The sequence below is a fragment of the Primulina tabacum genome, chromosome 15, assembly GCF_025594145.1.
Source record: "Primulina tabacum isolate GXHZ01 chromosome 15, ASM2559414v2, whole genome shotgun sequence".
Taxonomy (NCBI): Eukaryota; Viridiplantae; Streptophyta; class Magnoliopsida; order Lamiales; family Gesneriaceae; genus Primulina; species Primulina tabacum.
The window spans coordinates 20,435,455-20,507,543 of record NC_134564.1 but is presented as its reverse complement, the minus strand read 5'-3'; the positions used below and the strand labels follow the sequence as shown (position 1 = coordinate 20,507,543).

Below are 72,089 nucleotides of genomic sequence, written 5' to 3'. Positions count from 1 at the left end.
TTTAAGCTTGTTGGACTCAAAATTCTTTTAATCTCTTTTAAATTAAAGTTAGGGCCCATTAGCTAAAATGCTATCTATTTAAATAACCCTAAACCTAAACCTAAACTCTTACCAACCAGCCGAAACCCTCCCCCTATCAGTTCTCTCGGTTTTCAGAAAACCCTAAAAAAGAAAGCTTTGGCCATAGCTTGTTCTTGCAATTAAAATTCTTCGGCGCTTCCCCAACGATCGCTTCTTCGACGTTCTTGCGTAGAAATCATCATGGCACGCTTGTATTTTCAATTTCTATTCATACACATCATAAGTATGCTGATTTTAATATTTTTGTATGGAAATTCTATGATCTACATCATGCGTGCATTTTGAGAAAAGTTTGACATGAAATTTCGATTTTTATGCATGTTGCTCACGTATTTTTGTACCATATGCAAGGGGGCTGCCGAACCAGCGTCCTTAGAGGATGAACACGTTGATGTTGAGGGTGTTTTTCTACTGGAATCACGGTTTTGTTCATGACAGTAGGAAGAGCTGATTGTGGTGGCTTGTGGTTAGGGTTTTGTGTTGGCTAGGGGTAAAGAATGGAGAGGCTCGGACAAGGGGGGAACCCAACCAGGGCAGGGTACGGTCCAGAAAGGTCCAAACCGAGGTCTAGGAGGGGTCTTTCATTGTGGTCTCGGGCTAGGTGGAAATCGGGAGTAGTTATGGTCGACCTTGGGGACATCTTCATGTGCTCAGGTAGCTGAACTTCACGGCTTGCATGGGGCTATAACCGTAGGTTCAGTAGGTACAGTAGGGGTACTAGGGTGGTCCAGGGGAGGATGGTTGGCGGCTGATCTGAGTGGTTCTGGTCTAGGGTCGAAGAATGGTGCTAGGGTCACGACTAGAGTTGTCTAGGGCGAGTAGAGAAAAAAATCCAGCAGCCTTTGGTCATGAACTCGTGGGTCTTGAGAGGTACGAAAAGTGTGGTTTAGGGTGTGGAGTTGTAGGTTTAAGTTGCATTTAAAGTTAGGAAAATTTCGATTAAGTTTCGAGTCGATTCGGATTAAAACCGGGACCCCGGTCCAAGTTTTAAAACGAATCGATTAAGTTTTATAATGGGCTCGAGTTTACTTCTAGGAATGTTTTTAAATATGTTTTGGGACATTTCAAGGAGTTTGGTAAGCTTCGGGTCAAAATTTTAGAGCTCCAGGGGAAAAAAGGTAATTTTGGGTTTCCAAGGCCAAAATGATCATTTTGCACCCGGGGCGAGATTTTAGTCCTGGCAGTGAGTGCCCTGAGCACAAATTTGTCATATTTTAAATTTTTATGCTTTATGTTTATGATTTTTATGAAATTATGCTAAATACGATACATGCTTGATTTTAAGGAAAAAGTTACGTATATGTTTTTTTCTTAAGTGGTGAATATGATGATGTTTTTTTCTTTGAAGGATGAGAATTGGTTGTGATTGACGATATATATGTATACGATGACATGAGATATGATGAGCTGAGTCCAAGGCTCAGTGGACGGATAATGCTGTCTCTAATGTCCCCGCCTCCCGGTACCGTGGTTATACGTAAATTGATTCATCGAATAGAGCTGATACAATAGAGCTAATATGAAAGTCAGAACCAATTAACTGAATTCAATTGAAAGAAAATGTATACGTATATGATGACATGAGATGACATGTTTTGACACGATAATATTTTACGCGACACGTTTATGTTCATGCTTTTAAGTTCACGAAATATATGTTGAGTATAGTATTTTTCACTGCTGTGTGCTATGTATATGTACTTGGTATTTCTGGTACAAGTGTATTGAGTCTTTAAACTCACTAGGCATGTGTGTGCTAGTGATCTTGATGGTGAGGGGACTAGAGGTGTCGAACTCTGAGTAGGCAGACCTGGCGTGGTGACACGACCCGAGGACCGCATGCTTTCCGCATTATGATTTATGAGATTTTAGAGGAGATTAACTGTGGGGGCCCGAGCTCCTGATTAATATTTAATGACCAAACAACCAGGATTTATTAATGTAAACAACGAAAGCGATTAAAAATTTTCCTTTTGGGCCAATAGAAATTTCGGCATGACCTCCCCATAAGTAGGACATCCCAAAAATTTTCAAACAACACAAACAATATTTATATACTCGAAATAAATTCATAACATCAATTCATAAACCTATAGCCGCACTGGCCAGGACTAAACACATATAGAGCCGGCAAGGCTCGATCACACAACTATCAATTCAAAACATCGTAAAAATAACAGTACAGCTACACGGGGCATCTCCCCGGTAAATGTATAACTCCATAATATAGTATATATATATCTGGGAACTCTCAACCATGACTCGACGACTGGGCACCACTACCTGACGCTCCACCAGACGCGTCAAATCCTCCTGGATAACCTGCTATGGCATCAAAAACAACCACAGCATAAAAATAAATGAGGGGTCGGGCCCAGTACGACGAACTAGTAATATTACGACAAATATAACTGACATGAAATAACATCAAGTAAAATGCAATGAAATGCAATGCAATGCGTGTCGGTAACAACAAAATAATGGATACCAAAGCGGAGTCCAAATGAAAAGCATCAGCAACAGTAACAGTGGCCACCCGTGCCAGGACTGCCGCAACGTAATATCATGCCGCCGCTCATCCATGCACGTAGCATCGAGGGTACGACAGCGACCCGCTCAGTCCTCATGCAAGTCATCAGGAGTGCTAATCCTACCCACCCACTCCATCGATGACGCAACATCTCGATAGATCAATATCAATAGCAATCAAAGGAGTCAAGGCTCGAAATGCTATGCCACAATAGTATCAACTCAAATAAATGCGTGAATGCAATCACGTATTCACAGAAACACATAAGGCACGCCACAACTCATTACAAAGTACTTAACGTCATTTCACATCATATAGATGTCATAATAAAACAGTTCATGCGTACCTCAACTAAATACTTAATTTACCACCGAAATATCTTAATGATTTCTCGCAGAATCCAATCCTGTGGCAAATAATACATTTCATATAAAGTTCCATTTTTTTTTTTGACAATTTAGCCTAAAATTCCAAAAATCCTTAATTTAGGATTTAAAATTTCTAAAATTAATATATGTCAATTCTATAGCGTCTAAACATCTAATTATTGAACACTAAAATCCAAAAACTCAATTACATAAATCTGAATTTTCGAATTTAATCCAAATAAATTCCAAAAATCTGATAGATACCTCTAATCGGTTCAATTATTGTACCTACAATCAATAATATAACAAATATTAATATTGGTACCAAATTTAACCCAACAAAAATACAGCAACCTTGCTGGAATCATGATTTGTACCTCAATATATATACCAAAATGAAGCTTATGACCCAGAGAACAAAAGCCCTCAATGAATTTTCGAACTCCGGCGACGTACGGCGAAGATTTAACGAAGAAACGTGCGACGGGTTTCCGACGGGTTTTTGAGAATCTCGATTTTTCCTATCAAAAGTGGTATCAACGGAAAGCTTACGTCGAGAGCTTCCCAACCGTATATTTAGTTTAATTTTTCGATGATCGATGATGGAAATTTGGTCGATCAAAGCGAACGAGATATGTACAGAAATGAAGAAAAGAAGCTACGGGAAGAACGCACGCGGTTTCCGAGGAAAAGTTTGAGGATTATTATGATTATTATTATTATTTACTTATTTTAATTTACTTAATCCCATTGGGCTGGGCCTTGAGGAACTGGGCTCTCACATTCTCCCCTACTAATAAAAGATTTCGTCCTCGAAATCTAGCATACACAACATTTATACAAAAGTGATTTATGAGCATTTACCACTGATGGTACATTGTGAAATCAGAATACATGGAATAATTTATTTTATTTTCAAACAAGTGAGGCCATTCCTGACGCATCTTAGCCTCTAATTCCCATGTAGTTTCTTCTCTCATATGTCTACTCCATTGCACCATAACCAGTGGAATTGTCTTATTCCTGAGTTGCTTTTCTTTACGATCAAGAATTGGCACTGGATGCTCAACATAGCTAAGAGAACTATCCAACTCCACCTCATCAGTCCTCAAGACATGAGAAGGATCCGGCTCGTACTTTCGTAACATAGATACATGAAACACATCATGTATCGCAGACAAACTCTGTGGCAAGTCCAAACGATAAGCCAAAGTGCCAATCCTCTCAACAATCGCATATGGACCAATATAACGCGAAGCTAGTTTCCCTTTGCGCCCAAATCTCATAGTACCACGAAACGGTGATACTTTCAAGAAAACTTGATCGCGAACCTGAAATTCTAAAGGCCTACGCCTTTTATTAGCATAACTGGCTTGACGATCCTGAGCTGCTTTCATTCTTTTCCTGATCATTTCAACCTTTTCTTTCATTTCTTGAATAAATTTTGGCATAGATAGATGTCGTTCCCCTTCATCTTCCCAGCATATCGGAGATCTACACTTTCTACCGTACAAGGCTTCAAATGGTGCCATTCCGATGGTTGCTTGGAAGCTGTTATTGTAAGAGAACTCAACAATTGACAATGATTCTTTCCAACCACCCCTGAAATCCATCACGACTGCTCGCAACATGTCCTCGAGTGTCTGAATGGTCCTCTCAGACTGACCATCTGTCTATGGGTGATATGCAGTACTCATCGCCAACTTTGAACCCAATGCTGATTGCAAACTACCCCAAAACTTCGAAGAAAATCTGGGATCACGATCTGATACTATGGTTAGAGGCACACCATGCAATCTCACTACATCATCGATGTACATTTTTGCCATTTTCTTATAAGTACAAGTACGATCATAAGGAATAAAATGGGCTGATTTAGACAATCTATCAATAATCACCCAAATCGCATCACAACCACGATTCGAACGAGGTAGGTGTGTCACAAAATCCATAGCAATGTGCTCCCAATTCCACTGTGGCACTTCAAGACTATGTAACATACCACCAGGTCTCATTCTTTCAGCTTTAACATATTGGCACGTCAAACATCTAGCCACAAAATCAGAAATCTCTTTGTTCATACCTTCCCACCAGTAATGAGATTTCAAAATATGATACATCTTTCTGATTCCAGGATGAACACTGTGTCGACTACAATGAGCTTCACGAAGTATAGACTCTTTCAAATTTATCAAATTCGGAACCACACGTCTACCATTATAACGCAGACATCCATCTGAAGCAACACTGAACTTGTCTGATTGACCTGTCTGGGTCAATTCATTCAATCTATGAACATGCAGATCAGTTTTCTGTGCTGCTTTGATTTTAGAAACAATATGTGGTTCAACTTGAATAGCTGAAACTAATAAGTAGTCGCCCTTAGACTGATAAGTCCATCCTGAAGTTCCCAAATGCTCATGAACCTTTGAAATGGTCAAAGATGTCAACATTTTAGGCTGAACTTTTCTGCTCAGAGCATCTGCAACTTGTTTCATTTGCCCTGGTTGGTACTGAATCTCACAATCAAAATCTTTAAGCAATTCCAACCATCGACGCTGTCTCATATTCAAGTCGGACTGTGTGAAAAGATACTTCAGACTCTTATGATCAGAATAGATCACAAATTGTTCTCCGTACAGATAATGACGCCATATCTTCAATGCAAACACAATGGCAGCTAACTCCAAATCATGAACTGGATATCGAGCCTCATGTGGCTTCAACTGACGAGATGCATACGCAATCACTCGCCCATTTTGCATCAAAACACAACCCAGTCCATTTAAAGAAGCATCTGTACAGACAACAAATCCACCTGAGCCTGAAGGCAAAGCTAACACTGGAGATGTGGTCAACTTTTCTTTCAAAGTCCGAAAACTAGACTCACATTCTGTAGTCCATACAAAACGTCAATCTTTCTGTATCAACTGGGTCATAGGCCTAGCTATTCTAGAAAATCCTTCAATGAAACGCCTATAGTACCCAGCTAATCCCAAAAAGCTTCGAATCTCAGACACGTTGGTTGGTTTAGGCCAATTGATAACAGCTTCAACTTTACTAGGATCAACAGATACTCCTTGTGCAGATATAACATGGCCTAAAAATAAAACTCTGTCCAACCAGAACTCGCACTTAGAAAATTTGGCATACAATTGCGCTTCTCTGAGTGTTTGGAGAACTAATTTCAAATGTTCCTTGTGCTCTTTCTCTGACTTGGAATAAATCAAGATGTCATCAATAAAGACAATAATGAATCTATCGATGAATTCTCGGAATACACGGTTCATTAAATCCATAAACACTGCGGGTGCATTAGTCAAACCGAAAGGCACAACTAAGAATTCATAATGCCCATATCGTGTCCGAAATGCTGTCTGAGGAACATCTTCCTCTCGGACTCTAAGCTGATGGTATCCGGAATGAAGATCAATCTTGGAATACACAGATGTACCCTACAACTGATCAAATAAGTCGTCAATACGCGGCAGAGGATACTTATTCTTCACAGTAGCCCGGTTCAACTGCCGATAATCGACGCACATTCTCATCGTTCCGTCTTTTTTCTTTACAAACAATACTGGAGCTCCCCAAGGTGACATACTAGGTCTTATATAGCCTTTTTCCAGTAAATCTTGAAGCTGTTCTTTGAGTTATTTCAACTCTGTTGGAGCTAAACGATATGGTGCTCTAGAAATAGGATTTGTCCCTGGCATCAATTCAATGCTAAGATCTATTTCCCTTTGAGGCGGAAAGCCTGGAATCTCATCAGGAAATAAATCTGGAAAATCCTTGACAACGGGAATGTCTGAAACTTCCAATCGTTCTTCCCGTGTTGCATCAAGAGCATAGATCAAAAATCCTTCATTGTCGATTGACAACAACCTGAACATCTCCATTGCAGATACTAATGGAATTCGAGACTTGTGAATCATAACCATAAAAATTCCATTTGCTGCCATAATACGGTCTAAATCTGACAACTCCATGAAAACAATCCACAGTGGCTCGATAATTCATCAACACATCCATACCCAGAATACAATCAAAATCAGTCATGGCTAATTTGATTAGATTTGTTATCATAATATTACCCTCAAATCTAATCACACAGTTCAAAACTATCTCATGGGACATTAAATATACACCGGAAGGAGTAGCAACTGACACAGTATCCAACAAAAGAATAGTAGCAATCTCATGCTCATCAACAAATGCAGCAGATAAAAATGAATGTGATGCTCCTGTGTCTATCAATATGCATGCAGGATAGTCAAAAACATAACAAATACCTGCAATCACTCCTCCTGGTGCATCCTGAGCCTGGTCCTGAGTCAAAGCATGGACTTGGGCTTGCTGTGGCCCTGGAAATGGCTGCTGAATAGGACCTCTGGGAGGTGGGTAACTCGGCTGCTGAAATGATTGGGTATGAGCATATGGTCTAAAGATTGGTCCACGGGGAACTTGACCAAAGTGTTGTGGCTGGAATTGTTGTCTCCCTGCATTAGGACATACTCTGGCGTAATGTCCAAGCTGACCACAAATATGACAAGTTCCTTGAACTCCTACACATTGGGAACTGAAATGTCGACCACCACATTGGTCACAATGCATAGTGCTAGACGACCCAACCGAACCTCCTCCTCGTGCACTTCCTGAACTGGAAGAGCTGGATTGAGACTTCTTCTTGAATTGCTTTCTTTTTGCTTTGTACCTCTGCTGTTTGGGTTGTTGGTATGACTGTACAGGCTGATATGGAGGTAAATCCACTGGCATTGACATACTACTTCCAGATCCCTGAGAAACAGATGATGGCCTGGCTGTGGGTCTCCTCTGAGCAAACTTGCTTCAATTTTCTTCGCCTTTTCCACTGCTTGAATATACGTATTAGGCGATCCAGTCATTACCAAAGTATGAACAGTCCGCTGCAACCCGTGCAGAAAACATGATAGTTTAGCCTGATCATTCCTAGCAACATGTGGAACATAGGGCAAAAGAGCAGAAAACTGTGAAGCATATTCCACCACCGATTTGTTGCCCTGCACCAACTGATTGAACTCATCTTCTTTAGCAGCATAATATGATGGTGGTGCATATTCTTGGGTAAAGTGCGCACGAAAAGCATCCCAAGTAATAATTTCACCAGAGTCCTTCATTGTTTCCTCTGTGGCTTCCCACCAGAGTTGTGCTCGGTCTTTAAGTTGGTAGATGGCAAGCTTCAATTTAATATCTTGGGAATACTCCAACAAATTAAATAGATTATTTATACTTTTCAGCCAGCCTGCTGCTTTTTCTCCGCTCTCGTTGCCAAAGAATTTTGGAGGACGTAATTCTTGAAACTGAGAAATTATTAACTGCATTCCTCCAACTTTCTGTTTCAGCTGTTCCACTTCTTGCTCAATCACTACCTGTCTAGCTCCAGGTCTTTCAGGTCAAGGAGGTTCTTGGTTCACTTCTTCTTCAACATTTTGAGCGACTTGTCCTCGAGGTCGACCACGTCTACCTCTAATGATATCTGCAAGTCCTCGAACATTTTGCGCCTCAAATTCTTGCGCTATTTCTTTTCCTTTTCTACCTCTTTCTCCAGGTGCCATTCTACAAGACACGAGGATTAAATCAACAGGCAGATAACAGGTAAAAAAAAATTATAGGCTATTTCTAAATTAAATACCATGCCTAGTCAGCTAGTAATTCTAACGTAGGTAAATTCAAGCAAATCACACCAAATAATTCAAATAAGAGCAAATAGTCAAATACATGCACAATCATGTTATTTGTGTCTAGACTCAAGTGCTCTAGACTCTAATTCGAGCATATCCCAGTTACGCTCTGATACCAACTATGTGAGAGCCCAAATCCTCAAGGCCCAGCCCAATGGGATTAAGTAAGTTAAAATAAGTAAATAATAATAATAATCATAATAATCCTCAAACTTTTCCTCGGAAACCGCATGCGTTCTTCCCGTAGCTTCTGTTCTTCATTTCTGTACAATTCTCGTTCGCTTTGATCGACCATATTTCCATCATCAATCATCGAAAAATTAAACTAAATATACGGTTGGGAAGCTCTCGACGTAAGCTTTCCGTTGATACCACTTTTGATAGGAAAAATCGAGATTCTCAAAAACCCGTCGGAAACCCGTCGCACGTTTCTTCGTTAAATCTTCGCCGTACGTCGCCGGAGTTCGAAAATTCATTGAGGGCTTTTGTTCTCTGGGTCATAAGCTTCATTTTGGTATATATATTGAGGTACAAATCATGATTCCAACAAGGTTGCTGTATTTTTGTTGGGTTAAATTTGGTACCAATATTGATATTTGTTATATTATTGATTGTAGGTACAAGAATTGAACCGATTAGAGGTATCTATCAGATTTTCGGAATTTATTTGGATTAAATTCAAAAATTCAGATTTATGTAATTGAGTTTTCGGATTTTAGTGTTCAATAATTAGATGTTTAGACGCTATAGAATTGAAATATATTAATTTTAGAAATTTTAAAGCCTAAATTAAGGATTTTTGGAATTTTAGGCTAAATTGTCAAAAAAAAATGGAACTTTATATGAAATGTATTATTTGCCACAAGGATTGGATTCTGCGAGAAATCCTTAAGATTTTTCGGTGGTAAATTAAGTATTCAGTTGAGGTACGCATGAACTGTTTTATTATGACGTCTATATGATGCAAAATGACGTTAAGTACTTTGTAATGAGTTGTGGCGTGCCTTATGTGTTTCTGTGAATACGTGATTGCATTCACGCATTTATTTGAGTTGATACTATTGTGGCATAGCATTTCGAGCCTTGACTCCTTTGATTGCTATTGATATTGATCTATCGAGATGTTACGTCATCGATGGAGTGGGTGGGTAGGATTAGCACTCCTGATGACTTGCATGAGGACTGAGCGGGTCGCTCCCGTACCCTCGATGCTACGTGCATGGATGAGCGGCGGCATGATATTACGTTGCTGCAGTCCTGGCACGGGTGGTCACTGTTACTGTTGCTGATGCATTTCATTTGGACTCCGCTTGGGTATCCATTATTTTGTTGTTACCGACATGCATTGCATTGCATTTCATTGCATTTTACATGATGTTATTTCATGTCAGTTATATTTGTCGTAATATTACTAGTTCGTCGTACTGGGGCCCGACCCCTCGTTTATTTTTATGTTGTGGTTGTTTTTGATGCCATAGCAGGTTATCCAGGAGGATTTGACGCGTCTGGTGGAGCGTCAGGTAGTGGTGCCCAGTCGTCGAGTCATGGTTGAGAGTTCCCAGATATATATATACTATATTATGGAGTTATACATTTACCGGGGAGATGCCCCGTGTAGCTGTACTGTTATTTTTACAATGTTTTGAATTGATAGTTGTGTGATCGAGCCTTGCCGGCTCTATATGTGTTTAGTCCTGGCCAGTACGGCTATAGGTTTATGAATTGATGTTATGACTTTATTTCGAGTATATAAATATTGTTTGTGTTGTTTGGAAATTTTTGGGATGTCCTACTTACGGGGAGGTCATGCCGAAATTTCTATTGGCCCAAAAGGAAAATTTGTAATCGCTTCCACTGTTTACATTAATAAATCCTGGTTGTTTGGTTATTAAATATTAATCAGGAGCACGGGCCCCCACAGTTGGTATCAAAGCCACTGTGAGAGGTAGCCACACGTTGTGACGCGTTTTAAAGCCGTGAGCCCTCGGGCCAAAGCAGACAATATCACAAGTGGGCTGGGCCGTGACATTAACATTTTCATACATTGATGATTTTAAGATTTTTATTCGTTCATGTTTACGTATGATTTTGGATGAGTTTGGTTAATTTAAACTGCACTATTTTATTGTCAAATAATTACGATTATTTTAAATGTTATTTCGAAAATGTGAGCTTCAAAAAAAAATTATTTCCGCACTTTTAAAACGAGTAGATGTTAAATGAATTACCCCTTGAATCAGAAAAAGAACTTAGCCAAACATGTCTCGGTTTACAATATTTGTAATGCCCGAATTTTGAAAAAAATAAAATTGTGGCAGTAGTTGTGATGGTTTATGGCTTTACGTTATGGTATGAATGGCAATGAATGTTATATAATTGAATAGATAATGGATGGGTAGAATCAAAGGTTGAATTTGAGCTAAATAGGTAATGGAAGTTCAGAAACGGTATGAAAAATGTGGCAGTAGTTGTGGTTTTTAGCATAATATTTTGTATATTGATCCAATTGATGTGAGGCCACTTTCATTAGAAAGATAAGACATAAGGCTATAACTTTCTTATTTTGCGTTTTGGTCAAATCATTAGGGAAGATGAGCCAAAAGCGCCCCGAAGTGTGTCGTGCGTATCGTCGTTTCTACAATGACACATGTTGGGAGATTGAGCATAAATTTTTACTCAGACCTCCAAATGACATGAAGCCAATTGTAGATGCAAGCCAAGACACAGGGCTACAACTTTCTAGTTTACCACATTCGCAAATTCTGAAGCTAAAAATGCGTTTTGGACAGAATACGGCGCGCCCCTGCGCCAGATCCCGCGCGATGGCGCGCCTATTGCTGAAATTTTGGTGTTTGGGCAGTATGTTGCGCGCCCCTGCGCCAAAACACGCGCCATGGCGCCCAGCACTTGTACAAAAAACGTGTTCTGAGGTTTGGATGGTATATATTAGATTGGGGAATGATTTTTGTATCATTTCTTCTCATCCTCATTTCTCTCCATCGGTTAGAAGCTAGGGTTCTTCCATTTTTCTTCTTTCCCTCCTATCATCTCTTGATTTATTCCTTCAATCCAAATTGGTATCTTCATCTACGCTAATAGAAAGATTAAGGTAAGTTATTACTTTGTCTTGTTCTTGGATTCCTTGAGTTGTAAGTTTGTATTGGTAAGTTTTCAACTTACGGGGGATTGAAAGCTTAAGAAAATAATATTAATGGATTCTATTAAGGTTTGATCTTGTAGAATCATCACCAAGTGCCAAGACTAGTGTATCTCTATTTGGTTGTAAGTAGATTCTTCCTTGGAATGCATCTCATGAGCTATGTTTATGATAAATGAAGATTCAATTGATTTTAGCTCCTTTAAATTATTGATTATGTATATTGTATGTATTGATATTTTGAAAAGAAATGAAATTGAAGACAAGAGCAAAGTAGAGGAGCTAACTCTTTAGCACGCACGTCACGTGTTTGACAAAATGATTCAATGAATGTTTTTATGTCATATTACGGTTAAGAAATGATATGGATTCCTTCTTTACACAATTTTTGGGATTTGAGTTTTCTTGAATATCCAAATTGCGGATCTTGATTCGAAACATTATTGAATTAATTATGAATTTTGTACAGAAATTGCTCTGTTTTGATAAATGATCCGAGTTCTTGAGTTATAGTAGAATTCAGAGGTTCAAGACTTCTCACCTACACATTTCGATCTTCTATTGGTAATATTTGAAATGTATTATACGGTCGGTAACATACGAGGTAAAAGTATCATTTTTATTTTAAATTGAAAATTCAATGGCTTGATGAAATACTTGTGATTTTTGATGATTGATCTTTTGAGATGAGCTTATTATGATATTGACTTGATGAGATTGAAATGCATCATTGCATTGCATATTGAGCCACTTTTCGATTCAGATTTGATATGGCGGAGGTCGCCTTGATATATTGATTTGTTGGACGTATGGGGCCATAGTTGAGTTGGCATAGTGTATGCGGAGGTCGCTGCTATGGCCTGAACACTCTCTATAGGCGCACCATAGTCCTGGGATTGTAGAACACAACACCCCACCTCGAGCGGATGAGTCGGTGGATGTTGCTGGGGATTCTCTTTCCTTGGGTACCCTATGACCAGATGATTCACTTGATCTTGAAATTTATTGATAGCCCACAGCTTCTGATCACGCATTGCATTATATTGCATCTTTATGGATTTATATGAACTATTTTGAAAATTAAATTCTCATATGTTATTGATTGTATCATACTGGGTTTATACTCACCGGCACGACGGCTACCTCTTGTTTTCATGTGCTTGACGGTAGGTGAGGCGAGGCTTGGGATGCCAGAGTCCAGTTCCAGGCGAGGAGATACGAGTTAGAGTGGGATTCTCGGGTCTTAGGAGCTATTTGATGATTTTTGGATTACTTTTGTTCACTAGTTATTTTGACATGTTGAAAATTATATTTCAAACATTTGAGACATTTAAATTATTCTGACGATGTTTATGTCAGTTTGTGAACAAGAAATTATATATTTTATTAAATCGTTTGGTTTGATACATTTAAAATTATTAGTATTAGATATCGGACCCGGGGCCCCACATTAGGTGGTATCAGAGTGTATGATATTTGGGAACAAGGTAGATCGAGTCAGTTCGAATTGATTGATCATGTGATATATTTTCTAGCATTTTCACTGTGCCGTAATGTGAAATACATGATCATAATTGAGATACTCTATTGTTGAGCTATATTCGAGATTTTTGAGATTATTGAGTCTCGAGAGCCAGAGATGATTGATACAAGATTGAGATGATTATGATATTGTGATTTATCTATGTTTGATCTATTGTATATCAGACATGACTACTCGTGGTAGAGGTCAGTGGTAGACCTAGACAGAACATACCAGTGGCACAAGATCAGGGTAGTGCTACTCATACTCAGATGGATATAACTCCGACTCCGATGGAGATACTGTTAGCCAGATTTCAGTCTTTGCACCCACCAATGTTGAAGGGTACCGAGAATGCATTAGAGTGTGAGAACTGGTTGGAGAATATGGATCAATTATTTGAATCTCTTGAGTATCCAGATGATCGTAGAATCAAATTAGTTGTTCATCAGTTATTGGATGTTGCTAAGAGTTGGTGGATCATGACAAAGAAAGCTTTAGAGGGTCGAGGTACGATTGTTACCTGAGATATTTTTAAATATGAATTTTATCAGCGTTTCTTCCTACCTCTTACAGGAAAAATAGGGGAGCCGAGTTTGCAAATTTAAATCAGGGAAATCTGAATAGAGCAGTTTAGGGCAAGAGGGAAGCAATTTAAGAGGCATGGCAGTAATTTTTCGAATTCTAGTGGATCGAGACAGTCTGGTTCAGTTCAGAGCACTGGTTATTCAGGCACAACTTGTGGTCAGTGTGGTGGTAGACATTATACAGATCAGTGTAGAGGAATCTCAGGAGCTTGCCACTTGTGTAACCAGGTGGGACACTATGCTCGAGTGTGTCCTAATCGTGGCAGTAAAATATCTCATAGTGGGGGATCATCGAGACAGACACCTCACCAGAATCATCAGACCCCTACAGTTCATTCTTATCAGCAATCAAATCGGTCAGATCAGAACAAACAGAGTGGTGGCCACAGGGCAGGACATCCACCTAGACAGCAGGCTCGAGTTTTTGCACTCACTGAGGATGAGGCACATCATGCTCCAGATAATGTCATTGCAGGTAATTGTTTTCTCTCAGGTTATCCTGCTTATGTTTTGATGGATACGGGTGCATCACATACTTTCATATCTGAGCACTTTGTCACATTGCATTCGTTGCATTCTATACATTATCATCTACCTTATCTATTTCTACTCCACTGAGCAAAGTGATGAGGTCAGCTGAAATGATAAGTGGTTGTGAATTTCGTTATGAGGATAATGTCATTGAGCTTTATTGTATTATATTGGAGATGTCTGATTTTGACTGCATAGTTGGTATTGACATGTTGACAAGATACAGGGATACTGTAGATTGTTTTCAGAAAATTGTTAAGTTTAGGCCTGATATGACAGATCACTAGACATTCTATGGTAAAGGTTCTCGAGCTAAGATTCCTTTTATATCTGTTTTGTCCATGACTTGTTTATTGCAGAAAGGAGCCGAATGTTTCTTAGTTTATGCGATTGATATTTCAAGGTCAGTACCTAAATTGGCAGATATTCCAATTGTTAGTGAATTTTCAGATGTATTTCCAGATGAAATTCCAGGATTTCCTCCAGTCCGAGAGATTGAGTTCAACATTGAGTTGATGTCAGGTACACAGCCTATTTCTAGAGCTCCTTATAGGATGGCGCCAATTGAACTGAAGGAACTAAAGGAACAACTTGAGGATCTATTGGCTAAAGGATATATAAGACCAAGTGTTTCACCTTGGGGTGCTCCGGTTTTATTCGTGAAGAAAAAAGATGGGTCTATGAGGCTTTGTATCGATTATAGACAGTTGAATAAAGCCACAGTAAAGAATAAGTATCCTTTGCCAAGGATTGATGATCTCTTTGACCAGTTGCAGGGTTCTTCAGTATATTCTAAGATTGATTTAAGATCCGGATATCACCAGTTAAGAGTTAGAGAGACAGATGTGCCTAACACTGCTTTTCGTACTAGGTATAGGCATTTTGAATTTTTGGTTATGCCTTTTGGGTTGACCAATGCACCTGCGGTATTTATGGATTTTATGAACCGTGTGTTTCAACGGTATATAGATCAATTTGTTGTGATCTTCATTGATGATATTCTTATTTAATCAAAATCTGAAATTGAGCATGTCGAACACTTGAGAGTTGTACTGCAGATTTTGAGAACTGAAAAGTTGTATGCTAAATTATCCAAATGCGAGTTTTGGTTGGATATAGTGGTATTCCTTGGACATGTGATTTCGAGTGCTGGTATATCAGTTGATCCGAGTAAAGTTGAGGCAGTCATCAATTGGTCTAGACCGACATCAGTTCTTGAGGTACGTAGTTTTATGGGTTTGACATGCTATTATCGCAGATTTATTGAAAGATTCTCACAGATTGCGAGGCCAATTACCCAGCTGACACAAAAGAATGTACCATTTATTTGGTCGCAAGCATGTGAGGCTAGTTTTGTTGAACTTAAGCATAGATTGACTAGTGCTCCAATTCTGACTATTCCATCAGGTGTAGGAGGATTTACAGTGCACACTGATGCTTCACATCAAAGATTGGGTTGTGTATTAATGCAGCACGGCTGTGTGGTTGCCTATGCTTCAAGACAATTGAAGCCACATGAGTCTAGATACCCCGTTCATGACTTGGAACTAGCAGCATTGGTTTTTGCCCTAAAGATTTGGCGTACTACTTGTATGGGGAGACATTTGAGATATTCACTGATCATAAGAGTTTGAAATATCTCTTTTCACAAGCAGAGTTGACAGAGGCGTTGGTTAGATTTGTTGAAAGACTATGATTGCGAAATAAAATATTATCCAGGAAAGTCTAATGCAGCAGCCGATGCTTTGAGCAGAAAAGTATGTAATATGTCCTTGATCACTAGCAGTGTATCTGATTTAGTAGAAGAATGTAGTCTTTCTGGTTTGGATTTTGTGGTAGATACTCAACCTGTAAGAGTATTTATGATTCAGGCAGAACCCGAGTTGTTTGTCAAAATTAGAGAGGCCCAAAAGTTAGATCAAAGCATTCAGAAATCAGTTGAACTAGTCAAATCAGGACATCAATCAGAATTTCAGGTCAATAATGAGGGTATTTTGTTTGTGAATGATCGTATTGTAGTTCCTAATATTTCAGAGTTGAGGATACAGATTTTGCGTGATGCTCATTGCAGTAAGTTCATTGTACACCCTGGAAGTAAGAAGATGTACAATGATTTGAAGAAACAATTTTGGTGGAAAAGAATGAAATCTGACATAGCAGAATTTGTATCTCGTTGTTTGAATTGTCAACAAGTGAAAGCAGAAAGAAAGCGACCAGGAGGTCTTTTGCATAGCCTTAAAGTTCAAGAATGGAAGTGGGATCATATCACCATGGACTTTGTCACGAAATCGCCGAGGTCATCGAGGGGTTGCGATTCAATTTGGGTTATCGTTGATAGATTAACCAAGTCTTCATCTTTTATTCCTTATCAGATGACATTTAGGCATGATCAGATGGCCAGATTGTACATCAAAGAAGTTTTGAGATTGCATGGTGTTTCTAACTCAATTGTATCAGATCGTGATCCCAGATTGTTGGAACTTTTCAAGTTCGCAATCTTGATTTTGATGTTAACAAAACTTGTTATTATGTTTCTAACATATTTACTCAAGTGTAAAGTTGCAAACACAAGAAGCAAGCTGAAACTGAATTTTGCACAAACTGAATTTCTGGCAAGCTTTGGTATTTTGATGATATCTCTCAACTGGATTATCCAAATGACAATCCGCCAACTGGAATGATTAGAAAACTCAATTTGCAACAAATCGTATTGCACGTCAGTTGGGCAAAATCGGATGTTATCATGGTCTAACTGATCACTCAATTACCAAACTGATCACACGAAAATAGCAATAAGTTGAGTTTGAGCAGCTGCGGTATTTTTGTCATATCTCTCAGCTCGGTTATCGAAATGAAGCGATTCAGAATGCATTGGAAAGATAAGACGATGATCTACAAATCATCATCAGAAGTCAAAGTCTGAATCAAAGCTTAAGATGCTGATAAATGACGATGAAGTTACTAGTTCTGCACAAACTGAAATCAGCTAGGCTGATTTCAGCACACCAGCTGAAACTGAACCAACTGCTGACCAGCTGACCAACCAACTGAACTGAACCAGCTGCTGACCAACTAAAACTGAACCAGACCAACTGAAGACCAGCTGAAACTGAACCAGACCAGCTGAAGACCAGTTGAACCAGTCCAACTGAACCAGTTGAACTGAACCAGACCAACTGAACCAGTTGAACTGATTGACCAGTTGAGTTGATCAGATTTGACCAGTCGAGAAAATGTCCAGCAAGACGAATTTGACCATTGCAATTCCAGAAACAGTACAGAAACTTTCCAACGGTCATATTCTTGTGTCTAACGTATATATCAGTGTTGGAGCCTATAAATACAACATATTGAAGATCAAACAACAGCTTTGGAAGAGGATTCAAAGCATGGGCAGTTAGCAAGAAAAAATCAGCTAGTTGAGAGCACAAGCCCTTGTGTGAGGATACATTTGAGATGTACACTGTAAAATATAAATTCCTCACACACACAATCACTCACACATATACAAGAGAGTTGAACTTCAAAGATTAGTTGAGTGAGTCTTGCACAAAGACAATAAACTTGTGTATGTAGTCTTTGCATATGAGACATTAAACAATATGCTGATTGTGAGGTGCTGCCTACAATCTTGAGTGCTAGGAGTTCTAGTTGGGTGCTGCCCTTCCGGATTGGGTTTGTACAAAGAGTTGTATAAATCAAAGTCTTCTAGTGGATCCTTCCCAAGGGGAAGAAGGGGTGACGTATTAGTGTTTGAAATCTCCGAAAATCCATAAACAAATATGTGTCGATTTGTTTATTGCATTTGCTTATCATTTTCACTGTTTTTAAAGATGCATTGTTGAAGCATTTTATGTGTTCTTCAAATATCAAAATATTGTATACCAAGTGTTTGATAAAATGCTTCAACTGAATATTTTTACTCATTCAACTTGCATATATTTTAAATGGTTTACAAAATATTTAATCGGTTTCTACGAAGGATTATTTCGAGTATCTTCCGCTTAATTTTTAACCAAACTCGATTTAATTCATCGGTGTTCAATATTTCAAGAACCGAGCTATTGTAGCTCAACGATTACCCCCTAATCGATCCCATTAATTGGTATCAGAGCGGGTGTTCTTGAAAGAACATTGAAACTGATTTTGATGTTTAAAATTCGAAAATTTCAGATTTTTTACACATATATATATGCAAAACTGAATTTTCTCGCAGCTTGCAGCGACCGTAGGAAAAATGACATATCTCCTTGCTCGAGTGTCCAAATGACAAACCGTTTTTTGCGTTGCAAACTAGACTCATAGAGGTTTACAACGGTATAAAATTTGCAGCCTAATTATGCCCGAGAAAATACAGTTTATTCGTTGAAGGCAGAGCATATGTGCTGCAGCAGAAAATGAGCCATGGAGAAAATTGGTCAGTTATCCTTCTTATTTTATAATTTTCAAAATTTCAAAAATATAGGGGGAGAACTCATTGTAATTTTAATGGAGTTATTATTTTTAAATATTGAGGGGGAGAAAATTTTGTTTAAAATGTTTTGAAAATATGACTTTTTGATTCACAAAAAGGGGGAGAAATATGTTAGTTGAGTTGATTGTTTATCCAAGTTTTGTAAGCATCAAAAAGGGGGAGGTTGTTGGAACTTTTCAAGTTCGCAATCTTGATTTTGATGTTAACAAAACTTGTTATTGTGTTTCTAACATATTTACTCAAGTGTGAAATTGCAAACACAAGAAGCAAGCTGAAACTGAATTTTGCACAAACTGAATTTCTGGCGAGCTTTGGTATTTTGATGATATCTCTCAACTGAATTATCCAAATGACAATCCGCCAACTGAAATGATTAGAAAACTCAATTTGCAACAAATCGTACTTCACGTCAGTTGGGCAAAATCGGATGTTATCATAGTCTAACTGATCGCTCAATTACCGAACTGATCACACGAAAATAGCAATCAGTTGAGTTTGAGCAGCTGCGGTATTTTTGTCATATCTCTCAGCTCGATTATCGAAATGAAGCGATTCAGTATGCATTGGAAAGATAAGACGATGATCTACAAATCATCTTCAGAAGTCAAAGTCTGAATCAAAGCTTAAGATGCTGATAAATGATGATGAAGTTATTGGTTCTGCACAAACTGAAATCAGCTAGGCTGATTTCAGCGCACCAGCTGAAACTGAACCAACTGCTGACCAGCTGACCAACCAACTGAACTGAACCAGCTGCTGACCAACTGAAACTGAACCAGACCAACTGAAGACCAGTTGAACCAGACCAGCTGAACTGAACCAGCTGAAACTGAACCAGACCAGCTGAAGACCAGTTGAACCAGTCCAACTGAACCAGTTGAACTGAACCAGACCAATTGAACCAGTTGAACTGATTGACCAGTTGAGTTGACCAGAGTTGACCAGTCGAGAAAATGTCCAGCAAGACGAATTTGACCGTTGCAATTCCAGAAACAGTACAGAAACTTTCCAACGGTCATATTCTTGTGTCTAACGTATATATCAGTGTTGGAGCCTATAAATACAATATATTGAAGATCAAACAACAGCTTTGGAAGAGGATTCAAAGCATGGGCAGTTAGCAAGAAAAAATCAGCTAGTTGAGAGCACAAGCCCTTGTGTGAGGATACATTTGAGATGTACACTGTAAAATATAAATTCCTCACACACACAATCACTCACACATATACAAGAGAGTTGAACTTCAAAGATTAGTTGAGTGAGTCTTGCACAAAGACAATAAACTTGTGTATGTAGTCTTTGCATATGAGACATTAAACAATATGCTGATTGTGAGGTGCTGCCTACAATCTTGAGTGCTAGGAGTTCTAGTTGGGTGCTGCCCTTCCGGATTGGGTTTGTACAAAGAGTTGTATAAATCAAAGTCTTCTAGTGGATCCTTCCCAAGGGGAAGAAGGGGTGATGTATTAGTGTTTGAAATCTCCGAACATCCATAAACAAATTCGTGTCGATTTGTTTATTGCATTTGCTTATCATTTTCACTGTTTTTAAAGATGCATTGTTGAAGCATTTTATGTGTTCTTCAAATATCAAAATATTGTATACCAAGTGTTTGATAAAATGCTTCAACTGAATATTTTTACTCATTCAACTTGCATATATTTTAAATGGTTTACAAAATATTTAATCGGTTTCTACGAAGGATTATTTCGAGTATCTTCCGCTTAATTTTTAACCAAACTCGATTTAATTCATCGGTGTTCAATATTTCAAGAACCGAGCTATTGTAGCTCAACGATTACCCCCTAATCGATCCCATTAATTGGTATCAGAGCGGGTGTTCTTGAAAGAACATTGAAACTGATTTTGATGTTTAAAATTCGAAAATTTCAGATTTTTTACACATATATATATGCAAAACTGAATTTTCTCGCAGCTTGCAGCGACCGTAGGAAAAATGACATATCTCCTTGCTCGAGTGTCCAAATGACAAACCGTTTTTTGCGTTGCAAACTAGACCCATAGAGGTTTACAACGGTATAAAATTTGCAGCCTAATTATGCCCGAGAAAATACAGTTTATTCGTTGAAGGCAGAGCATATGTGCTGCAGCAGAAAATGAGCCATGGAGAAAATTGGTCAGTTATCCTTCTTCTTTTATAATTTTCAAAATTTCAAAAATATAGGGGGAGAACTCATTGTAATTTTAATGGAGTTGTTATTTCTAAATATTGAGGGGGAGAAAATTTTGTTTAAAATGTTTTGAAAATATGACTTTTTGATTCACAAAAAGGGGGACAAATATGTTTGTTGAATTGATTGTTTATCCAAGTTTTGTGATCATCAAAAAGGGGGAGATTTTTGGAATTTTTCAAGTTCGCAATATTGATTTTGATGTTAACAAAACTTGTTATTTTGATGTAAGACCTGATATGATAAGAGATATGACAGAGAAGGTGAAATTGATTCAGAGTCGTATGAGAGCTGATCAGGATAGACAGGCTAAGTATGCAAACATCAGGAGACGGTCGTTGATTTTTGAGAAAAGTGACAGAGTTTTTCTGAAAATATCTCATTTTCGTGGTACAGTTAGATTTGGAAAGAAGGGTAAATTATCACTGAGATTCATAGGTCCGTATGAGATTTTGGAATGTGTTGGTGATTTGGCTTATAGATTAGCTCTTCCTCCTGCGTTATCAGGTGTTCATGATGTTTTTCATGTGTCCATGTTGAGGAAATATCATCCAGATCCTTCTCATGTACTTCCACCCGATGAAGTTGAGTTAGATCAGAATTTGAGCTACATTGAGAAACCGATTAAAATTTTAGATAGAAAAGATAAGCAATTCAGAAATAAATTGATACCGTTGATTAAAGTACAGTGGAACAGACATGGTGTCGAAGAGGCAACTTGGGAATTAGAAGATAAAATGAGACATAAATATCCAGAGTTATTCAAATGAAGCACGCTTCTATTCTTGGTTTTATTATCAGTATTGATCATTACATCTTAGACTTGAAAGAGATGATTGATTTCAAGGACGAAATCTATTTCTAGAGGGGAGGAATTGTAATGCCCGAATTTTGAAAAAAATAAAATTGTAGTAGTAGTTGTGATGGTTTATGGCTTTACGTTATGGTATGAATGGCAATGAATGTTATAGAATTGAATAGATAATGGATGGGTAGAATCAAAGGTTGAATTTGAGCTAAATAGGTAATGGAAGTGCAGAAACGTTATGAAAAATGTGGCAGTAGTTGTGGTTTTTAGCATAATGTTTTGTATATTGATCCAATTGATGTGAGGCTACTTTCATTAGAAAAATAAGACATAAGGCTATAACTTTCTTATTTTGAGTTTTGGTCAAATCATTAGGAAAGACGAGCCAAAAGCGCCCCGAAGTGTGTCGTGCGTATCGTCGTTCCTACAATGATACATGTTGGGAGATTGAGCATAACTTTTTACTCAAACCTCTAAATTACATGAGGCCAATTGGAGATGCAAGCCAAGACATAGGGCTACAACTTTCTAGTTTACCACTTTCGCAAATTCTGAAGTTAAAAATGCGTTTTGGACAGAATACAGCGCGCCCCTGCGCCAGATCCCGCGCGATGGCGCGTCCATTGCTGAAATTTTGGTGTTTGGGCAGTATGGTGCGCACCCCTGCGCCAAAACACGCGCCATGGTGCCCAGCACTTGTACAAAAAAGGTGTTTTGAGGTTTGGATGGTATATATTAGATTGGGGAATGATTTTTTTGTATCATTTCTTCTCATCCTCATTTCTCTCCATCGGTTAAAAGCTAGGGTTCTTCCATTTTTCTTCTTTCCCTCCTATCATCTCTTGATTTATTCCTTCAATCCAAATTGGTATCTTCATCTACGCTAATAGAAAGATTAAGGTAAGTTATTACTTTGTCTTGTTCTTGGATTCCTTGAGTTGTAAGTTTGTATTGGTAAGTTTTCAACTTACGGGGGATTGAAAGCTTAAGAAAATAATATTAATGGATTCTATTATGGTTTGATCTTGTAGAATCATCACCAAGTGCCAAGACTAGTGTATCTCTATTTGGTTGTAAGTAGATTCTTCCTTGGAATGCATCTCATGAGCTATGTTTATGATAAATGAAGATTCAATTGATTTTAGCTCCTTTAAATTATTGATTATGTATATTGTATGTATTGATATTTTGAAAGAAATGAAATTGAAGACAAGAGCAAAGTAGAAGAGCTAACTCTTTAGCACGCACGTCACGTGTTTGACAAAATGATTCAATGAATGTTTTTATGTCATATTACGGTTAAGAAATGATATGGATTCCTTCTTTACACAATTTTTGGGATTTGAGTTTTCTTGAATATCCAAATTGCGGATCTTGATTCGAAACATTATTGAATTAATTATGAATTTTGTACAGAAATTGCTCTGTTTTGATAAATGATCCGAGTTCTTGAGTTATAGTAGAATTCAGAGGTTCAAGACTTCTCACCTACACATTTCGATCTTCTATTGGTAATATTTGAAATGTATTATACGGTCGGTAACATACGAGGTAAAAGTATCATTTTTATTTTAAATTGAAAATTCTATGGCTTGATGAAATACTTGTGATTTTTGATGATTGATCTTTTGAGATGAGCTTATTATGATATTGACTTGATGAGATTGAAATGCATCATTGCATTGCATATTGAGCCACTTTTCGATTCAGATTTTATATGACGGAGGTCGCCTTGATATATTGATTTGTTGGACGTATGGGGCTATAGTTGAGTTGGCCTAGTGTATGCGGAGGTCGCTGCTATGGCCTGAACACTCTCTATAGGCGCACAATAGTCCTGGGATTGTAGAACACAACACCCCACCTCGAGCGGATGAGTCGGTGGATGTTGCTGGGGAATTCTCTTTCTTTGGGTACCCTATGACCAGATGATTCACTTGATCTTGAAATTTATTGATAGCCCACAGCTTCTGATCACGCATTGCATTATATTGCATCTTTATGGATTTATATGAACTATTTTGAGAATTAAATTCTCATATGTTATTGATTGTATCATATTAGGTTTATACTCACCGGCACGACGGCTACCTCTTGTTTTCATGTGCTTGACGGTAGGTGAGGCGAGGCTTGGGATGCCAGAGTTCAGTTCCAGGCGAGGAGATACGAATTAGAGTGGGATTCTCGGGTCTTAGGAGCTATTTGATGATTTTTGGATTACTTTTGTTCACTAGTTATTTTGACATGTTGAAAATTATATTTCAAACATTTGAGACATTTAAATTATTCTGACGATGTTTATGTCAGTTTGTGAACAAGAAATTATATATTTTATTAAATCGTTTGGTTTGATACATTTAAAATTATTAGTATTAGATATCGGACCCGGGACCGCACAATATTCATGAAAAATAGATAAATAAATAAAAGAGATACAAACTAGTGTTATTGAGAAATCAAGATACAAACCCTTCGGCCCTCGCTCTTCACCTAAATAATGGTTGAAATCTCCTTGTCAATTGTGTGCGCCCTTTTATTCCTTTTTACGTGTAGATGATTTTTTTTAACGGGGCCAAGGAAAAAATTTCATCAACTAAAGAAACCCTAGTTGTAAAAAAATGATACCAAAAGGGAGTGTAGAATTTTTATGGAATAAATCTCTATCTTATATTTATTTCTCTCAATAACAAAATTTCTTTCCAAATATTTTTCATAAGTCAAACACCATAATTAGAAGTCTAAACTCTGGTATTACCTATGCAATTTTCGAACTTCAGATTCAGTTGTGCAGGCAGTTAAAGAATAGTCACAAGGCGTGAGCACGCCTTGTGGAAAATCCACTTAAGAATTTTTTTCTATTTCAAGTCCTCCGCAAAGTTCATATTTCCAACTTTAATAGTAATATAAAATCATTTTTTAGCTTATATTTACCCTAATAGCGAAAAAAATTCCCCTACAACAAAATAACATAAAAGTACATCAGTTAAGCGCATCAAAAGTGGCAACAATAAAAAATATGACAAAATAAAAATACAAATTATTAGGTGTCTATCAACAGTTTTTACACAAAAGCATCCCAAAACTTTAGAGAGAATCCCATGAAAAAAATGGGGAAGTTGACATAGGTAGTTTATCACCCAAAAAACACAAGTTTGTCACCAAATAGCATCAAATCCTCTCTGATAATTTGTAATACAAACATGAAGGTGACAAGGCCATTTGGGCATGGAAAGGGGAAATATTAACATAAAATTACTTCTTTTTAAAAAAACGTCATTTCCCTTTCTTGGCCTTATTTTTGTTGTTCTTCTTTCCTTCACTCGAGTTTGTGTCGAGCACAGTTGATAAGAAGTCTTCTAGTCGAGGTCTTCTGGACTCCAAGCTCTTCAAAAGTTCTCCCATCTCAGACAAGTCTTGACCATCCAGGTGACTGCATTAATGCCAGATCATCATTACCGTGGTATCAATGAGTTCATGAAAAGACTATGTAGGACAAAAAATGTGTTTTTCAATGTGTAAATGTTTTCAAATTGGTTCCGACAACTAACCACGTAGTTAGCAAAGATGATAGCTGCTTCAATTCCTCGATGGTGTCTTTGACTTCACACATGTTCTCATCTGTTACACGAGAAGGAGATTCTTGCTTAGTTAGCTGAAACACTGCAGCTGCAAAGAAGTTCATATGCTCCTGTACCTGAAAATATTGCAAAGTTACGAGATCAGAAAATCCTTATCAGCAAGAAGCCACGAGATAAAAATCATTTTGGAGTTACCTTATTTTTTAGGCCAATGACTTTCAAATTTTTCTCATTTTCACTTCTATTGGACTGTAACATGTCCGATATGTCCGTGAGAAATCCCCACTTCATTTGGAGGTCAGTTTTTCGCCTCCATTCTGAAGGTTGAACAGCAGGTTTCTTACCTTGATTTCGACCAACTTGAGGAAGAACACTGCCAGACTCAGTTGTTATTGGAGATAACACATTAATTATGTCATTTTTGCATGAAAACAACCTGAGGTCCAGAAAAATGACATCAGGACACACAAACTTGAATTATTTTCTCTGAAGGTAACAAGCACAACAGGATCCTCAATAGCTTTGAGTGCTGCAGCAACTGTCGCTGCACGTGATTTATTATTCCTCTGTCCACATAAGAGAGCATCATAAAAATCATTTTGCTGATGGGATCTTATTTGAGGTCTGCGCAACAGCTTAAATAGTTTATTAAGGGGCTTTTCAGAGTTCAGATACGCCAAACATAGAATCACTACCAATCTTTGTACTAGCACTGGAAAATAGTAGTCGTAATCGATGTTTGAAAGCCTAATCCATTCTCCTGTATCAACAATGTTTTCGTAAAGAAAATAGTGAACCACGTTGATTGTGAAATCAATTATGCCTTCCGGGGAGGATCCCATGTCTGTATCTAAATTGGCACTTGGATTAGAATCCGACTGTAGGCATACAACCCACTCTACAAATGATGATTTTGAGGTGAAAAAACAGCCACGAGGGTGAGGTGCTAGAATCAAAAGGCGCTCCAAAAGATATAGGAAACAATTAGGTGATATATAGTTGGGTACCCTCCAGTTGGACATATAAGTTTCTTCAAGAGCTTTGACAAATATATGACTCAGAGATTCTGTTGTGCTGCTTGATGGAGAATTATGCAAACTTCCTGATTTTATGATTCCATCCCCTAAGGTGGTATCAGGAAGAACTTGTGGTGCCCGATTGCTCGAGGCAGACGCCATTGGAGATTCCGGCTTAATGATGTCCCCAAGGATCTCGATGAATGCTTTCCAATACGAGTTTTTAGGTAAACTTTTGGCCATCATCTCACAAAGATGGTGTTTCGGCTTGCCAGACCCTAGCCAAATCATAAACACTTCTCCAATCTGCCCATAGGTAAGATCACAATTTTTTCTGATATTTAGAGAGAGGACTTCTTCCAGTAAAGTCTTTGAAATTTTGGTCTGCCGAAGAAAGATCATGTTTGCTGATAAAGACTGTCGAGGGTCTAAGGGGAAAACAATTTCCGAGTACTTCTTGGTAGATAATTGTAAGAATTCCTGTAGCTTTGAGTGTTCAGATTTATTCACGTCGAGAGATTTTGGCTCAATCAAGGACTTAGTTATATCAAAAATGAAAGTTAGGCATATGCCTTGGCAGTATATGGACGAGGGTTTCACCACAAACAATGACTGAAGTGCCTCCAAAACTCGAAGTCCGACAGAAACCAACTCTTGGCGCCAGTATTTTTGTGCTGCTGACACAAAATGCCGAGCATGAAGAGTTGCCACCTTTCTCTTCTGATGCATAAATGTCTTATGCACATTATCAACCCATTTAGCATCATGGTTCATCAAAAGACAGGTGACACTTGAATCTTGCAACAACCTCACACCAAAGTAATGCAAACAGAACTCTATGGTACCTTTAAATTTGTAAGTGTCGCCCATTTCAAGATAATCAAGACTTTCTATGATCTCCGAAATGTTTTTCTTCCACAAGTCCCAAATATAAACAAGAGTTCTGACAGAGACTTGGTTCATCAAAATTTTTTCCTCGGAGTCACTTTTTAGATCAACTGGCAATTCATGATCCAATTCATATTTTGCTGCATGTATTCCAAAATGCACGTCTAGTAGTCTTCTACATGAGAGAATTTCAGCTGTGCGATTTTCATCTCTTTTCGAAGTAATGTAACATCGCATCAAGTCATCCAAGTTCATATGCTCGTGTGACAAAATTTTGACATCTGTACAAATGGATGCATGAAAATTTCCCGAAACCTTCTCGGCAAAGGAAATCAATTTACTTAGGAGTTCCTCCTTCTGAGGAAATGACTTCAAAGGCCAACCTTGGGTTGTTGATGCCCATATAGAGTTCGAAAGAACGTATGAAAGGATGAGCTTGGAGGAGCCGGCCAAATTCCCAGCCTTCGCAAGCAGATCAACCTCAACAAGAATATCTCCCATCAGCTTCACAACATCTGCTGCCTCTTCGAAGTTTCCAGACTCTTTCTCCAAAGTTAAAAGCTCTTCAAGGCAATCTAAAGACCTCAAGAAATTGCGTTTGGATTCCATCGTACCAAAAGCTCGAATAAATTTCATAAACAATAGATTATTCTTTATGCTATAATATTCCAAAGCACCACTTTCTAAAAACTCCTGCTCGATTTTGTCAATCTCCTTTAGTTTAGTCATAATTTCAGCATTACAAGGTGCTTGTTGTCTCCAGAACTCTATGTATTGCAAACCCATATCAAAAAGTTTTCCTTTAGTGCAAGCTGACAAGCACTCGATGAACAAATTTCCCTTGGCACACACATCTGCTGCAGTGTCATAGCACCCAGCTAATGTGAAACAGTCACCAGCTTTTCTTAACTCTGACGTACCACATTTGTGGAGGTAAATCATTCCTGGAGAATGGTTTTATAAATATACATCATAACAGCAAAACTTCAACAACAAAAAAAGATCGAGTACTGGAATGGGAAATTCAACAAAGCAAAAGGTGATTGCTTCACTAAAACTGTATCCCGGAAGTTGGATATGGTAGATTTATTGGTAGTAGATCAGGAGGACATAAAACTTTCATACCTGCTTTTTCATATTCCTTCAAATCACAGAAACATTCAGCTGCAGAAGCAGCTCTTCCAATGGAATCAAACAATTCTGCAGCCTCTCCAATCATTATGTGTGCCTCCGTGGGATTCGGTATGCGAACAGCAGATGCTCTAAGCCCAGAAGCCTTGGCTCTTTTCTCCCATGTTGCTTCTCCTGCTTTTTCAAAGCATGTGGTTGCCATCTCGTAGTTTTTTTCCCAAAAGAGCTACCAAAGCACAATATATCAACTTCGCAAGATAATGAAATAAACGGACCCAAAACATGGTGAATAGAAGCCCAACCTTGATTCCCTGTGATTTCCACTCCTCTGGACTGCTTGCCCTTGGCATTCCTTCGGCAAGAGAATCATCTAGTTTCCTAACTAGCACGAGACCCAATCGCTGCCAGTAGTTAAACATAGGTTTGGAGATCTCTGCATTGTTTTCGCAGATCCATAATCTTTGTCTCGTTCTTGTGATTGCCATGTATAATTGCTTCAGTTCGGAACACAAGATACTATGTTGCCACAGGCTAAAACTTGGAAACGACTTTGCAAAGTTTGGATCTAACAGATCTTTTTGCTTCAAGAACTCGTACAATACTCTCCATTGACTTCTTAGAGGTGAAGAGCCAAAAAAGTTGTATAGCAGCACATCCTAGCATTCAAAATTAAGGATTAAATAAACGACGAATGAAATGAATGTGAGTCCGTTTATGCTGTTAACGACACCTGTATCCACATCACCAACACCATACCATAGATTCCCTTGTTTCGGACAGAGAAACTAAGAAAATGCTGAATTTAAAAGGATTACTATATCCAAGCAAATAATTATAGAATTCAAATATAATCATCTGGATTACCTGAAATTCAAGGCCCTTGCACTCTATTATAGTGAGAACCAGAGCTTGACTACCGATATATTTAGAAATTTCCTTTCTCGCTGAGTCATCACGAACTAATATGACTTGCTCAGCACCGAAACCTACCGGTTTCCCACTCGCACTTCCGCTGCATCCGAATATTGTGACGATTGAGCTTTCATTGCTGTCAGGCTCTAGTACAATGGGTGACTCACCATGTATAAAACTGGTCTCAGGAGCCAATGCATCAACAGATTGTGGGAAAAAATGGTAGAGAAGATCAATGACACTCTGTGCTAATCTAAAAATTCCAGTATGAGCATTAAAAGTATGGCGCATTCTAAAAATTTCTGATACAAGGCCTTTCTCCTCTCTTACTGCGGATGAAGAATTTTCGGATTTCATAACAAATTCATTGTAAAACAAAGATCGAATATCTTCAAAACTAAAGTCAATCCCTCTGGCAAATGTTTGTACTGTATCGCCAGAAAAAACAAATCCTTCATCAACATTTTTGCAGATATGTCTGAAAAGAGCAATTTGACTCATACTAAGGTCATGCACTTCATCAAGGTAGACAAAATCCATTTTGTCACCCGCTAAATTCTCCTTCCCTAGCCGAAGATGTAAGTCAATTACAAGATCAGAAACATCAAACTCGCCGCGCTCCATCTTCATTTTCTCGTAGTCCTGATATATATCATAGATTAGCTTTCTCTTCTTGGCACTTAAAGTGGATACCCTGCTCTTGGATAATGAAAGATAGTCCTGCCTGTTTCTCTTAACATCACATGCTTTCCCTGTTTGTAGACCACCTTTGATATGAGACATAATCTCAGTAAAAACTCGACAAGGATCAAGGTTTTTTGTTAGCTTTGTAGTAATATGTGGCCAATACAAGGACGAGAAACGTTCATAAGTAACCTCGTTTTTCTTCATGAGAGTCTGGAGAGCAATGGATTTGAAACTTCTACCTTCATAATGAGAGGAATCTTTTACATCGTGAAATCTCTCAAAATATGAATTGCCCAGAGTACCATCAAGCATCATTAAAAATTTATGAAATGTGATAATAAGCGGGAACTTTTCGGGTTGAATGCCAACAAATGTGTCTGGAATATCTTTAAATTCAGCCATTTCTTCTATATCATCAGTATCAGTGAAACTGCTATTGGCAGAAAGGCCTTCGCTGGCAAAACTGTACAAATAATATGCAAGAATGATACTGGTGACTTGAATAGAAGTAATACTTATAAAGTCACTGGAGCATGCCAGTAAAACGAGAGAAAGATACTTTGGTACTAAGTAATATCTTTAAATTCAACCATTTACACTTAGTTAAGATTAAAAAAAACAAGTTATGGCCAATAACAAAGAACAGGAAATGGAAGATAGGACAGGCGTCGTCGAGTTTTGCACTTGTCCAGTTTATTTTTGACTAAGACTTGACACAATTTTTAAAATCATCTAGAAAAAACAAAGTTAAGATTAAGATTTCTTCTAATACTATACTAGCATACCATCTACAGTAAAAATCAAATCGATTCCATTTCTAGCAGTTCCACTAAAATCATATGAGCAACAAAACGTGCAGCAAGATTTACAGAAATATGAATGAAAGGAAAACACAATGACAAAGCCAGTTTCAGAATACAACGCACCTCTTGAGCTGAGCCACGTGTCGTTTGACTGCATGGCAAAGTTTTGGACTCAAGGTGACAAATAGCTGACGCAACTTGGATTGACCCTGGCACTGAGAGTCGTCAACTGAAGCAATGCAGTACTGCTGTAGCTTCTGGAACAGCTTCATAGTCAAAACTGGTGTCGTTCCAGTGCCGGATCTACCTACTATGAAGCTGCTTCTAGGAAACATTATTATCTCTCGCTCTTCTTCAGTGACTTCAAATGGGAATTCAACTTCTCCACCCTCGTGATCAGAAAGCAAATGCTTCATAGAACCGGAAGACAGGGAGTAAAATTTCATTAAAAGCAAGCTTTCACTCAGTACGGAATTTTGAACATAACTTCTGCTATCAATTGCCGAATCCATGCTGCATTCCGTGCCATTGAGATTCTTAAATCGGACAACAACATCAGAACTGGACCAAACCATTGGTACTTCCAAATTTCTGAAACAAAAGTGAATTTTGTAGAATTAATTTCGTTTACGAAAATGTCAAAAATGGAACCTAACATGAAATGAAAAAACTAGTGCAAGATGTACAATCAAAACCGACAAGCGTGACTTTGAAACTGATCTAGCACATGGTTACCATTTCTTGTGCAAAAGATTAAGCAGATCACAGAACTTAAATATCTAACTCAACAAAATACAACCAAACCGGCTTACCCCTCTATGCGTTTTTCCTTGCAGCGATAAATAAAATCGTCTGTCTGCATGGCAAATATGATATCAAGTGGTATCAACAATTTTGGGATCTCCTCCAGAAGCAGTATGTCCCAAACTTTCAGAAATTGTGTCCAGATGGAGTCCTTCATTATATCAATGGAGCACAAAATATAGTATCCTTCGACTTTGAATTGTTTCACAACACACGAAGAGCTCTTGCATCTCAAATCCACTTCACTGTTCTTGGGTCGCCACCCTTTGGCAAGCTTAAGCAATTTATTTACGACCAACTCCTTTATGCGTGATGATTTCAGTTTTCCGAAAGATTTTCGGAAGTTATCAATGAATGTTACCTGAAGGAATGGAAGATAAAGCATCACGGAAGAATCTTTCTTACCGGTACAATTTGTTTGCCTATACAAAGTTAATACATTTAAAGCAGAATTTTGGGGATGGAGACTCTCTACTAAATTAATGCAGCAAATAAATTATCAGTAGATTCCATGAGTACTTTTTGTTGCCCACATTTGAAACAAAAATATTCAAATATAAATTCATGATAAATAAAAATAATAATCATGCTTATCAAGTTTATTTATATAATTAAATTAAAACCATATAAATATATACAAGAAAATTGAAGTGTTAAAAAAGTAATATAAAGAAGTTCACAAAATTTATCACTGATTTTTAAATTAACATCTGATAGAATTATATTGTTTGAATTTTTGGGGCTATGACAGTAATTATAAATATTTAGGTGGATTAATTTTTTATTTTTTTTAATTTCATGGTTATATTAATATTTAATATTTCAAATTAAATTTCAATTATATGTCACCAAAATGACCAGTATTAGTTAAATTTATTTTTTCCTTAGAAGTATTAAGATATCATTAAGGTATTAAGGAAGAAGTTTAAATGCACGTCCTCTTTTATGATATAATATTTGTTATCTCCCGGACAACTTGTTGGACCTTTATGTTCACTGGTTTTCATCGATGCAGGTGAGGAATACTAATGTGGTGCTAGTTTGCGATGATAGACGGTTCGTGGAAGATATCACTTATCCGAGTCATTCATGTTTTTCGCAAAACAGATTTCTTTTAATTGCTTTATTTGTCCGTGAGGAATATGTTTATGCTAAAATCTTAATAAATTTTGGTTGTTCAAACTTTTAGGATATGTTGAGGAGTATTGTTTGCTTTTGCCAAGTGATGATAGGATTTTTTTTTTTTTTGTATGTTAGTGGAGACGATTACGTATAGTATTCTGAAGTGATATTTTGTGAGATGCTAACTGAAATTTTAATTTTATGCAAAAAATTTGAAATTCTTGGTTTCACCCATTATGTTTTTTTTATTTTTGAAAAAAAAGACTTTCTAGGACGTTTCAACTAAAGTGCTCATTTGGCAAGCACCTCCAGAGATAAGGGCGAGAAAAGAAAGAATGAGACTACTGAAGGTTCATAAGCAAAGAAACACCAGCAAAATAAAGATAAAAAATGATGTTTCTTCTGTGACAAGGATGATTATGTAAAAAAAATGTCCCAAGTGCCATGCATGAAAAAGGTACTTTTTGAAATTTGGCATGTTTTGAAGTAAATTTAGCTTTATTACCTAGAAATTCTTGGTGGTTAGATTCAAGTGCTAATACAAACACGAGTATTTCAATGAAGAACCAAGTAATGCTGAAAGTTGCATTCATGTAGACGATGACAAGTAGGTCAAAGTCGAAGAAATATGGCATACTAGATTGTTATTTAGACTTGTGGATTCTTAGGTTGCACCATCGTTTAGATGGAATTTGGTTTTTGTTTCTAGTTTGGACAAATTAGGTTATAGTTGTTCATTTGTAAACAATCATTTAAGTTTATTTATGAATTCTAACATTGTTGGAACTGATTCACTTATCATTTATGACAATTTATATATGCTTGATATAAATGTTCTTATAACGAAATTCTAAATATAGAATTGTATTGTACAAGCGTAAATTTAATAATAAAAACTCAGGTGCATTATGATGCGTTGAACGACTTGCATTGGAAGGAATTTTAAACTTCATCCATTTTGCAGGCTTAAACATTTGTGTTAAATGTATCAAGGTCAACTAGACCAAAAGAAAGAAAGTGCATATAGAGCTACAAAAATAATGAAATTGATATTTGTGGATTATTTCCAACACCTTCCCAAATTGTTCAATAATATTTTGTCTCATTCATTGATGATTAATCTAGATATAAATACATGTTTCTTAATCATGAAAAATAAAAAATTGGATGTTTTTAAATCATTTAGAGCTGAAGTCGAGAATCAACTAGACAAAAGAATTAGAAAAATACTACGATGAGAACGACAGTTCAGGTGAACAATATCCAAGACCTTTTGCTCAATACCTAGAAGAATGTGGAATCGTTCCATAATACAAAATGTCAAGCTCACCAAGCATGAATGGTGTAGCTAAATGACGAAATCAAACTCCTAAGGATATGGTAAAGAGCATGGTCAGCCATTCAATCTTACCAGAGTCATTTTAGGAAGAAGCACTAAAAACAACTTACGTTCTAAATAAATACCAACTAAATCAGCTACCAAAACACCTTTTGAGCTTTGGACATGGCAATTCAAGTCTAAAACATTTTCATATTTGGGGATATCTAACTAAGGCTAGAACATATCAACCACATGACAAGAAAATAGACTCTAGAATAGTTAGTGTCTATTTTATTTGGTATTTTGAGCAATCGTGAGGATATAAATTTTATGATCCCAAGGTAAATACAATTTTTAATTTGAGTCAGAAATTGCAGTATTTTTTGAGGATATTGAGTTTGGGAAAAAGAATAAGGTTAAAGATTATATCTTCGAGGAGGAATGTGTTCCTACTACTCTTCAAGAATAAATGATTCAAATTCCTACCATTGACAAGAAATATAAGAACAAGACATTGTCAAGTCAACTTGATATGAATCTGGCCGGACATGACGTGCTAAATCTTGTAATTCGAAGCTTCAAAGAATTCGGCATGCATAGCAATGAAGTTGGATGATATTTCAATGTTATTCAAGTTCTAAATTATGAAGAGGATGCCAAATCGAGATTCCGGACCTGAGAGCTCCGCGCTAGGGCGGTCAAATATTACCGCCCCAGTGCCAAAGCCATTGTCCACAAGGTGAAGTCCAGAAACCTCTGTGCTAGGGCGGTCAAACTATACCGCCCCAGTGCGCCCAGTTCAGAATAGTCCGCCTGCGTGAATAAATTTCCTAGTTTAGAGTCCAAATTAATTAGGCAACTAGATTTTTGATATCTTTTGGTTTTGTAAACAATATATACATGAATTTTATTCATTGTAATGAACTAAGAATTAAAATTGAGTTTTAATAGATTTGTGAGTTTTTCTCTCAATTTCAAAGCTTGGCTTTGTATACACCTTTTTGTGTCTGTCAAATCAAACTTATCAAAGTTTAACACTTTGTGGCGTTTGTCGATTGTTCTTCACTCAGATTATCAAAAACGAGTTCTTTGAAGGTTCGCTTGATATCGATTGTTATCTTCGTTAATATTTTTTGCTAAGTTCTTCTTAATTTAGAGGTGAATATTACACAATTACTTGATTTCAAAAATATTGGGGCAACAAAACCTTTTTTTTGTTTCATCGAATCGAGGGTGTGACTCCGTTTTCGAGTACGTTTGCTTTTCGTGGTCGAATAATCGCATCACAACTCCCAAGGGAACAAACTCAACAGTATCAAGAACCAGTGTATGAAAAACAAGTGTCTTTGCAGAAGTCCACTAGAGAAAGGATGGGTGCTATTCCGGATGATTACATAGTGCTACTTAATGAACATGAGGAAAATCCAATCAACTTTTGTCAAGCCATGCAAGATATAAATTATCAAAAGTGGGTCAAGGCAATGAGTGAGGAGTATAAGTCAATGCAAGACAAAAAAGTTTGGTCACTTGTCCCATTACCAGAAATTGTGAAATCGATTGGCTGTAAGTGGATTTTGATTCAAACGTTAATGTGGAAAGATATAAAGCACTTCTTGTACTATACTTAAAAGTATGAACTTGACTTTAAAGACACCTTATCTCCAGCTTCATCTAATGATTCTTTTAGTACAATCATGACACTTGCCGCACTCTTCGACATGGAACTCCATCAGATGGATGTCAAGACATCTTTTCTCAATGGATACATTGAGGAAACTATCTATGTGGTGCAGCCATAACACTGTTATGTGAGATCCAAATAATACAGTTTGAAAATGATATGTGTTGTTCTTGCATATTTTATTGTGTCGTTTTAATCCATTTTTGCATTAGTTTATTGTGTTGAGTCCACGTTTCATTTATTTTGGGCATAATTTATGCATATAGGTCGCCAGTGACTCCTCACATCGGTTAATTGATTTGTAGGAAAATGGGCCGGAAAAGATGAAATTAAAAGAGAACTGAGAAGTTGGACATAAGAAGTCGCAATATAGCGGACATTTTCAACCGCCCCAGTGCAAAGGGATGAAAAATGAAAAGTTGGATAATGAACTTCGCGCTAGGGGGTACTTTATTACGACCCTCGACCATCCGGATGAATCTTAGAGGATGCAAACAATGGAAGTCATGTCAGGGAGGTTAATTTCGACTCTCCCAGCACGATTCGATGGAAAGATTTGCTGGATGATTTTGTTTCCTACTTTGATGTATTTTTGGATGCATTATTGAGGAGTAGCCCTAGAATTTAATATTATTCATCAGATTGAAAAGAAGCAGGAGCACAAGCAAGGTTTCAAAGCGAGGGAAAGGGGGAGAGCACAAGAATTCAACATAAGAACAGGAAAACCATGTTTTTTCTTCTTTTATTTTAGTTAGGATATAAGGGATCCTACCCTCAAACATCTATGCTTTAATTTCATTTTAAAAATTGAATATTTTTCTTGAGCATACTTGATTATGTTATTGATTTTTATTTCGTCTTTGGAGCATGATCAACTTCGAAGCGAATTTTTATGCTATAATTGAGACCGAGATGAGATTTTATAACAAGATATGTAATGTAATTCGTAGATCTGCAACTTAATAGATATATGAGATTGGATATATGTTGATCATCATAGTCCAATAGGTAAAAAACTAGAGGATTCCATGATTCGTTAATACGATTGCAATTGTTAAATAACACAAGGATACTTGATTACTGCATTTTGTTAATTAGATTAATATACTCGACAGAGTATATTGATAGACTAGGGAATCCAGTCAAAATAATGACTTATGAATTGTAATTCAATCACTAGAGAAGATCAAAGGGTAGTTAAATCAATATCCTAACAATTGTTCGTTCATTATTTTAATTTATATTGTGTTTATTGAGTTCTTTATTTGTATTTCAATTTAGTCTATCAATTAATTCATTTTTTGTTCTTCTAATTAACTAAAGAATTTTGTTTTATTAAATTCGTCTAATCAATATTTGTGGGAACTGATACTTGTACTTTGTACACTATATTATAATTTGACTCGCACACTTAAAATTTATTCGAGAATAAAATATTTATTTTCATCGGGAATTTTATAGTGCAAGAAAATTTTGATCAAATTTTGGACGCCAATGCCAGAGATTGAAATTGACAATTTTTTCTTTTATTTACTTTTTTTTCTAATTTTTATTATTATTTATTTATTTTACTTCATTTATTGTATTTTTGTTGGAATTTTTTTTGTGTAATAATTCGAAATGTTCTATCAACAAATATTCACAATATTTTCCCAACAAGATGGAGAGCCATTTTATCGAGCATGAATAGATTCATTAAGCTAGCAAACACCTATCGGTATCATAATTTTTCTAAATATTTTTTTTACCGAATTTTCTTTAAAGGTTTAGATACAGTGACACGAATATGGGTAATCAATGGAGCTATGGCAACTAGTAGTCCTATATTTAGCCTCAATGATAATTAGATGATACAATTGTCTAATAATACGACAAATTTTGACTACAATCAGTATTGGTATCCTTCACTGCAGAGTTGAAGCCACCAATCGTCCCCAGAAATTACTTACCCATAGTTTATGAACCAAGCCGTTCGATTATCAAGATGGGGATGAAGATAGTTCAGAATTAATCATGGATCAACTCAAGGTTATGGTGGAAAAATACATGGCATTGTTTGAAGAAGCTATATAAAATCGACTTCGATTGGAAGAAGTTGTTGGATCAATTTATTTATATGGGCTTATATGTGAATAATTATGTATTGTGGGTTGTCTATTAAGTTAAGCCCAAAATAAAGTGATCAATTAATGTTTCGGGTTATTGGGCTTTAATGTATCTAATGGGCTGTGGGCCTTTAATGTGTAGAGACATAAGTGTAATTTCTGTTTTTATGATGGGCTAAAACAGAAATATCAGAAGATATTGATAAACATTATCTATAAATATGGGTCATGGTCTCCAGATCTCGCGTTGTCACTTTCACTATTCTCTCCCCCATTAAGAAAATAGCTCTGAAGAGAAACTAAAGGATTCTCTCAAGAAAAGAGCGCGTAGATCTGGAAGATCAAGACACGTTCTAAAGAATTCAGGATTATGGCTTCAGGTACGCTTCCGCTTAAGTTTTCAGTCAAATTCTTGATGATTTATCATGATGGATTCTGCGGTTTATGGGTTTTCCCCAACAAGTGGTATCAGAGCCATTCATGTTTGAATCATTGAGATTTGTTTAAAGTTTTTGGATACTATTTGGATCCAGATCTGAAAAAAAAATAAAATTTTGTTTAAAATTTTTTTGATATGGCTTCAGATCTGGAAAATATATTGATATGTTTTCATATCTGAAAATATTTTGATACGGTTTCAGATCTGAAAATTATTTTGGTTTAGATCTGAAAATTTTTTTTTGATAAGGTTTCAGATCTGGAAAATATTTTGGTTGAAAACCAAATCTTTTAAAGTTTCAGTTTTGGTAAAAAGATTTAGTTGTAAAATTTTAAAGATTTGGTATAAGATTTCGATTTTCCTTCCGGTTTTTGTTCAACAAAATATTTTAGAGGAAAATCGAAAATTCGGATTAAATTTTTTTTTAAAAAAAAAGGTACGGGTTCGGGTCAGGTCGTACGGACCCGGGTCGACCTGAACCGTACGGATCCGGGTCGGGTCGTACGGAACCGGGTCGACCCGACCCGTACGGAATTTCCGAAATTTTTTTTTTAAAAAGAAAAAAAAAATTTTCAGTTCAGATTTATTCGGTTAAGGTTAAATTTTCATTAATTCAAATAATGATAAGGTTATATGTATTTTAAAAATTGATTAATTGAAATAAAATGTCGCCAAAGTGACCTCTTTTATTGAAATTAATTTTATTTTGAAATACAAAAGGATTTTGGGTATATGTGATTTATATGAATACTGATCGGCCCAAAGGAAGGTTAATATTTAATATAATTACATATGCACTTGTAGTGGTAAACATATGATAGTTGTTCGGTTTCATGTGAATAATAAATCGGCCCAAAGGAAGGTTGTTATTTGACATGATAGTTACTATCAGTGTTTGACTGCTGCGCCAGGATATCACTTACAAGTTAATCTTTTGTCCAAAGATGAAACATTAATGGAGTGCTCAATATTCTGTTTATGGGGTTTACATTATTTGAATTTATTGATTATTTTATATGGATATTTGGTTGAGCATGTATATTTGGATCAATTTATTTATATGGGCTTATTCTGTTTATGGGCATAACAGAATATCGAGCATATTCTGTTTATGGAGTTTACATTATTTGAATTTATTGATTATTTTATTTGGATATTTGGTTGAGCATGTATATTTGGTTTTTTGTTCTCTGTTCAGATTTGACTCCTGCAAATATTCACTCCAACATAAATTCTATTCCTATGTTAAATGGCTCTAATTTTAAATCATGACAAGAGAATTTATTGATAGTTCTCGGAGTCATGGATTTGGACCTTGCGATAAGGGTTGACTCTCCTTCTGCCGTTACGGATAAGAGTACCTCTGATGAAAAGAGGGAGTTTGAAAGGTGGGAGAGATCGAATCGCATGTGTATGATGATCATGAAGAGGGCCATTCCAGAAACATTCAGGGGCACAATGTCTAACGACATTGCTACGGCTAAGGCTTTCCTTCAAGACCTCGAAAAGAGGTTTGCTAAAAGTGAAAAGTCTGAAATTGGTACACTTTTGGCAAGCCTAGTTTCAATGAGGTACAGAGGTAAGGGCAATATCAGGGAGTACATTATGGAAATGTCTCACCTTGCTTCAAGGTTGAAAGCACTGAAGCTTGACCTCTCTGAGGACTTGCTGGTGCATCTGGTTTTGATATCTCTTCCTCCTCAATTTAACCAGTTCAAGGTGAGCTATAACTGTCAGAAAGAGACTTGGTCTCTGAATGAGCTCATCTCGCACTGTGTCCAGGAAGAGGAAAGGTTGAAGCAAGACAAGACAGAAAGTGCTCATTATGCCTCTACCTCGAAGGATAAAGGAAAGAAACGAAAGTATAAGGAAGCTGCGGATACACAGCCTCCGAAGAAACAACAGAAGAATCCTAGTGATTCTCAAAGTTCTGGTTGTTTTTTCTGTGGCAGTGATGGGCATATGAAGAAGCAGTTCAGTAATTATCACGCTTGGCGTGCTAAGAAAGGTATGCTTCTGAATATGGTTTGTTCTGAGGTTAATTTAACTTCAGTACCTAGACACACGTGGTGGATAGATTCTGGTTCAACAACTCACATCAGTGTGTCTATGCAAGGTTGCCTGGATTGCCGAAAACCAAGTGATGCTGAAAGATTCATCTATGTTGGTGACGGCAACAAAGTTGAAGTTGAGGAAATAGGAAAACTTAGATTATTGTTAAAGACTAGAATATATTTGGATCTTTATGAAACATTTGTTGTGCCGTCTTTTAGATGATTTCCATTTCTGCATTGGACAAATTTGGTTATTCTTGTTCTTTTGGAAATGGAATATTCAGTTTGTTTCTCGATTCAAAATTGGTTGGTTCTGGTTCTTTATCAGGATACGATAATCTCTATTCTTTGGATGTTATTGCTTCATTTAATGAATCCTTGCAAACAAGTAGAGGCACTAAAAGAAAATTAACCAGTGAGAATTCAGCTGCGTTATGGCACAAAAGATTGGGTCATATCTCTGAAAAGAGAATAAGGAGACTCGTGTCAGACGAAATTCTCGAACCTTTAGATTACACAGATTTTAATAATTGTTTTAATTGTATAAAGGGAAAACAAACCAACAAAAGGAGATTTGAAGCCAACAGGTGTTCAGGCGTCTTAGAACTTATACATACTGATATTTGTAAGCCATTCCCTTCGGCTTCTTGGAATGGTCAACAGTATTTTATAACGTTTACAGACGATTTTTCAAGATATGGCTTCATTTATCTCATTCATGAAAATGCACAGTCATTGGATGTGTTCAAAAACTATAAAGCTGAAGTTGAAAATCAACTTGGCTTAAAGATTAAAAGCGTTAGATCTAACCGTGGTGGTGAATAATATGGTAGATATGACGGTTCAGGTGAACAACGTCCAGGACCTTTTGCTAGATTCCTGGAGGAATGCGGTATCGTCCCACAGTACACTATGCCGGGTTCGCTCACTATGAATGGTGTTGCTGAAAGACGAAACAGAACGCTTAAGTACATGGTGAGGAGTATGATCAGTCATTCTACCTTACCAGAATCACTCTGGGGAGAAGCACTAAAGACCGCAGCATATATCCTTAACAGGGTTCCAACTAAGGCAGCGACCAAAACCCCTTATGAACTTTGGACGGGTAAAAAGCCCAGTCTTAAGCATCTGCACGTTTGGGGATGTCCAGCTGAGGCAAGGCCTTACAAGCCTAATGAAAAGAAACTGGACTCAAGGACGGTTAGTTGTTATTTTATTGGATACTCTGAAAGATCCAGGGGGTACAAGTTTTATGATCCCACGAGTAAGTCGATTTTTGAGTCAGGAAATGCCAGGTTCTTTGAGGATGTTGAGTTTGCGGGGAGAGATAAAGTAAGGGATATTGTCTTTGAAGAGGAATATGTAAATATTCCCACAGGTGTCTTGGACATTGGTCAGGATCATATTCCTCACTTTGACCAAGACACAATACAGGAAGACAATATTAGAGATCCTCTCATTCCAGATGAACAAACTCAAGCACCTCCAGAACCTATGCCATTAAGGAGATCCACTAGAGAGCGGAGAAATGCAGTGCCAGATGATTACATTGTATTTCTTCAAGAACATGAGGCAGACATTGGATTGATGGAGGATGATCCTATTAACTTCCGTCAAGCCATGGAAAGTTCTAACTCTCAAAAGTGGAATGATGCCATGAATGAGGAGATAAAGTCCATGAAGGACAATGACGTATGGGATCTTGTCCCATTGCCTAAAGGTACGAAGCCCATTGGCTGCAAATGGATATTTAAAACCAAGAGGGATTCGAAAGGCAATGTGGAATGATATAAGGCTCGTCTTGTCGCTAAAGGCTTTACACAGAAAGAAAGCATTGATTATAAAGAGACTTTCTCTCCGGTTTCTTCGAAAGACTCTTTAAGGATTATAATGGCTTTAGTGGCGCATTTCGATCTTGAGCTTCATCAGATGGATGTAAAGACTGCGTTTCTAAATGGTGACATTGATGAAACGATTTATATGGTGCAGCCAGAAAATTTTGTGTCCAAATACACAAATAATATGGTTTGCAAATTAAAGAAATCCATCTATGGGCTCAAGCAAGCATCTCGACAATGGTATTTCAAATTTCATCAAGTGATCATCTCGTTTGGTTTTGAGATGAATTTGGTCGATGATTGTGTGTACCATAAGTTCAGTGGGAGTAAGCATATTTTTCTGGTTTTATATGTTGATAACATTCTGCTCGCTAGCAACGATATAGAGTTGTTGCATGAAACCAAGAGATTTCTAGCTAAGAATTTTGAGATGAAGGATCTTGGTGATGCATCTTTTGTACTGGGTATTCAGATACATCGGGATCGTTCTCGGGGTATTCTTGGATTATCTCAGAAAGGCTATATCGAGAAAGTTCTCAAGCGATACGGGATGCAAGATTGTAAACCAACAGATACCCCTGTGGCTAAGGGAGACAAATTTAGTCTCAAACAATGCCCAAAGAATGATTTTGAGGAAAAAGAAATGCAGAAGGTTCCCTATGCATCTGCAGTGGGGAGTCTGATGTATGCTCAGGTTTGTACACGTCCAGATATTGCGTACGTGACAGGAATGTTTGGACGATATTTAAGTAATCCAGGAATGGAACATTGGAAAGCAGTCAAAAGGGTTTTACGGTACCTACAGAGAACAAAAGATTACATGCTCATATATCGGAGGTTGGATCAGCTTGAGATCATTGGGTATACTGACTCCGATTTTGCTGGATGCCAAGATAGTATGAAATCTACGTCGGGCTACATCTATCTCCTTGCTGAAGGTGCCATTTCCTGGAAGAGTGCTAAACAGTCACTTATAGCCTCTTCCACCATGGCAGCTGAATTTGTAGCGTGTTATGAGGCATCCAATCATGGAATATGGCTGCAAAATTTTGTCACAGGACTGCGTATTGTTGATGGCATTGAAAGGCCACTAAGATTACATTGTGACAATAAATCAGCAGTTATGTATTCCAATAACAACAGGAGCTCGACGAAGTCAAAACACATTGACATCAAGTTTCTGGTTGTTAAAGAAAGAATTCAGAGTGAAAAGTTGTCTATCGAGCATATCGGTACAAACTCCATGGTTGCGGATCCGCTTACTAAGGGACTAGCACCCAAACAGTTTCATGAGCATACTGCTAGTATGGGTGTTATGTCAATTTAGGAAATCCAGTTTTAGTGGGAGTTTGTTATTTTAAATGATTTTCAGTTGTAGACATTTTCAGTTACAGTTATGTAAATTTATTTTCTGCAGAAATAAATTTCAAGTTAAGTCACACTCTGATTATTATTTAAAGTTTGATCTCAATAAGGTTAAAGGGAGGACCAGTTGGAAATAGGCATGTTACGGTCACATTGCATGAAATTTCCATGCTACACATCCACTTCACGATCCATGTCATTCAGTTTTGTTGGCATATGTGACCATTGATGGGTCTAGTTACCTTGAGTGTAGCGAAGACTGCTTTGATCCTATGTTGATGTGATTGATGGACCGGATTGGTTATAGATACATTTCGGAATGACAACAATTTTGAGCTTATAAGGTTATTTTCACAAACATAATTATAAAGTTGCACATATAGCCCAAGTGGGAGATTGTTGGATCAATTTATTTATATGGGCTTATATGTGAATAATTATGTATTGTGGGTTGTCTATTAAGTTAAGCCCAAAATAAAGTGATCAATTAATGTTTCGGGTTATTGGGCTTTAATGTATCTAATGGGCTGTGGCCTTTAATGTGTAGAGACATAAGTGTAATTTCTGTTTTTATGATGGGCTAAAACAGAAATATCAGAAGATATTGATAAACATTATCTATAAATATGGGTCATGGTCCCCAGATCTCGCGTTGTCACTTTCACTATTCTCTCCCCCATTAAGAAATAGTTCTGAAGAGAAACTAAAGGATTCTCTCAAGAAAAGAGCGCGTAGATCTGGAAGATCAAGACACGTTCTAAAGAATTCAGGATTATGGCTTCAGGTACGCTTCCGCTTAAGTTTTCAGTCAAATTCTTGATGATTTATCATGATGGATTCTACGGTTTATGGGTTTTCTCCAACAGAAGTTTCATATGAAGACGAGCCACCAATGAAGTTGGGGGATGAAAAAGTTCCTGAAACTATCGGTTTGGGCTCATCGATAGTATTATTTTACACACATCCACGAGATCCTGCTCTTCCTCCAACATAGATTTCAAAAGATTTTGTTCTCCATGAGCCTACACCAATATTCACTTCCCATGTTTATCATTATTTTTGTAGTGTTGTTGAGGCGACGAGCTTATAATGTGTACATCAAGTTGCCCTTCACATTGATTTGTAGGAAAAAAGGCTTGAAAAGATGGAATCAAGAGAGAATTGAAGAAGTTGTATAGAAGAAGTCACGCTAGGGCGGGCATTTTCGGCCACCTCAGTGTGAAGGCATGAAAAGTGAAAAGATGGAGTACTGAACTTTGCATTAGGGCAATAATTTATTACTGCTCCAGAGCGTCTGATGAATCTTCGAGAATGTGGTATTGAAAGATTTGCTGGACGATTTTTTTAATATTTTGATGGTATTTTTATGCATTATTGATGAGCAGCCCTAGAATTTGAGATTATTCATCAGATTGGCAAGAAGCAGTAGCCGCAAGCGAGGTTCCAAAGAGGGAGAAGGAGGAGAGCACAAGAATTCAAGCGAAGAACAAGAACTCAACATCGTTTTCTCTTATATTCTTTTAGTTATGATTTAGGCGATCCTCCCTCAAACATTTATGTTTTAAATTATTTTTTAAGATTGAATTTTAACCTTGAGCATATTTGATTATGTTATTGATTTTTATCCATCTTTGGAGCATGATAATCTACAACTTACATAGAAATATGATGTTGGATACATGTTGATAGTCATGTTCAATAGTTTAAAAGCTAGAGGATTCCACGATTCATTAGTGCAATTTAAATTGTTAAATAACACAAGGATATTTAGTTATTGTATTAGATTAATATAGCTCGACAAAGTGTATTGTGAATTATGGACTCCTGTTAACAACATGGTTTATGAATTGAAATTCAATAACTAGAGAAGATCAAGGGGTAGGTGAACGGATATCCTAACTAAATTTATCTAATCAATCTTCTCTATGAGAATGATACTCGTATTTTGTACACTATATTATAACTTAAATCGTGAGAACAAATGATCACATGCTCACATATGAGAGGTCAAATAGTATTGAGATTGTAGGATATTTTGACTCAGATTTTGCGGGATGACAAGATAGCATCATGAGATTCACTTCAGGCTATATATTTATGTTGGCTGGCGGAGGTATATCTTGGAGAAGTACCAAACAAGCACTGACAATTTCTTCCGCCATGGTAGCTGAGTTTATACTGTGTCATAAGACATCTAATCATGGAATATGACTGAAGAATTTGTCATTGGGCCACGTATTTTGGAAAGGGTTGAAATACCACTAAAATCGTTGTATGATAATAGATTAGTTGTTTTGCATCCAACAATGATAGGAGTTCGACAAAATCAAAGCAAATTGACATTAAATGGAAAATTTTCAATAGAACACCTAGGAACACACTCTATGATAGCATATCCTTTTACTAAGGGTTATAAGCCATGTTTTCAATGAGCAAACTACTCATATGAATGTTACTCAGTTTGTTGAAGTCTAAATCTGGTGGAAAATTGTAATATATATGCTATCTTTGGTTCTGATGTTCAGACTATGTATTTGAATATTTTATGATCAGATACAGAGTTCATTGTTTACCTCATTACTATTTGTCTAACTTAAGTTAAAGTTTTGATATCACTTTGATAAAGAATGACCAGTAGAAATTGACATGAATAAATCGCCTTGTGCGTAATTATTTTGTCATAGATTCCTTATATCTCTAACTTAAGATAAAGTTTTACTATCACTTAGATAAAGATTGACTAGTAGAAAATTGACATGAATAAATCACATTGCATGTAATTTTCATGTCATATATTCATGATTGATATATTTCATTTGATTATATTGATATATATTACTATTGATAGTTTAGTTGTGATAGATGCAACTAAGGCTGCATTGATCCAATGTTGATATAATTATCGGAGAAGATTGTTTAGGAAGTCTTATGGTTATGATGACGAAAGCACTGATCTCATTAAGTTTAACACATTTAAGTTTACACATATGACTCAGTGGGAGATGGTTGGAATTTCGGGACCATAAATTAAAAAAATTTAAAAGTCGTCAACTAAATAAGTCATAAAATGATGTGGTCTAATTTAGAATTAGAGAATTAGCTTTAAGGGTTTAATTGTCATGATAGTATTATGTTTATACCACATATACGATTTCATATTTGTTGAGCGGCCGAATTAGAAATAAAAAATGTTATCAAGTTATAAGACATTGGTTATGGTTCAAGAGAACATTGTTTTTTTTTTTTGTGTACGCCATAAAATATACTCTCTCGTTTAAGCAAGAAAATCTCTAAATTGAAGATCACGGCTCAAAAATTGACTACAAACTATGAAATTTGGTACGCTTCCAAAATCTTATTATTATATATGTGATTTCTTGAGAATTGAATAGATTCATGTATTTTGTGTGTTGAAATACTTCAACCCATTTGTTTTCTTAATATATACTAGTTACTCTGCACACGCAATGCGTGAGTGTATAATCTTTTTTATCATTATCGATGGACTAAAGTGAAATTTCACAAATTATGGAGAGATTAAATTGATATTTGAATGGTTGAAATTAAAAAAAAAAATAAAAGTGTGTGTTGAAATTAAAAAAAAAACAAAAGTGTAATACTAGTATCATATAAAGGTAAAATTGAAAAACAAAAGTTGGTGTCCTCTCTAGGTAGTTATTATCATGTCCTGACACTTAATAATATAGTATAGATATAGTATAGATAATATAATATTGGTGTATTTACTTTCAATAATATCAATAGTTGGAAGAATAATGATCCACCTTTAAGAGTATTGGTAGCAGGGAAGTGTAGTTTATATGAATATTTCTATTTATAATTTTAATTCACTTGTTAGAATGTATCAAACTTTTAAATTTCTTAGGAAATATTTATTTGAATTATTTAATAAGAATATTTGTTTGGTATGAAATAATTTTTTTTAATAAATAACAAATAAATTATATAATATAATTATGTTATTGATTCAAACAAATAAGGAGAGAACTAAAGTTATATTTATCGTAACCAATATTTAAATATTACAAGTAAATAAGATTCCATAGTAAACAAGCAAATAATTGGAGAAGTCAAGAAATTCTTGAAATCTTTATATAGTATTAAACTGTTTTGTGTTAAATGATTTATTAAATTTTCGTAGAATTTGAAATAAATCATACACACACATAACAAATATCAATTATGTTTTTGATAATGAGTAGATCTCTTGTGAGACGGTAGCACGAATCTTTATTTGTGAGATGGGTCAACCCTACCAATATTCACAATAAAAAGTAATACTTTTCATGAATGATCTAAATAAGAGATCTGTCTCACAAAATACGACCCGTGAGACCGTCTTAAACAAGTTTTTACCATTGATAATTTGATAAAATATTTAATAGTTGAAAATATAAAATAAATAAATTTTTTTAAAGTAACTAATAGGAACCTTAACACTAAAACAAATACTAAAACATACTAATAACAATGCTAATGAATTATCTCTATAACATAATTTAGTCAAATAAAAAGTAACTCCTATGTTTTCTTTAGCTTTTTCCAATTAATCGAACTTCATGATGCCTTTAAATATTTATTTATACCTTTTAATATTCTATATGTTTTGTATGTAAAGTTTTAGTGTAACTTATAATCAATTAAAAATGGATTTTTGTGATATAGTCATTGCTTAAATTTGTCTTCTGATGAAGTAGGATTTCAAATAGTTGATTTAAGAATATTTAAGTTTTTTCTCAAATTTTTAAGTTGTAAAGAGGATTTCTCTGAGTTGTTAGTATTCAACCTGTTTTCCCCTAATCATTGACAACTTTATATAAATTAATTTATACGTTTTATGCGAAGTAGTTGTTTTAGAAACTAAAAATGAATTGATATTGTAATGATCAAACATATTTTTTAAGACAATCATACTAATTTTCCTACTTGAAAGCAACTCCTACATCATTAGTTTGCTCAATTAATTTCTCAGTTGATTTAATTTATTATGATTAGAATTTATGCTGAAAGGAATGAAAATTTGATTAGATTTTTACGAATTCTCGCGTAATAAAAAAAAAATTTGATTAGATTTTGTATATATCTCCCTTGATTGATATCACTATTGGATCAGATAATATAAAATCTACCAGAATCAACAGTTGAAATTTCTTGTATTGAAAAATGCTGCTTAAGACAAAGTACGTACCTTCCATCTTGTATTTTTAAAAATCATATCATCAAGTTCTTCCAACTCTTTCGTTGCAGTTATAACAGTTTCGTCAATGTCACGATCATCTTTCACAGTGTAGAAACAATGACGGCGCTTCGCGTCGTCTATCAATGCTTTCCAAACTGATCGAGCTTTACACAAAGTTCTTTCATCTCCTAAGATCCAGAGACAATGACTGGAAGAAATAGAACCCACAAGAATCAAATTTTTAAGGTAACATTGAAAATTAAGAGATCAAAATTTTGCGTGATCACATACCGAGCTCTCGTCAGGGCGACATTAATCCTCTGCAGGTTAGACAAAAAACCAATTGATCCACTTTCATTAGACCTTACAGTAGATATGATAATAATATCTTCTTCTCCACCTTGAAACCCATCAATGGACTTCACCTTAACCTGAAACCCACGGCGATTTCTGCAGTTCCGTTTAAGCGTTTGATCAATTGCCGCAACTTGCGCAGCATACGGCGATATCACACCAATGCTTGGTTTCTCTTTTGAGCCACTCCAAGCTATTAATATTAAAACATAAAAGGTTCCAATTTCCAAATGAGAATAGTGAGTTAACTCACTGTCCATAATATACTCTTCACGCAAGACTTCACGTCACTTGCTAAAAAATCAAAAGATTATAATAATTGTTAGAGTACGTTTCTAGAGAACCAACTTGTAATTTGGGTTTTATTGACTCTTATTTAAAATAATATTTATTTTAATAATATTTTACGGTTTGATCCAATTATAACATTTACTTTATTTGTAAATCAATGAAAGCTGAATAGATAAAGCTCTTGAATATATTATAATACCATGAAGTATATCTCGCAATGTAGATCATGAAATTCATTTGAAAGTGTATTATATATTGAAACTCATTCCTAGTTAATTTAGCCGTTCGAAACAAGGTTAAAGGTCTCTTGAGCCAAGACTAACATCTATGATGTAAACATCATACATCATATTTCATTGGTAAGGACATGAAGATGTCTATTCATATAGATGGGCACTTATTGGATTAGGCACTGGACAATTGTCTATCAGACCTTCCAATTGGTTATCACTTATCGAGTAGATTAGTCTGCAGGTATGGTTGTACATCATTCGTCATATGACTCGGGACAACATAAAGGTTCTACGTACTAGCACTGCACTTTGATTCGTTTACCAACTTCACGAGGGTCATCAGGAGGCGAAACTTGTTGTAGTTTCGACATATATATGAGCCAATGCATTGTAGTCGAGGATTTACTGCTCACCTACAGGTGTTGATATTATATGTGATTTGATAAGTGTTTCCTTAGTTTCACATACGATACTACCATGATTACTCAAAGACACATTACATTGTTATCGAATTCATTTTCAACTCTTGATACACCAATGACCGTAGATTCGATCGGGATATATATGTTGAATAGACCGTACTGTATGCTAACCATAACTTATTGGTTATTGCAGACACTATCAGTGATACCAAGGGGATTATGGGATGATGCTACTAGACACTAATGAAAATAATGTGACTAATTAAGTTAAGCCCGAATAAAGACAAGTGATTTCATGAATCACATGAAGTTGTAAAAAGATGCAAAATTCATATGGACGGAAGAACACACAAAAAGACTTGGCCAACTTAAAGAGATTTGCAAAAATCTTCCAAAAATTACTATTTCTCCAGATGAAGATGATATGTTATTATATACAGATTCCTATGATCATTGGTGGGCATTAGCTTAACCAAGCTCACATCAGAAGCAGAACAACCATGCAGGTATTGCAGTGGATTTTTTCAGAAGCAGAAGCTATAAGATGGAAAATAAACAAGAATGAATTTTATGCAGTAAAAAAATCTTTTGAAAAATGACCATTATTTTTACTAGCAAAAAAATTTAGTTTAAAAGTTGATAACACACATGTAAAAGCTTTCTTGAAAAATAGAATCGAATCTAAACTCGAGAAGGTTAGATTATTAAGATGGCAAGCTTTAACTTAAAATTATAGTTTTGATATTTTGATTATTAAATATCATGAAATTATTCTTGCAGATTTTTTAACAAGAGATGGACAGCGGGATATCGATGCCATCATAAAAATACAGAGGCATTTGAGGGAACACCTTAAAATGTTTCAAAACAAGTTCAACAAGCTTGTCCTAAATGCAGAAGTTGCAGGTAGGCTACAACAAGCTGATAAGAGAATAGTCTCTGATCGAATTACATGATGTTTACATGCTTATACTCAGTTATGGTCTGTAATGCAAAGTCATATCCTCCAAGACATTGAGAAGCCATTGGTTCACAATGGAGTGTTTTCAAGTACATGATTCTATACCTGGAGCAGGGGATTCAAATACCTCTAGCACAAGTGTTAAGTCGAGATCATCCCCAGATTGAGTTGACTGAAACAAAAATTGAAACTCCAAATCCTTATCTCGAGTATTCAAGTCAACCCTTTACTTCGGGGATTGACGAGGGAAATATCAGCCTTAGACCTAATACAGACAAGGGTAAATATAAGATTGATATTAATGAAAATACTATTTCTCCATTTCAGGTGTATCAACATAACTGGAGAAATTAAAAACAAGAATAGGCATTAACCCAGCAACCATTGAGGTTAAGAATCAGGAAAATATCTCAGGGTATGGATGAAACCAAATTCATATCCAAAAAAAGAAAAAGCATGGTATGAATTTGGCGCTCTTGCCTCGGTTTATACTACATTACCCAGCTTCCAGGAAATCTCAGGTTTACCTATATGGATTCAGGAAGCTGTTCATGAAACATAGGCAAACAACGACTATTTGTCCAGAGGAGACATTTTGGAGTTGTACTTTTTAAGTACAACACCAGAACCAGAATGAAAAGACTCTCACGAAGCCTTTCAATTTATCAAGCTAAGGAGATCAGACACAAATGTTTAAAAATTTATCAAAGATCCTCCAACATAAGAAACACACCTTGTTGCTTCAATAATTGAAGGTGACATCTGTAACGTCCCGAAAATTGAGGGTCCACGTGAACCACATGCATGCAAATTATTAAATTTCTTTGGTATTTTATTAAATTATTTTAAAACATAAAATGCACGTTTATTTTATTAGTTTGTGTTTATTTATTTTTGTGCATTTTATGCATAATTCATGCATAATAGGATTCAATTCATGAAATTTTATAAGTTCATGCATTAGGATTTCTAGATGAATTTCACGCTCGAGCGAGGAACGGAGACCGGAGAAATTTCAGGAAAATTATTTTAATTACACGATTTATTTTTAATAAATTATTACAGGGTGTTTTTAAGTGTATTTTTCGAAAATGGGATTTTATTGGGTATTTTTACCCGCGGAACTTTATTTTTAACGGTACGCCAATTTTAGCGAATCGGAGAACTTTTTAATGGTTCGGCTAATATTTTCAAAACCTTTTCAACATAAAATATTTTTCGGGAGTGCGTTTGGACGTAATGGGCCTACTTCTAAGCTCGTTGGGCTTAAAATCCTTTTTAACTTTTAATTATCAAAATTAGGCCCATTAGTGGATTGTTAGCTATTTATATATTGGCTAATTATCATCTTAACCTAAACCTAGACCAATTCCACAGCCGACACCCCCCTCCAACCAGAAACCTCCTCGTGAATTGCTGCAACTAAGTCTTCGGTGTCACCGTTTCTCCCTCAAACAAAGAACGCCTCCCTTCGGCCGTGTCACGCGATCATTTGTCCAAGATTTTCCCACCAAGGCACGCTTGTTACTTCTTTCTTTGCATCATGCACGTCATATTAATGTTGTGTGTGCATTTCTTCACGAAATCTTTCGATCTATTCAAGAGCACGATTAATCTTTCGGGTTTGCACCATTTTATCGCATCATGTATTGTGTTGCTCACGGTTTTTATGCGTTTGTGCAAGGGGCTGCTGTATCGTGATGTAAGGGGGTTGTACAGGTTGTAATCAATGGAGTTTAGGTGCTGGAGTTGGAAGCTTGGTCGAGATCGGTGGGTTTGTGAGGGCCAATCGAATGTTTGGTGGTTGTGCGAGATGGAGTGTTCGATAGTGCCTTCCGCCTGGCCACGCGAAGGCCTCCTCCAGCCCTGGACCAGACCCTGGTGGGTCTGAGTCAGGGTCTGGAATGGCTCGAACCGTGTCGGAGTTGATGGAAAGATCGCTTGAGTCAAGTGAAGAGGGGTGAGCCGCGGTAGGAGGTGTTGATGAGTCTCGGCTCCTAGCTGTTACGAGCGTGCATGGGACTGGTTGCGATGGTTCAGTAGGCTCCTTAGGGTCTGGTCAAGGTCCATGGTAGGCTGGTATATGGCTGGTGCGTCGGGTAAGGCTAGTGGCGTGAGCTTTTGGGAAAGGGAGTGCACGAGGGTGCCAAACAAGGGAAGGCCGAGAATTTGATAAGTTTCTGGAATTATCATATATGAGATTTTGGGTCTGGTGAATATGTTTAGGAGCATTATAGTGTTTTTAAGATATGGTAAAAAGTTGGGAGAAATTCGGTTAAGTTTCGAGTCGATTCGGGTTAAAACCGGGACCCCGGTCCAAGTTTTAAAACGAATCGGTTAAGTTTGGTTTTTGGCTCGAGTTTACGTCTAAGAAATTTATGTAATTATGTTTTGGGATGTTTTAAGGAGTTTGGTAAGTTTCGGGTCAATTTTAGAGGTCCAGGTGTGAAACGATAATTTTCGGGTTTTAGGGGCAAAATGGTCATTTTGTACCCGTGGTAAGATTTTGGTCCTAGCAGCGCCCTGAGCACTAATATATGATATTTTAAATGTTCATGCATCACCTTTATGATTTTTACGAAATTATGATAAATACGGTGAATGCTTGGTTTAAAAGAAAAATTATGTATATGCATACTTTTATTAAGTGATGAATATGATGACACGTTTTGAAGGAAGTGATTTAGTTGTGACTAACACGATGATATGATTGGAGATATCGTGAGGGAAAAGGCCCCAGAGGGAGCCCGTTTACGGGAGAAAGCCCCAAAGGGAGCCCTTCGTATTTCCATTGACATGATATGATGACATGATAGGCTCGGGCTCAGTTGACGGGTGAGAGTGTCGCTGATGTCCCCCGCCGCCGGGTACCGCGGTTACACGTAGATGGTCCATCGACTGACATGATGATACGAAAGTTACAGCTAATGAACGGAATTCAAATTAAGATTTTAACACGTATATGCTGATACGATGATACATGCTATTACCATGTTTTGACAGGTCACAATTACGCATATGATATGATAACATGATGAGACATGTTTTGACACGTTACGATTTTACACGACACGCTTATGGTCATGTTTTTAAGCTCGTGAAACGTATTTTGATTATGCTATTTTTCAATGCTGTCTGCTACGTATATGTACTTGTTATTACTGGTACAGGTGTGTTGAGTCATTAGACTCACTAGGCGTGTGTGATGCAGGTGAGCATTTTGGGTAGGAGACAGGAGGTGCTGAACTCTGAATAGGCAAACCTGGTGCAGTGACACGACCCGAGGACCACATGTTTTCCGCTTTATGATTTATGAGATATGAGATGATATGAACATTTTTATACGTTGATGATTTTAAGAATTTTTATACGTTTACGTTTATGTTGATTTTGGATGACGTTAGTATTTTTTTAAAACTGCGTCATTCTTGTTGGTAAATAAATACGATTATTTTAAATGCAATTTTATAATTGCAAGCAAAAAAAAAAAAATATTTCCGCACTTTTAAAACGAGTAGACGTTTCAACATCACTACTAGAAAGATGACATCTCTTCTAGAAGAGAATGGGGTCTATGGGTCTATCTAACAGAGATGACAAAGTCATGTTTCTATTTAAGTTTTATCATAATTCTATAAATGGATCGTTCCTGTTAAATACTATGACAGGAAAAACAACAAGTTTTGCAAAAGACTTATTTGAGAAGAAAAAATCATATGTGTAATAGCAAGCTACCGGTAAACAAAGAAACTCGACGGAAATTTTGTAACATAGCCCATGTAGGAAGATGGTCAGAAAAAATCTACCTGGAATGCCAGAACCAAAAGGAGCCAGAGTTTGGAAAGTGCTTTAGATCAAGATAGGACCGGAATCATCTTGTAGAAATAGGACCAAGTGGTGAAAGATCACAATCACGTTTTCCTCGGGGACACCAAAAAAGTCTAAGATTCCCCGACAAGTGTAAGTAGGCATGTGATTTACCCACTACCCCAGAAAGAAACGACCACCAATAATAGATGGAAAATTACAAAAAGCAGCAGGATTCCTTATCCTCGAAGAAAAGGAAATCCAATAAAGAGACAAAAGACTTGGACCCAAGTACACCTATAAATAAAGCTAAAATGGGAACAAGTAAAACTCACAAGACTATTACGAAATTTGGAATCAAGGAAAATGTGTTTTTCATATATCAAGGTTTCCAAAAGACGTATTAAAGTAATAAGACATCAGCTGAAGATTTTCCAAGATCTTTATAAAATTAAAAAAGGAGGAAATGAAATCTCAGGAGATATAATCCAAACACATATCTACTGGTCATACTAAAAGATAAAGCTAGAAAAAGGAGTTATTTCTAGATTTATTATCTAGAAAAAGAGAACTCAAATAAAAGTGGAGGGACCACTTAACCACCCACTCAAAAATATTGCCAACCACAACTAGAAGGCAATAAAGAAAGTTACTTCAAGATTTTGAAATCCGGAATTGAAATCTGAAAGGGGCTTCTTTAAATAAAGAGCAAAAGGAAGTTGAAGTCATCGTCCATTTCCTCAACTTCTTACAAAATAAATTTGTAATATTCTCTCTTTCTATTTTATGCGTGTTGTAAGTCAGGCTACTATTAGTAGCTAAACAAGTCTCTCCTCCTCTACGGGAGGTTACTATGCATTCATAGTTTGAATAAAAAGACCAATGTTTCTTATCCCTCTCATGTATTATTTTCAAATTGAACTAGTTTACTATACACCCTAAGGTAGGAAACGAAACAGGGTTACACTAGGTGCTGTTGAAGGAATTTGCGTCAGGAACCATATGTTGCGAGTGTGTGGTTAGCTTGTGAAGAGCAATCTGTAAAACCCGGTGGATACAACCCGACGGTACTCCGATCAAAAAAGTAAATTGTTCAATTTATTATACGGAATCATGATGGGCTATTTATTAAAAAAAATTGATCATGTGAACATGGTATATAGGCTGGAAACATTATGTAGCTGCATATCTTTAGGCTATATGCCTTTAAGAACATGCTTGATAGGTAAAACAATGTCACGTACCAAAATTATGAGGATTGAAGATATTTTTGGAAATTTTAAAAAATGGGGAGCTCAAACAACGATACGAAGGGATGGAGAGTAAGAAGAAAGTTGAGTTTGGAGATATTAAATTATTGCAAGTTTGTCCTTGGATTATTGAGTAAAGGTGTATTCAAATTATTAATTTATTTTTAATTATTGCAATTATTGATAAATATACAACACACATGATTTAAGTGATAATATTTGATATTATGTATTTTATAATATACGATATTATATCATAAAAGGATGATCAAAAGTCGTGGCCAATTTATTAGGTGTATGCTATGAAATTTTACATTGTTGTGTTTAATTATTTGATAATTATTAACATGGGCCTGTTTTTGGCATGTTCTCACATCTTAAATTTGTATCCTAATGTGCCATAGAAATTTAATGTAAATATTATATTTAATAGGAGATCAAGATTTGAATCATCAAGAGTTATGAAGATCGAAAACATGTAAAATATTGAAAGCTTTTGTAATATATTAAGGTGTTGGACATTGGACCCATGTATGGCTCTCACAGATCACATAGCTTTCGGTTATCGATCAACTTTTATTATTTGCATGTGATATATTATAAACAATCAGTATATGCATTATTATTATAATAACAAGAGTTGCATGACTTAGGCAAACAGACAAACAAACATGATATGAGATTTTAAATTAATGATGTGGCAAATTTTAAAAATTAAAATCCCTCGTTTGGATAAGATTAAAAATTTATATGCCCATAAAAAGAGAAATTAAAGGAAAGCTTGATTTTTTTGGTATGATGAACATTATCCCAGTGACTCTCTGGCTCATATTATTGGGGAGTCCTGGACGATGAAAAAATGTGACTTCCACTGACATACTTGATGTGAATAACGTGGAACTCCCATGACTTCGGCTCATATTATCGGGGGGTTCTCATGACGTCCGTTTACTAAGATTTCACGTTGATGGTTCGAGCTAGATAAGTGAAGATAAACAACATCATTGTGGGAAAAATTACGTGAGGGTTGGAAGGGGTTGCAATTGAGCTCTATATTTTTGAAATTATGATTGATTGATATTATTCAGAATTATAATTTATTATTGGGTCTTGCGTAATCACTAAGGAAATATGATTCTCGTTTTTATCATAGGATAGTGAAAATGTCAAGATAGCGTGAGATAATTTATAAAAAAAAGTTCATACTTTATGTATTATAAAATATTTTAAAATAGACGACAATAATTATTACTTTTCATATTCAGTATATTTTCGATTTCATAATGCAATCCGTTATCCACAATACTTGATCAACCCAAGATAAAAGGACCAAGCTATCAAGATTGGCTAAAGAATTAAAATGTTGTTCTGATATTGGAAAAGAGATGACATACACACTTATTAGGTCTCTTCCAAATGAGGTACCTGAAATGTTAGTCTTGCTGAAGTAGCAAAGCTTGAGAAATAGTTGGACCATGATCTACAAGCTAAGTGTAATATGCTCACTTCTATGTCAAATGAACTACAAAAGAATTTTGAGGTAATAATGAATGTTTTTAAAATTCGAATGCACATGAAAGAGTTTTATGGTGCTCAAACTCGTAAAGTGGTGTACACTACTATCAAGAAGAACATGATTACACACATGCAAGATGGGTCCTCGGCCAATGAGCATGGTGGACATATGATTGGGCTTATTGAGAAGGTGATGGGCCTGGAATTGGTGATTCCAAACGAGTTCCAAGATGACATCGTCTTGTTGTTACTCATTTCCTCAATTGACGAGATTGTGGTGAACTTCGACATGAATAAGATAAATGATATTCTTGAAAAACTAGTCAATATTCTTACGATTGAGGCTACTTTAAATAAGGAAAAATTGTTTTCTTAGTGGGATCATCGTATGGGACTAAAAAAAGAACACAAGGGAAAGAAAGAACCGTTTTGTCCCTTCAAAAAAAGCCCAATAAGAATTATACTCTGAAGAATTCTTAAAGGGTACAATGTTTTTTGTCATTTCAAGAATTTTGGACATTGGAAAGTATCTAGACTAGAAGTGTTCTGACAATAGCTATATTTCAAAGAATATGGTGATATTCTATTAAACAATGTCCAAATTAATTCAACAACAAATAAAACAAAACAAAACAAGATAGTATTAACCAAGTACACTTATGACAGGCTAAACTATGACATATTTCCTAAAGAATGATGCACAAGTTAGTGGGATGGAGCATATTTGATTTATTAGACATAAACTCTTTTAACACATGTAAGTCACGTGTGAAAGAAAAAATGACCAAAGTGCATTTCCTAGGAAAATTGGAACGCACATACGACCTATTCGATTTTATCCATACATATGTGTGTGGCTCGCTAAGTGTTAGCACCAAATATGGACAATCTTAATTTATTACCTTTGCTAATGACTATCAAAATACGAGTATATGTATTTAATGAAATACAAGTCTAAATTCTTTGAAAGTTTTTAGAATTCAGAGCATAAGTAGATAAACAATTTGGAAAAAGCATTAAAAAACTTCGATCTGGACTATATGGAGAATACATAAGTACTGAATTTCAAGACTATCTTAAAGAGAATGAGATTCTTTCATAGTGGACTCCTTCCGCCACACCACATTAGAATGGTGTTTCAGAATGCCGCAATCGAACTTTGATGTACATGGTTCAATCTATTTTGGGATTCACTGAATTTCTTCATCTTTTTGGAGATTTGAGCAAGAAATTGCAACAATGTTGTTGAATAATGTCCATAAAAAGACAGTTGATAAAACATCATATGATATATGGATGAGAAAGCCTCTCAAATATTATTTCTTAAGGATATGAGAATGTCCTACTTATGTGAATAAGTAAGTGAGAGATAAATTGGATAGAAAAACCAATTTGTGCTACTTTGTAGGATATCCAAAGTACTGTGTTGGATATTATTTCTATGATCCCAAAGAAATAAAAGTGTTTGTTTCAAGAATTGTCACTTTCTTGGAAAATGAGTTTCTATTAGATAGAAAAGGGTGGATGATATAACTAGATGAAATTCGAGAAACACCCATTTTTGAAATAATAGAACCCATGCCCCAAAAACTAGTCGAAGAAATACATGCTCCTAGATGATCTGAAAGAATCTCAAGTTAACCTAATAAGATGAGCATGCTTCTTGAAGAGGGCCAAGATGAGTTCATTCCTAGATGTTATCCAAGAAAATTCAAAGAAGCAATATCTGATGTTGATTTATCCAAATGGCTTGAAGCCATGTAGTCCAAGATGGACTCCATGTATTCGAACCAAGTATAATCCTTGGTAGCTCCACCTAAGGGAATAATTTTCATATGATGCAAATGGATTATAAAAAAAACTCGGTGCGGATGGGAAGGTAATGACCTTCAAGGCTAGGCTTGTAACAAAAAGATATACTCAAAAACAAGAAATTGACTATAATGAAATATTTTTTCTAGTCGCAATGTTTAAGTCAATTAAAATACAACTAACAATAGCAACATGAAATTAGTATGAAATATGACAAATGAATGTGAAGACAGTGTTCCATAGTGGTGACATTAAGGAAGAGATTTACGTGTCTCAGCCTGAAGGATTCAAATCAATAAAAAATGAGCATAAAGTACGCAAAATTCAGAAATATATTTATGGAATAAAACAGACATCGAGGAGTTGGAATCTCAAATTTGATAACACTATCAAAGAGTTCGAATTTGTTAAGAATTATGAGGAATGTATAAGAAGGTTAGTGGGAGTGCAATGACATTCTAAGTATTTTATATTGATGACATACTACTCATTGTGAATGATATTAGAGTGTTGCAATCAACGAAAATATGGTTGGCCAGTAAATTCTTCATGAAGGATATGAGTGAAACATCCTATGTATTAGGACTACAGATTTATAGAGATAGATCGAAGAGGATGTTAAGGCTTACCCATTCGACATATATTGATATCATACTAAAAAGATTCTCTATGGAGGAGTCCAAGAGAGGATATCTATCAATGTGTAATGGTGTGATTCTATCCAAGTCTATGTGACCTAAGATTGACGAGGAGATATAAATCATGACACAATTGGTAGTATTATGTATGATATGATATCTACTCGACCTGATATAACCTTGGCACTAAGTGGTGCAACCAGATATCAATTGAACCCATGTCCATTGCATTGAAAAGTCGTGACGGATATTCTAAAGTAATTGAGAAGGACTAAGAATTTGTTCATAGTTTACGGGGTGGATAAATAAAATCGGAGGCTTACACTAACTCTAGCTTCCAATTAGATATGGATGATTCAAAATCAACCACTGGATTTTTATTGAAGCTCAATGGTAGTGTTGTCTCTTGGAAAAGTTCCAAACAAGATATTGCTGCAGATTCAACCACTGAGGTCGAATACATAGCTGCATCATTTGCAACAAAAGATGGTGCTTGGATGAAGAATTTAATCCAATAGTTGGGTGTCATTCCTAACTGATATGATCCAGTCTCAATGCACTGCGACAACACCGTGTCGTTGCATAATAAAAGGAACCGATGTCTGACCAACAATCCAAATATGTACTAAGGAAGTTCCACATCATCTGGGAAATGGGAATATGAGACATATCAGTAGAGGGAGTCAAATCTGCAAATAACATTGTTGATCCACATACAAAGCTCCAGCCAGGACCATTCGAGAAGTATCGTGAAACAATGAGTTTGAGATCTATGGGTAGTTGACTGTACAGTAAGTGGGAGATTGTTAGATAATGTGCCCATCGAGCCAACTTGTAACTTGGGTTTTATTGAATTTTATGTAAAAAAAAATGTTTATTTTAATAATATTTCTCGTCTTTTATCCAATTATGACATTTTCATAACTCGATACTAGTATTTGTGATGTAAACGTTATGTTTCACTGGTAAGCATACAAAGATTGTCCATTCATACAAATGTGTGCTCATTGGATAAGGCACTGCCCTATCTCGGGCTTTCCAAATAGTTATCATTTATAAAGTAGATTAGTACAGGGTTATGGTTGTACATGATTTGTCATTTGACCCAGAGCAACATGAAGGCTCTATGCACTAGCACTGCATGGTCACAGGTGGTGAGATTGTATGTAGATTCGACATATGTAGGAGCCGATGCATTGTAGTCGGAGATTCACCGTTCATCTACTGTGTTGATATCCTACATGATCTAATAAGTTAATAGTGCAAGGAATCTCTGGTTAGAGTAAGACATGTGCATTATGGTAAGATATTTCCTTGGTAGCACATACGATGCCACTATACATCACATCGTTATAAGACTCATTGGCAACTCTCGATATACCAATTGTTGCACATTCAATTGGGATATATGTGTTAAGATGTTGTGGAAGTTAGATCGACTGCTAAATTTGTAAGAAAAGTGGAACTGTCTAATTTAGTGAAGGAGTTTCAAAATAGGGAGCTTTCAAAAATGAGCTAGTGGAAAAATTCACTTTTCATTACAATAACGAGATTTGTACTCTCGTCATCGGCGCTGTCTGATCGTCGATCGAGTTTATAATGAAATCATAATTATTTAATTAGTAAATTTAGAATATGTTAATTAAATATTGATTAGTAGTTTCAACTACTGTGTTAAATTCCAATAAAATATTCTAGAAAGGTCTAGAATTAATTAATTAAACAATAGTTATTTAATTATTTCATGTATTATGAAAAACTGAAAAATACTAGATGAGATTATGACTCATCATGGATTACTTTATAGGCTTGGAGAATCATAATAAAACTCTAGCTAATAGAGGTTCAAGTTAGATAATGAAACATAGTGGAGATTTTTGACAATGTGAAAACTTCAAATAAGAATCCCATTAGGATTCAAGCTTAAGAGTTTCATTATGATTCATTCTAACTTAGTCCATAAAAATTAAAAATATGACAATGCATGTCATATTAAGATGCTAGATTTTTTCTCTCTTCCCACAACTATCAAAATCGATCCTTCCCTTTTCAAAGTAACTCTTGGCCGATCACTTCCACACAACCACCGCCAACGGTGGTTCCTTCGTTTTCGGCAATCTCATCTCAATGAAAATTTCTTCTATGTTTTCTAGTATGAATTAGAAGAGAAATCCAAGTTTTCAATCTTGGACCTAATTCGGATATCGAAGAATGATGATTAATCTAGTAGATCGTTCGTACAGATTTACAAGATGCCTACTATCTTAGCTTAAAATCCGAAATAGTTTGGTGTCAAGTGTCTTAGAACGCAAAGACAACAATTTTAAATATTCTATGCATGTATTTGAATCATTCGAGACCCAAGAATATTTTGATTGTCAAAACTAAAATTTCTTTAAAATTTTTAAACTTATGCAAACTCTTGGGCGCGAAAAAACCGTACACCACTGATAATAAGCTAGAGTTCATATGGTTAATAATTTAGACCAACGCATGCATGTTTTGAACTGACACCAAATCACTATGCGGATTAGATTATTTGGAAGGTCTGTTTATTTTTTCTTCAATTTGATGGATTTGAAATCCTACGAAAGGGCCTCTAATCTCTTTCGAAATCAAAGCAGGTTACTTAATATGCAAACAGATGGCTCCGAAGGTGAAAGACATCAAATATTTGCTGATAAACATACCTTGGAAAAGTTTTTGCAAAATTTTCAATACCACTTCTACCTCAACCATGTTTCTTTTACTGTGTCCAACGTGATTCACCTGTTCCTTTCCTCCAAGTATATTTATGAAAGAATAGGGACCAAACATTCTCCCTGGAAGATAGCATCTTTGATAGCTTTCATTCTGGACACTAGGTGCATCTGATATTTGGTTGTCATAGAATTTTGAATTCGGAAACCGGCTTATTGATGGATGCATTCTGTACTGCATATTAAGGAGATGCGTAGATTGACCTAGTGAGCTCAACCTTTCAAATAAACTTTTTCCAAATCCAGCTTCTTCAGAGATCTATAAATTTAATGAAAATATGTTAATCCAACAAACCATTAGAGGAAATAAGTAAAAGAAACAAACCAGTTGATATAATCTTTCCTATGAGTTACCAACTTTACAAGGATATACTAACCTTGCTATGCATTAGTGCTGGTAGTTGCAATTGATCGCCAACCAGAATTGCATGCCTCACATTTCGAATCTGAAGAGCTATAACTGATTCACTCTCTTTCACCTGAGCAGCTTCATCGATGACCACTACATTAAGTGGTTCCATATTCATTTCGTGTAGCCTGTATGAGGATGAAGTGGTGCAAAATAATAAAGAAGCCTTCTGGAAACAGAAGTCCGAAATCTTTTTTTTGCTCTTCACAGGTGGAAGGCTGAGTTTTGTGAGAGAAGACTGAATAGATCTTAGAGCAGATAAACACTCATTTCTCAAATGCACAAAGGATGAGTGAGGACAAATCATTTCCTGACTTAAGAGTAAAATCTCCAATTCATCAGATGTCAAGCTGTATTCAAACAAAGTTTCAATAGAGTCAAGAAGGGACATAAGTTGGACTGCGTCCTGAAACTTCTGCCCAAGAATCCTTGGTAAATGAGTGACAAATGTTAACAAGGATTCTCTGAGTGGATGTGCTATGCGTTTAAACCGATCTCTAACATACTCCAAACTTGTTTTGAACTCAGATTGCTGAATTTCAGCTTCATGATTTTCTTTGACTTTGCATAGCTCGTTAGCAACATATGTATTATACTGAGAAACATAATCTTCAAGAAAATCAAGCATGGAACTGATCCAGTGCTTCAAACCAGTTAATGGTACCAAACATTCTACAAGCTTATCAACACGATAATCAAGGAAAATTTCCTCAATGTCAGAGCCAACTTTCAGCCGGTCCTTATTCCCAAAGATGAGCATGTCTCCTAAAGGACAAGATAAAAACATCTCATGTTCATCTTGAAATGAATCTCTCAATAAGCTTGTCACTCTAGACGCTAGCTCCGTGATTGCCACATTTGTTGGGGCACAAATGAGGGTTCTAATTTTCATTCTCAAGAGATTATAAAGCAAAACACTCAAGGTTTTAGTCTTTCCAGTCCCAGGTGGACCCCATATGAGTTCTACAGAAGTCTTGTGGTTACATCCAGTTCTAACTAGAGAAGCCAAAACTGCTTTGTTTTGTGATTCGTTCAACGAGGATGATATGGTTGATTCACAAATTACCTTCATTTGACTACGGAAATTAACTGGGCAAGACTCGCAATTGTCCTCATCCTGTTCCACACATACACATGTACAAATTTAAAGCAATTCGATTTTAAAAGAAGCAGAATTTCTCATCAAACAGCACCCACATGGACGCATGAAAATTTGTGCTAAAATGAAAAATCCACATCCCATAGGCAAAAAAATTGAACGACACATTGTTCAAGTAAGCACTTTGTATAAACCTTCAGAGATCTTCTTTCAAATTTAAATCCACGTTTTACAAATAGTGTTGTGATTCAATCCTCCAAGAACGTTCAGTACTTTTCACGAACAGTATTGGATCAATAATGTGCGGACTTCTGTGTGTGATCGATTCACGATTTCTATGAAAGATCTCTTGATGATTCAAAAACACAAGTGTAAGAGTAAACTGTACAATGAGACTCTAACCCATGAATTTAATGCCCTGTCAATTAACTTACTTTAATGGCTAATCAATTCAACTAGCTAATCCTCAGCTCCTTGACTCCTATACACAGTGTATCTAATATAGAGAACAGGACCAATCTTCAACAAATAGAATAAAGACAATACATCAAGATTCAAAATGTATATATATATATATACATACACACAACGTATTTTCGGCAGTGGAAGAAATTTTTGAAAAATTACAGAAACTAATCAAATAACAGAAACATAGCAAGGGTAATGAGATAGCAAGGAGCAGAGCAGTATTGTTGTTCTGACCATATATTTGTTTATTTGCAATATATTTACCCCTTCAAATCAGCAAAGTGACTTACCAACTCAGTCTTGCACAAAACTTTCTCAACAATCCTCATATTTTTACGCATGCGCAATGCATTCCATATTCTTCTGTTTGTTGCCAAGTTCGCTAAGAAAACAACATAAAGTGATTTGCTTTGTATCTCTCCAAAATCAATGCCCATCGCAACTTTCACTTTGAAACCGGCTCTGTTCTCACCCTCTGATATACTTTTCACAGATGCAAGGGCGAATTCCAAACCAACATGGCCAAGGTTAGGATCAGATTCAGGTTTTGAATCTGATAGCAGAACAAAGTCACCAGGCAAGGTTCTGTACGGCTCCCTCCCGCCATCGGTTATCATGTTTCTCCAGAAATCGACTTCAACCAAATGTAAACATTTTCCATGGCTTAGCTCTGTTAGAGAAGTCACTTCAGCAAACGGAGCTTTGTAAATTGTTTTCATGGCTGAAGCAAGTTCAGCACGGGTTTCTTCCAGTAAGGGGAAGATATAAGAGCCGAGATATTCATCAGCGGTTCCAAATGACTCAGGAATCTCTTCCACCTTAATGGCAAATATAAAAAATTGTATTTAACAAATGACAATAGAAAATACTACCAAATTTGAAGATTTCCACATCCCTAAAGGGTAAATTCCAAACATTCAAAATGCTGTGATAAGCTAAATCCTATCTCACAATCAAATCCACGTTAAAGATGATCATTTCTCCAAAAGAAACAAGAAATCTCCGTGTTGGTATCTCAATGACATTTATTAGTAACGAACAGAGAAAAGCTACTTAAATCAAAGTTCATATGACTTATGTTGAGTTCTAATTAAAATCAATCATCAAAAAATAAGAATCTATCTTTACTGAATACATAATGAACAAAATAAAGCTACCAGTAACGATCAAAGACCTGATTTTTGTACAAATTCTCATCTAATATTTCGTTACGAGACCATGAGAGCACCAAGTCAGTGAACTCGTCTTTAGATCTCCTTCCCTTCATTGCTATTTTGCACTCAGAATTGTACCGATCACTTTCTTCTTCTATACTTTGAACAAAAACTCCGGAAAACTGAGACGATCAAAGAAAAATCATCTTAAAACTGCTCCATAAGTCAAGATTCAATTGAAAAAGCTTAGTGGAAAGTTTTCCTTGAAGACGAAGGAACGTCGAAAGAACATGCACTCAAACAATAAAATTATTATTTATTAAAGACCAAATGCTCAAAAACACATGGAATAAAGGTCGTCTCATTTGGTACGACGTAATGTCATCAACAGTAAATGAATAAGTCTTTGGTCAATAAAAAAAGAATAGAGTAATTGTATTATTGTACTATCTATATTCAATGTTCATAGACGACGTTAGGACCCTCCATAAAAAAGCAACGTTTGGGAGAAGGAAAAGGTTTAAAAAGGAAAGGCTGCTTTTCACAACAGGAGGAAAATTATATTTTTGCTTTTTGCATATATTATTTGTGATTTTGATTTTTTTTTCTATCATTAAATTTTAATTTTACTTCTTATTTTTTATTATTATTTTTATTTTGGTCTTTTTCAAACGTAAGATGTGTTGTCTTGATGTCGATTTCGTGTTGATCTGATATCGATATAACATGTGAAACTCACAAGTGTGACATTAATAATTTCGATGAAAATTGATTAAAATTGTCGAAAACTAAAAAAAGACTAGTGAAACTAAATTTTGATAATATAGTGTATCCAATCAAAATTGTAAACAAACACTTTCATTGCTTGCCTGCATGTGTGTTCTAAGGTACTGGGAATGCATGTATGTATATGTTTATTTTAAGGGACTTGTACAAGGCTTTTTTTATTATGGGGTGGGGTTTTTTCTCATCGTCACTTGAATTGGAACTCATATACATTCTCTAATAAGAGAGATTTATGTTACATCACAACTTTGAGTGCCATACATATTTTTTTTTTAAACAATCATTTCATATACTTTTAGGAAAGTTAATTTATTGATCAAATAAAGAAAATTAAAAAAGGCAACTTTATAATAAATCTTTTGTTGCGACATTGAGTTCTCTCACCCAAGACGCAACAGAAGTTTAAAAATTTTTACGTCTCGATAATCGAATCTTGCTTGGGCGTCATGTGTTTAGAAACATTCATTGGACGTTTATAATTATACATTTGCGTCCTTAACGCTGGACTCCAAACTATTCCGGTGTTTAAGCGGATATAGCGCTTCTTGTAATTTCCTACGAATGGCTCTTCAAATTTGATCATCTAATTAGGTCGACGATCAGAAGCTAGTTTCCTCCTTTGGTTTGCACTAAAAAATCCAAACGATTTGTGCGTTGAGACTGTAGTCTCCGAATTTCAAAAATACGGAGATGAAGCAACGCGGCGGTGGAAGAAGGGAAGTGGCCGAAACTTTCACAAACAATTTGTGAAGTGGCAAGAATTCATACCATGGATTTTGCTTAATTGATTCTTCATTTTTTATTAACAAATATCATGATTCTTAATCAATAATTAAAAGAGAATCTAATTTGCTTTTTGTTACAAAATTTCTTTCAAACTTTCAAGGGGTGGCCGTGGATTTCTTTGCAATTCGGGAAAGGAATTTTTGTGAAATTATGATATTCAATTATGAGTCCTATTGGTGTATGTATAGAGGTTGACTACTAATCCCATTAGGAGTCTCTCTCCCACAAGGACTCTAATAATTTCATTATATTAAAACTCTCATATAATTAATATATAATGTATTTATTAACTTTTAATAATACATGATATAATAATATCATATACACACACTTTATATGAAAGGGGGCTGTTGCTTATAAACGTACAAGAAATTAAAATATATTGTGTATCAGTAATAAGTGTTGTGTTCAGGTGTTAGTAACACCAGCACACAACATGTAGCAAAAATTAAGTTTAACACACACGTAATCTTTAATGAATTAACACCATATTTGAATAATGCACAAGTACAACTACTTGTGCAATGCCTCATGGAAAAAATTTACTAAACAAATATGTAAATCGTTTTACACAAAACAATACTAGTGAGAACAATAAAACTAAATTCCTTGACACTTCAAGGTATTAAACATCATCAAAATAAATAAAACTAAAACTAGATGAATAAAACAAAAGAGGCATATTGCTTGAAACCAAACGAAACCATTCTTCACCCAATAATTAACTCAGTTTTTTTCTTGAGTGTCGTCAACACCAATCAGTAACATGGTGATTATATGAATCAATCACACAAAGTCTTCACACGAATCTTCAATACTAAACTTGTGCGGGTTAAGAAAAATTCCAGCAGCTGTAGCGAATCCCTTCAAAAACCATCACAATTCTTCTCTCAATATGACATCTATATAGATCTCCCTCTTTACCCTAAATATCTTTTCATGGATACCCATATCCTACAAACAAGGAAAAAAACGTTTATTAGGAATGAAACTCTATTCAAATCTATGATATTATATCTTAGAGATAAGTTCCTAAAATAAATAAACTGCGATAAATCCCAAGAATAAAATTATCCAGGAATAAATCTTATCATCTGACCAATTTAAATTAGTCTACAAATGCAAAATTCTAATATTTCTAATTAGATAGAATATAGATTAAATAATAATAAAATATTTCTTTCAATCTCCCCCATTTTGCATTTCTGGACAAAACATCCAAAAAATGATGATATTGGCAAGCATCGCAATAAGTTAAGCTCCCTCTGAGCAAAAGTGTGTTTCTCCCCTTGCGTTAACATTCGTCTCCCCCTGAATGTTAGATTATTGGTGATAAAAAAATATAACTCATGGACACATGGAGTCGAAATTAATTAAGTTGTTAACAAACATGAGAGCGAGACCCATCAAAACAAGGAATGGTAAAAAATTAAAGAACTACAGAGCACAAAAAATTTTAAGGAGCTCCAGTGTTGGTATCAATATCAGCTCCATTGGATGTTGCACCAGGTTTATTAGAGTCAGCTCCTTTAGCTCTGTCAGCTGCACCAGGTTCATTAGAGTCAGCTCCTTTAGCTCTGCCAGATCCTTTAGCTCCTCCATATGAGGTACCGACATCATCTTCTTTTGGCATTTTTTGCGACGCATCTCCCCTTTTTGAATAGAATGCACGCCTACTTCCAGAAGTAGTCGATAATAAGCTATTAGGTTTTTGTAATAGGCAATGACGTCCATGGCGTTTTGAATTTGTTGTAGCCCAAAGTCAATTTGTGCCTGGAGATTGGAGGCAGATAACATGACATACCCTTCAGGAGTGGAGGTGGATATGACATGTTGCCAGCACCATGGCAACACCAGTCTTTGACCAAGGTAGATCCAGTTTCCGGTTTCCCTTAAAATAGGCTGGGGCAATTTTCTGCGATTCCTTGATGCTTATCAGTTGTTCATCGTCTTCCTTGGTAAAGCCTCGGGACTCGAGGAGGCCATATATCAGAGAAGGGAACGGGAGTTAGGTTGACTTTATCCCTCCTTCAGCAAATTGAAGGGCAGTCTGAAATACTAGTTTGCCAAAGTCAAAGGGCCGACCTGTACCAATGTCAAACAAAACAAAAGCCTGCGACCTAATTACCACCGTGGTGTTGGAGGAGGGATTCCAATTTCGGATTGTTGTCTTGTGCAGTACCGAATAGAAGGACGTCAAATTACCAGTAGCAAGCCAATGAGGGCGGACTGAGAACTTGGGGATAACGCCCCCAGTCAGCACGGTGGTGATTTCATCAATGTTAGTTGGATGAGCGTCCTCAGTAAAACTCGGTGTGCCATAGTGTTCGTTGATAACTTCAGGAGAGAACTGATAAATGGCATCACGCAAAAACACCCATCCGAAGCGGACGGAATTCACATTGCCTACAGCAGCAGTCAGATTGCCGTAGAATTCTCACACAGGCCTCTTTGGATAGGGCATTACTGAGGTTGCTGTTGCGAGCAGGCGTCGATTGGTGAGGAATGAGATTAAGTTATACCTTTCATAGGCCTCGATGTCTACATTCCTTTCCTCTATAAATTCTGTAAGGTCCAAAAATAAGAAAATTTAATCCAACTGCATGCAAATTTAGGAAAATGAAAAATGACCAATTAAATGATTTTAATGGCATGGGTTAATTGAGATATGCATGATTACATGTTAAAATAGGATTTTATTATTTGAATGTATAAAAATGTAGTTTTAAAGGTTATTCGAGATGCGATCGAGGAACGGAGACCGAGGGCTGAAAAAGGGAAAATATTTTTATTAAATAATTGTTTTCAATTATTTAAAATAAGATTGATGCTAAATGGTATTTTTGAAAATAAAGTGTTTTGAACTGATTTTATACGCCGAGTCGTAAATTTTAACTATATTCGATTTTCAACAAAAATATGAACTTTTTGACAACTTGGCTAATATTTTCACGAACTTTCCTAAATGAAATATTTTAAATATGTACTAATGGGTTTAATGGGCCTAGTATACCATACTAATGGGCTTAAGCTTGCACACTTATGTATTTATCAAAATAAAAGCCTAAAACCCCTAACCCAAGCCCTCAAAAAGCATCATAAAAGAATCTTAAAAATCTGTAACATAAGCTTTAAATCATAAATGCGAAAAACTATGGCTGGTCCTCGTGTTATGTGCACCTTCATTCCAGTAAGATCAACCATCAAGTTCCTCCACATCAATATCATGCTCACCTGCATCGATACACCTAGTGAATCTATTGACTCAGCAAACCATAACCATAATAACAAGTAATACATATACAATCACATGCAACAGTGAAAATACTTTTACTTAACATAACATTTGATGATCATGCATAAACATAAACATTTTATTTTTATCATAAAAATATTCTATTTCATCATATACGTATACGTTTTTCCTTTTTGTTGAATTCATATCATTAATTGTGACTTTCGTATTAGCTGAAGGTCGATAGATCCATCTACGTGTAACCACAGTACTGGGCTACGGGGACATCAGTGAGACTCTCACCCATCAACTGAGCCTTGACCTTACATATCATCGTATTAGTAACAACTACTTCACTTTCTTCAACATTTCATATTTTCATCACTTTATAAAATTCATCTATAAAATAATCATTTTTTTAAACCAAGCATACAACATATCTTTTAGAGTTAACGTTCCATCATAAATTTCCATAAACATTTAAAATAATCATATTAACTTATTTTATAGAATTCAGGGCACAGCCAGGACGCCTACTATTTTCCAGGTGTAAAATGACCATTTTACCCCTAGAAGCATATTCGTATTTATCCTTAGACATCGAAACAACGTCCCAAATCATTCCAAAATTAACATATGACCTTAAAACACTCCCATAAATATTCCATAGATGTAAACTTATGCCCCTCGACTAATTTCTCAAAATGTTTTTAAAGCTTAGACGTACATCTCGGTTTTGACTCGTATTGTCTCGAAACTTAACCAAATTTGAACCAAAGCTTAATAACACCTAATTAAACCATATTCAACCCAAATCAATCCACCTAACACCCTCGGGATCGCCCTGAAAGCCTACTGAATTTCTGCCCTTTATTTTTGAAAACCCTAGTCTAACTTGCCATGCATCCCTTCGCTCCTAGGCCTAAAGCAACTCGACCAGACCCTAGTTGACCACCTAGGACTCTACTGGGCCCCTATGGAATCTACTGGATTGAGCTTGTGAATCCTAAACTGACAGCCCCTCAATCCCGTCCAAACGCATGCACCCATTTATCCCCAAACCCGTCCAAGTGCATGCACATTGACCTTGACCTTCGAGCCACCCTCATGCCGTTATATTAGGAATATAATGCATCCCAATTAAGTCTATTGGACCCTACCTAACGGCAGCTAGTAGCCGTGACCCTCAAAGATTC

General features: G+C 36.0%; 1 protein-coding gene and 1 long non-coding RNA gene across 3 annotated transcripts; both read right to left on the bottom strand.

Moving 5' to 3' along the window:
- Nucleotides 1–2,119: 2,119 nt before the first annotated feature.
- LOC142527399 (uncharacterized) lies at nucleotides 2,120–7,442 on the bottom strand. 2 transcript variants are annotated; one of them, XR_012815456.1, is made up of 2 exons: nucleotides 7,272–7,442; nucleotides 2,120–2,406 (listed from the first exon to the last, which is right to left on the bottom strand). It is a non-coding gene; the product is annotated as an uncharacterized LOC142527399 (long non-coding RNA). The 2 variants fall into 2 exon arrangements; XR_012815457.1 differs by having other exon boundaries at nucleotides 2,120–2,403.
- Nucleotides 7,443–25,002: 17,560 nt separating this feature from the next.
- On the bottom strand, nucleotides 25,003–66,379 carry LOC142526600 (uncharacterized). The gene is made up of 14 exons (XM_075631098.1): nucleotides 66,107–66,379; nucleotides 65,223–65,750; nucleotides 63,334–64,482; nucleotides 62,888–63,215; nucleotides 49,206–49,461; nucleotides 48,924–49,122; nucleotides 31,798–32,150; nucleotides 31,109–31,576; nucleotides 29,448–30,645; nucleotides 28,886–29,239; nucleotides 28,578–28,809; nucleotides 25,744–28,396; nucleotides 25,519–25,664; nucleotides 25,003–25,400 (listed from the first exon to the last, which is right to left on the bottom strand). The coding sequence occupies exons 1-12, from the start codon at nucleotides 66,197–66,199 to the stop codon at nucleotides 25,959–25,961; spliced, it is 7,596 nt and encodes a 2,531-aa protein (XP_075487213.1). The 5' UTR covers nucleotides 66,200–66,379; the 3' UTR covers nucleotides 25,003–25,400; nucleotides 25,519–25,664; nucleotides 25,744–25,958.
- Nucleotides 66,380–72,089: the final 5,710 nt, after the last annotated feature.

What these genes read in the sequence shown, in the direction of transcription:
- LOC142526600 (XM_075631098.1), bottom strand. Translation starts at nt 66,199, where the DNA reads ATGAAGGGAAGGAGATCTAAAGACGAGTTCACTGACTTGGTGCTCTCA. An exon ending in AGAATTTGTACAAAAATCAG is followed by an intron (nt 65,751 to 66,106) that starts GTCTTTGATCGT and finishes TTTGCCATTAAG; the next exon opens with GTGGAAGAGATTCCTGAGTC. An exon ending in TTAAAAATACAAGATGGAAG is followed by an intron (nt 32,151 to 48,923) that starts GTACGTACTTTG and finishes CCATTCCTTCAG; the next exon opens with GTAACATTCATTGATAACTT.